This window comes from Raphanus sativus, chromosome 6, assembly GCF_000801105.2.
Source record: "Raphanus sativus cultivar WK10039 chromosome 6, ASM80110v3, whole genome shotgun sequence".
NCBI classification, from domain to species: domain Eukaryota; kingdom Viridiplantae; phylum Streptophyta; class Magnoliopsida; order Brassicales; family Brassicaceae; genus Raphanus; species Raphanus sativus.
This window is the reverse complement of record NC_079516.1, coordinates 29976049-30047940: the sequence shown is the minus strand read 5'-3', so window position 1 is coordinate 30047940 and position 71892 is coordinate 29976049. Positions and strand designations below refer to the sequence as shown.

Below are 71892 nucleotides of genomic sequence, written 5' to 3'. Positions count from 1 at the left end.
GCCTCGTCGGGAAATGGTGAGCTGCCGAGATACGATCCTGACTTCACTACAGAGAATCAGGGTGTTCCTCCCCCGGGTGACTTCTTTGATGAACTCCCTCCGGCGTTTTCCCGTGACGAGTCTTTGGACAACGAGGAGAGGGACAAGGTGACTGCGGAGGGTGCTCGCTTGGTCAACGAGGTTTGTTTTCGAAACTTGAGTAAATCCCCTTTTCTTTTTATTTGACCTCGACTTCTTTGCAGGCCGTGAGAGTGTGGAACGCATCGATCGATGGAAGTTTCCGTACTGCCCGGCTGGCCCGTTTCAAAGCGGAGGAAACGGAAAGGGAATTCGCCAAGTATCGGTTGGAGGTGGAGGAGCAAAAACGCCGGCAAGCCGAGGTCCAGGCTCGAGCCCTCGTTCGTGCGGAAAGGAGCGGGCGGAGAAGAGCTGCCGCCGAGCTGAACCGAAGGGCCGAAATTTTCTCTACCGAATTCGAAGCGTACAAAGAGGCTCAGGACTTTGTAGGCGATTTTCGCGAGTGTCGTGGTTCGGTCGGTACTCTACACAAGATGCAGCGTGAGGGTTTCTCTCTTTCCGGCGAACTTGCCGCGATGGATGGCTCGATGAGAATATGCGCTAACGCCGAATCCTTTGTTCCTCCGATCGAAGGGAGAATTCGAGAGTTGTGGAATCCTATCCAAGTCTCGGAAGATACGGCGGATGTAGGCGCGGGTTTGAATGCAGGCGACGGGGGTGAAGAGGTCGACCAGCCCGACTCCTCGTTTGGAATATCTCTAACCGATTGTTATGCATTCGATTATAATTTGTGATAGGCCAAGTGTGGCTGTTTGTATGTATGTGTTGCGACCCTTAGGAGGTCGCGTGACTTTGTGTTTCTCGGGATTGGCCGTTGGTGGCTTTTGAATCCCTGCTATGAATGCTTTTATGAATTCTGCGTTTTGATTTATACTTTCGTCAAGTGTAGAGGGTTTGAATACGTGCAGTCACTTCGTATTCAATCTCTTTTTTTTGTCGCTTGATCCGTAGGTTACTTTGTAGCGAACGTTAGGTTTGTAAGCGATAAGAGGCAAATTTTGGAATCTCGTATTCTGGATACTTATGCCTATGAGATGTCTTAGATACCAGCAAGGCCGGGTTTAGGGCAAGACCTAGGTCTACTTTCGGACTGAAGCTGTGCGATGACAAATCGGCTTTCGTTTTGCCTGTTTGCGATTTCGACCTGACTCGTACCGTTTTAGAATCTGCGAAGTGCTTATCGGCTTATATGATTCGTTTGGATACGAGTCGAGCTACTTCCTTTACGAAGAGCTAACCAAAATTTGGATTTTTTGTATAGCGCGCTATGGTATCCTTGTCGGATGCAAGAGGACTTCGTTAGAAGCCAGACTACGAATTTGATTGAGTGAAACGTTTCTATGTTTTTCCGTCGGGGCCAATCGACGGAAATGAACTTTAGAGTCGCGGACAGACTGTTTGATAGAGTTTTTTAGAGTCGCGGATGGACTGTTTGGAGGAGAATGGAGAATCAAGACTTTTCGGGAACTAACGACGTCTCGCGTTCCTCAAAGATATGATTTTCGTTTTCCGTAATGTTTATGCGTTGAGTAAGCATTTGAATTAAAGACTTTATAATGTAGAGTACATGTGAAAAGTATTTTTGCGGGAGTACAAGGATGTTTGTCCCCATCTTCCCCCCCCCCCCTTTTGGTGAGGGGGATAGCTGAACTCGTCGGGTTGCGACGAGCTGCCTACGTACCTCTTGCGAGGATCAAGCCATCTCGTAGTTCTGTTTCTATCGCGGTTGCTATTACTCCACGATTTCCGGCGCCTTGACTGTTTCAGCTAAGTCGGTGGTCGCGTTGGGAGTTAGGTCATCCGTTCTTTCGGCGATGGACTCGAGGATTTTCCCGCTATCCTGAGTTGTGGCCTGTTCGGACAAATCCGAGCTGTTCTTTGCTGAGTTCTCGGAGATACTCAGATGCTTCTTAGTTCGCTTCGGGTTAGCTCGATTGCTGCGCAATTTATGTTCGGCCAGGAAGCAGAGTCGCGACTGTTTTTGGCTTCCCCAGATTACCGCTGTTCCAGTCGGTGTTGGAAACTTGACGCTGAGATGGTAAGTGGACGGGACTGCCTTCATGGCGTTTATCCAAGGAGTTCCCATTATGGCGTTATAGATAGCCGGGTTATCCACTACCGCGAATTCGACGATCTTCGTGACTTCTTTAGCCATGACCGGGAGTCTGATTTTTCCGAGGGTCATGGACGTGACGCCCGAGAATCCAGTCAACGGTCTTGGTTCTGGGATGACTTCTCCGAGGGGTATGTTCATCCTCTGCAGAGTGTCGCGGAACATGATGTTGACCGTGCTTCCTGTGTCGATGAGGATGCGGTCGACTTCGAGATCCTGAATCACCAAGTCGATGACCAGAGGATCGTAGTAAGGTTTATCGAGTCCGGCCGTATCCTGTTCCTCGAAGATGATTGCGTGATTGGGAACGTCGTCCTCTGGACACCATCCGGGGCTTGTTTCGGCCCTCCGTCCGTAGGCTTTGATCGACGAAACGGAGTCCTGGTAAAAATGCGATCCTCCGATGATCATGTTGATCCTTTGGCGGTTGTTGTTGTTTCCTTCGCCGTCTTGTCTCCGTCCGCGTTTTTCCCCGATTGAGTTCCAGGAGCGTTATTCTCGGGATTGGCTCTGTCGGTCTTCGGCGGACGGTCAGAATCTAGGAGCAGGTCTTTCACGCTCCTGACCGTTGCTAGTTCGCCGGCAAACAGCTTCGTAATGAGTCTAGCGCCGAGGACTTTGCAGTTGGCGGTGGAGTGACCTTTCGTCTGATGGAACTCGCAGCTGGAATTGTCCTTGTACGAGTTCTGCGTCCAAGTGTTTCCGGCGGTCCTTCCTTGTTGGAATTGACGGCGTAGTTATGTTCACCTTGGACGTCTTCCCCTTCGTGATGGACGTACTTGTCGTTACGAGAGGTTTTCTTCTTGCTGGACGCTTTCTGCGGTCCATGCTTTTGCGCTAGGACTTTCATCTCTTCTTCCATGATGATGAAATCCGTCGCCTTGTGGAGAGTGTCCTGGATGGTGTGTGGCCTCTCCAAAGAAATCCACTTTCGGAATTTCGATTTGTACCAGAGGTTTTTCTCAGGGCGTCGATGGCGACTCTGTCGCTGAGGCCTGTTACCCTGGACATCACGAGTTTGAACCTCCTTATGTAGTCGCGGAGCGGTTCATCTTCCTTTTGAATTAGACTCCAAAGGTCTACGTCGGAAGTTTCCCTGTCCATGAACATGGAGAATTGCTTCAGAAAAGCTGAAGCAAGCTGGCGGAAACTTCCGATTGAGTTTCTTTTCAAGTGTGAGAACCACTCGAGCGCAGAACCTCTGAGGTTCTCGACGAATAGGAGACAGCAGCCGAGGTCCTTTTCCCGCTCCGGAAGTTTAGACCTCGCCATCGCAATCTGGAAGGACTGCAGATGTGCCTTCGGATCTGTGGTTCCGTCGTAGGTGGGAAGCTTTATTTTCCCGGGATCTGAGACTCGTGCGTCCGTGATTCGAGAGGTGAACGGAGTCTTTCTCGATTCCTCGAGGAGCAGGTCGATCTCGGGGGCAGTGCTGGTTGCGTGGTGAATCTGCGATTTTACCGCTTTCACCTCGGCTGCAGTTTTTGCGATGTACTCGCGCAAATCATGGATCTCGTTGGCGCCGTTTGCGCTCCTTTGTCTACGTTGGCTGCGATAGGCCCGAGTCTGGTCTTCAGCCAACCTCTCTTGCTCTGACCAGTAGAGGTCTTCTTCCTCTTCTGTCATGGGTTTTTCGAAGGCTGCCGACAGTCGAGCTGACTGACTTCGGGTCCTTCTGTGGTGGATGTCGGCGTCTTCATCGGACGGATCCGATTGATCACTGATATCCAGATTGATTCTTTCGACGCCGTCTCCTTCGTTTTCCCTTGCGGGAGGTGGGAGGTTATCCGTCGTTTTCTTCTGCCCCGCCGGAGTGGTATCGTCAGGGATGAGTTCCGGGGATTTTCTCGGGGCATCTTTTTCTTGGTCTCCGGCAGTTCCGAAGTCGAGCCTCCTGACACGCCTCACCTTGGTGGATCCGCGCGGGAGTTTGCTTTTCGCTGTTAAGGTATTGACCTATTTAGCGAGTGAAGCCATTAGTTTCTCTTGTTCTTCCGACCGTTTCTGGGCGGTGGCGAACAGTTCCTTCACCTGGTCCAGCATCGCGGTGTTTGCTTCGGCAGTGACCGTCGATACGTTTCCGGCAGGAGTCTTCTCAGCGTTGGCATCGACGGCTGGTCCGTCGTGCGTTTGCTTTTCTTTTTCCGCGTTAGCAGACATGCTTAACTGGGCGTGCGTAGTTGCGAGAAAGATAAATCCGTGTATCCCCCCCCCCTTCTAGCGCCAAACTGTGGGAACCGAAATTCGCACTGTCGCTTTTAGTTAAGTTTAAACGTAGGAAAACTAAGTTTACCTAGTTTTCCGAATTCGCGGAGAGCGTTTGAACAACAGGTCAAGATCTCGGCCGCAAGAGCTGTCGATCGTCGCTAGTCTCAAAACCTATATCTAACCTAGTTGAGTCGCAGCTCGCTAAAAAGGAAATAAAAGCCTAAGTTCTAAGTTTCTCTAGAGTGGTTTCTTTCTTCTGATTTCGGATCCCCCTTCCTCTGCTCCTAGCCTTGCTTATATACTCCCATATGACGGTCTATTCTTGATGGGCTGAGTCTGCCGCGAGCTGGGCTTTTTCCATTTTCGTCGGCCTTCGTGTTTATCGGGAAAGTTGACATTTATCCTTTCGGAAATTTGACATTTATCCTTCCGGAAGTTTAACATTTATCTTGTTATGTGAAGATAATTGTCGTATCTATCTTTTAGAAAATCGTAAATGGGCCGTCCGATCGGGTTTGGTCCCTTTCGGGCCGTCTTCCGGACTTCCGTTGTTTTCTACGATTTCTTTGAAAGAATGCTCCTACTTGGATGTCGAGTCTTTCGGAAGATCTTCGATCCATTGCTGAGGCGAATGGTGTTTTAAGATAACCATCACCGTTTTATACGAAGTCTTTCTGTCCGTTGACGTCTTACGGGTTCTCCAAAATCTTGGAGCAGGAAAAGGAGTTTTGTTTGCGGGATCTCGGAAAGTCGCAAAACACGGATTTCTGGCGACCCGGGGGCCTGGAACTTACGCACGAAGACTAGCCGCCCGACGACCCGAGCCAGCACGGGGCTAGCCGCCCGGCGACCACGGCCGGCACGGGCGCTAGCCGCTGGCGGCCACGGCCAGCACGGGGGCTAGCCGGCCGGCGGCCACGGCCAGCACGGGCGCTAGCCGCCGCCGGCCACGGCCAGCACGGGGGCTAGCCGCCCGGCTGCCACGGCCAGCACGGGCGCTAGCCGACGGCGGCTACGGCCATCACGGGGGCTAGCCGCCCGGCGGCCACGGCCGCGACCGGGGTCGGCTGCTCGGTTCCTTCGGCTTGTGCGTGTTTTTGCGTTCTTTTAGTTTCCGTAGGTTTTTCCTCGTGTAGAAAACGTTTCTAGCCGTTGATTTCGAGATGATTAATCTTGAACTTAATATTTTCCAAGGTTTCTCGATTAACAATTAGTCTCTCGAGGTTGCTCTAACATCTTTCATGTTTTTCCGAGACTTTCGGACATCGATTTCGTCTTGACCGATTTTGACCCCAACAACTTTGAATTGACCAAAAATCATAAATGTCTTGACTTGACCAAAATTGAATGATTGTGGTCGCAGAACTCTTCGGCTCTGGTTTCGTGCTTCCGCATGGTCGACGGTCTCTGAATTGCCGTCAGATTGATATATTATTGGACCATACCTTCTCGTTTCTTGATGGGCCTTTCTTTCTTTGGGCTGAAGCATGTTCATAAACATATTTTCATAAATCGTCAAGCCCATCTCGTTTAAAACTTAAGCCCAAAAGCCAGATTTTCTTGATTTGTTTCTGCTGCTGATTCAGGGCACATCATTCCCTCCTTCTTTAAAAAGATTTGCCCTCAAATCTGTCTTTCTTTAGCTTCAGATAGAATGATCTCTTGTCTTTTTGTAGAACTTTTTCTTTTTTTTTTTTTAGAAAAGAAGATGAAAGGTAGAAGATGGATGAAGAAGATGGAAAGATGAGAAAAATGAACAGACAAGTACAGGTTGAGTGGCTCTGATACCACTTGATACGTCCTGAGATTGGACAGGCTCACTCAAACGGACTTAGGGGATATGAACTCGCCAAAAGGGAGAACTAATGGTTTGAACGGTGACACAAAGGGTTGCGGAAGGCGCAATGATACTACCAGAGGTGAACTCCGAAGAGAACTGATGGATTGAACGGTGACACAAAGGGTTGCGGAAGGCCCGATGATACTACCAGAGGTGCTTGATTGTCGCCTGATATGACTCACAGGTCCGACAAGGAAGCAAACTCGATCTGTTGCCGGATGTGACGCACCGGTCCAACGAGAAAGAGAGTGTTACTTGGAGCTAACCACACCAAGAACAAGAAAAGTGAGATACCCTCTCAAGGTTCCAAAAATAATCACTCAAAGCTTATTTTATTTCATTAATCAAATGGCCTTTATATAATAGGCAAGGCATACAAAAGGTCTGATTCCAAAATACTAGTCAAACATAAAAATTATCAACTTATAAAAACAAGGAAGACTGGACCAAAGACTTTGAATTGACCAAAAATCATAAATGTCTTGACTTGACCAAAATTGAATGATTCTGGTCGCAGAACTCTTCGGCTCTGGTCTCGTGCTTCCGCATGGTCGACGGTCTCTGAATTGCCGTCAGATTGATATATTATTGGACCATACCTTCTCGTTTCTTGTTGGGCCTTTCTTTCTTGGGGCTGAATCATGTTCATAAACATATTTTCATAAATCGTCAAGCCCATCTCGTTTAAAATTTAAGCCCAAAAGCCAGATTTTCTTGATTTGTTTCTGCTGCTGATTCAGGGCACATCACCATTAAAACTTAGGCTCCGGGAAATCGGGCTGGTATATAGATTGTTAAGCGAGTTATCTCCAGCATAATGTACCGATCGGGCACTCGAAAAACCGGGAGTTCCGAAGGCTCCGCCGTTCGGTGCTCTAGGCAACAGATTTGTCTGGGATCTGTGCCCGTACTGAATGCTAGCTCGATGCTCGGCGAACTCTCTTTCAGTTTGTTCTAGCCTGGTGCTAATTGCTCGATGAGCGATCTCCTGCTCCTGGGCTTTGTCTAGGAGAGATCGTACCATGCCTCGAAGCTCCGCGACTTCCTCCCTTGTTTGGGTTATTTGTACAGGAGAAATCGGTCTTATCGGTTGAGTTCGGGTTAGCGAACTGTCTATTGGGATCTGTCCCCGGTTCGGATCCAGACTCGGGATCCGGATCTGTCGGATGCTGTGACCCCAGCTGGTGGAGCTTGCGGGATCTGGGTTGGAACGTTAATCCTGCTTATGTTAACTGGTCCGATCGACAGATTGACTCCTTGGTCGACTCCGATTGGATCAACGTTGTCGGATCTCTGTTGAGGGACTCCATATTGACTTGGATCCATAATCGTGCTTAGAAATCTTAGATCGGGTTCTTAGCAAGGATGTTTTTCGTTAATCTTCCCCACAGTCGGCGCCAAAATGTAGAACCTAAAATCTACACTCAAGTATTTTGTAGTGTTTGTAAGTAAACTAGGGAAGTGACAAAAGATGTAGGCAACGATATCCTTAGAACACAACAATGTAATCGGAATTCGGTAGACAAAAATGGACTTTTATTGATAAAGAGGTCGAGTACAAAGAATACCTAAGAGATCGACTATAACAAGGAGGTCGATCAAGAATGAGATCTAAACGAAGTAAGAAAGATGTAAATGTGTGGTGTGCTCTCTCTCTCTAGGGTTTTCGTTGTATCCTTTAGCCTTGATAACCTCTTCCTTTTATAGGTTCGACTCCGCTATTCTTGTAACTGCTTCCGCGACCTTCGCGACTTCGGCAACCAGCTTTTCCACCTTGTTGACGTCGCTGCGGGTTTGATCCTTTTACGGCCCATTTAATTAGAGCCCATTTAGCCTATGTCAAAAATTGGGTCCAACAATAGCCATCTGTGTCCCTGAAAATTCCAAATTCATCAGGTGTTAGTGAAACGTTCCTGATATCATAAGGGTCATGAAATCGAGATTGAGCTCTGTTGAAGGCGTCGATCGATGGTGATGTGTTGGTGGCGATTGTTCATGGTGTTCATGGCGTCTAGCTGCATGGTTGGATCGATTGTTCATGGTGTTCCAGTCCTCCATTGATAAGTTTCTGAATGCTGGAAGCTCCTAGGTAGAAGGTGAAGAGGTTTGAATATTCGTGGCTGGAGTTGTCAATCTTTTATTCCGATTTTGTCCTTTAAGTCGTCCGGGTTAATATCGATCGATGTGATACTGGCTATATCGATCGATGTGATACTGGCTATGTCGATCGATGGACAATGTCGTTTTGCTGGATGAAGTAGATAATCGATCGATGGTGGGCGCTTGATGTCGATCGATTGTGGGGATCGATTTGCAAATCTGTCATTCTCCAAATAGTTTTCCCAAGCTCTCTCTTCCCAGTAGTCTGCATCATGTTCTTCACTGTGGTCTCCACTGTGGGTAGGGTGGCTATGTCTACTGCAAAACTCTCATAAAATCTGTTATCTGCCCAACTCCTTACTGAGTAATCATCTTCCTTTCGGCTGGGTGGGATGGCGAAATTCGGGTAGCAATGATCTGGTAGATCGAGTTCATCATCTGGTGGGTCTCTGTCGATCGATGAAGTTAAGGTGCTGTCGATCGATCCCGAGTACTCTGTCTCGTACTCGACTTCACAATGACAAACTGCAATGATACCAGGATCATCTTCTTTTACCACTGATTTGTCTGGTGGTTTGCCAAGCTTGACAGGGTCGTAGTGGATTTCTGGATCTATCATAGTCAAGCACATCTTGTTGGTGTTCATGTCACATACAGCTCCTACTGTAGCCATAAATGTTCTTCCAAGTAAGAGGAAAGAGTTCCAATTTAGCTTGATGTCTAGGACATGAAAATCCACAGGGACGATAGCATTACCAATATGTACTTCCAGGTCTCTGATCAAGCCTCCAGAGTTTTTCTGAGTGTAATCCACAAATGTAAAGATCTCTGGTGAAGGCTCTACTTGCAGGCCCAGATGGTCTGCCATGACCTTTGGTAAAATGCTGACTGATGAACCAGTGTCACATAGTGCATGAGGAAATTCAATCCCTTGTACCACACAGGGTATTGCAAACTTCCCAGGATCACTTTTCTTCTTCAAAGTAATCATTTTCCTCATATCTTCTCTGACATTGTCAAACCTTCTTCTAATGTCATTTTCAGTCTCCTTTGTTTCTCTGAAGAACATCCACAATGTACTTGTGAAGATTCTGATAACTCTCTTGGTGTCTGAAGGGTTACCAGTGGTCCTCCTTGCTGTAGTCGATCTCCTGAGCCTCGAAGCAGCTTCCCCTCATTTCATCATTCACACCCTCTACATCATTAAATTCATATATTTCGGATACTTGTATTCCTCTCATGAAAGATTCTCCACCCTGAGGTATGGTAGACTGGGGGACGGGTATATCAACAAAATCATCACCGTCGTCAATCACAGTGCATTCTTTTTAAGGTGTACGTCTCCTACGATCAACTCCTCCTTCATCATCATGAACTTCTGTACACTAAGGGACAGGAGCATTCTGCTGTTCGTCTGTCAGTACTGCACCCTCAACCTCCGTAGTCTCTGTGATAGCAAGGTCAACAGAATCATCATCGTCAAGTATCACCATGTTGTGTTTGTTGCATTGTTTTGGTGGAGTAACAAGGACAACTTCATCACTTTCTCATGTTTCTTTTTCTTCTGGGAAACTACTGCCATCTATTTCAGTTCTCCAACGGAAAGTCTCCTGACCTTTCGTAAACGCCACCTCGACCTCATCTACCCTGCACTCTCCAAAGGGATGATCAGTATCCTCATCATCGTCAATGACAACTGGGTTGTGTTTGTATTCTTTTGATGGAGTACGAAGTAAATCTTCTACCCTTTCGCTGGTGAACTTTCCCTGGGAGGGTGTACACCCAATGCTTCGACTACTACGACTGACATTATCTCGCTCTGTTGTCCATCCTCTTCCACTCCGAAGAGACGTACACTTTGTTATAGGAGGAACTATCATTTCATCATTATCTTGTATCAGACTGTATGAAGTCCCTGATGTTCTTGACGTGACGATGTAATCTATACCGGCATCGGTGTACGCCTCCGAACCACTCACCATGCAATGTTGTTCACTTAAATTAGAGCGACGCTTACCACCTTTGCTTTGCCTTCGACCAGACACAGAATTTCCAGAATCTTTTGTTTTACAAAAACGTCCCCCAGATTGGCCGTTTAGATTTCTTCGACACTGTCCACCACTGCTATGTTTTGGTGGTCCTCCTTCAAAATCGTCATCTGAATCTGTTTTGCAATCATTTCTGACATAATCATGCCAGGCATCATAGTCATAATCCTCATCCTCCAAATCGTCATCTTCCCTGATATCATCGCCCTTCTCTTCTCCCCTCCCGCCTTCTTCTTCTTGAACAACAGCTTCAACGACAACTTCCTTCTTGTTTTCCTTGTCCACAGCCTTATCTGCTGCACACATTTTCGCTTTCTCCACTCCGCCACTGCGAGGATGACCATCGGAACATCCTCCGTTCATGCTACCTTCCTCAGTTTCGCACTTATCCGCTTCCAAATCTTCTCTGCACTTCCTTATCTTAATCTGCAATACTGGTTTCTATGTATCTGGGGTGACGGATCCATTATTAACCACACTTACTGTACAAGAGGATTTACCTTCATCCATTGTTTTATCCCCACTACTAACAGTCTTCTTGTTACCTACAAAAGATGCTTCAATTGCTTCAACGTACTGGAGTAGATCTTCATCATTGTCAGTGGCCACGTCACCCCCATTAATTTCCGACAGAATATCTCTTTCCGACCTTAAAATACCAACTTGCCTCCAACCAACTCTCTAAATGTTACGAAAACATTAAATGATTTGTCGGCGCGGTGAAGAGCTCTGAATATTTTGTAGTCAGTGTCGCCTCTTATCTCAACTGGTTCCCCTCCGATATCCACCATTTCACTCTCATCTTTAAGCCAATAGGACATTTTAACGGAAATGTCCCTTCCCAGGAATCCATATTCACTTAAAATACCTGTCTTTAACCCCTCAACGCCTTTAATTCCGGTTGAATGAACTATTCTTCCCAACCTATCGTTGTCTATCTTAAAATCCCATGCTCCATTGTCATACATTATCCACCTTCCAGCCATTACTACAAAGTTCGACTTGCATCCACCTACAATGCAAATTAAATCACATGTTTCAATTTGTCACCAAAAACGCCTAAAATTTCACGGCTTTTCCCACATATTCGAGGAATAAACTATACCTCTGATTTGGCTGTTGCAAATTTCCTTCCCTTTTCCATACTCACTTTCACCGCAGCTACGACCTACATTACCGCTTTCCATCGATGTCCGACCCGGTGGATGCATCTCGCCGATTTGGGACTAATCTAAGGTCTTCACCTCTTAAGGTTTCCTTTAACATGTACACCACCACTCTTTAATATGTGTCAAGGCTTAGAAATAAACATCAGGTAAAGACTGATTAATGATTTAGTAAACCAAGAAATCAACACAAATTTTGCGGGAAACAAAAACCACCGGCAAAACCCGGTTTCCGGTGACAAACAAACGCAAAAAACCGGATTAAATAATAATTAAAACATTAAACACTCAAACGACCGGACCCAGAACGCACGTGTAAAACTAAACTTCACAAGGGTCGCGCGTGGTTCGGCCCAAAAAAAAGGTGGGTCGAAGCGGAAACTCGTTGGGTCGAAAGAGCAAAAGGGTCAGTGATTGTTTCTCTTTTCCTTTGGTCTCCCAACCTGCAAAATAAAACTTGGGCCGACCCAGTTTCACATTAAAAAACTTTTACCGCCCTGGTAAAAAAAAGACTCCACAAAACTACATTACACATCAACAACGCACGCAGTTCTGCACTTGCGCGGGGTTATACCTTAGTAAAATGAGACGTGAAGTTAGAAATGTTGTTAAAGTTTAAAAGACAAAAGATAAAGCCTAGTAAAGAGATTTGATCCAAAAAAATTGAACAAAAAAGAAACTCGTGAAGAGAAACTGATGCCATCAAATTTTAAATGAAAAAATACTACATAATGGGACAACAGTGCAAGTACGCACCAACTCTGCCAAACTGCCAAAAGCCAAATAAAGACTTAAACAATGTCAATTACAGAAACATATATTGCTACATTTACAAAGTACCCCTCGGAGAAACAAAAGCATCTCTCAAGTATCTACGTGTCCATAATCAATTGCTTGCTTTAATACCACTTTTTTTCATCGCCCCATGATTCGTGGGTTTATATCTGAGCGTCCGAGGATATTTTAAGCTCACGCGCTCCTGTTTACATTTGACTCTACTCGCTCTTCACATGCTCGCCAGAATCTTCGCCTCACGATCTTAACAAGTTACGAGGTCAAAGATTTATGACCCAATCAGACTTGCCTATATGTAAGCGAGTACGGAGGGTTATTATACTCTTGCTATTGAGACTTTACTAAACTGCTGATTGTAGTAATACCAGCAGTGGTTTTGTTCTCAATCCGCCCTCTTGCCATATATACAGAAAGAGAAAACTCCGAAGGCATAAATATTGAAGAAAAGAAAAACAAAGAAGCTTATCGTCTTTTTTTTTCTAAAGAAAAGCTTATTGTCCTCCTCTACCATTCTTTCCTTATATTGGAAAAAACCCTAATCAAGTAAGTCAAATCTTCACGCGTAAGTATACTTATAATTTCAATACAATTAATTAGGAAACCTTTAAAAGAGAACAAATTTAAAGCAAGGTTTGAATCAGGAAGTTCATTTAGATTTGGTCATTTCTTACACTAACGATGTGCACACTTCTTGAAATTGGTGATGCACATTAGATGGGGAGAGGGAAAATAGTTATAAGCAGGATCGATAATTCGACAAGTCGACAAGTGACTTTCTCCAAGAGAAGAAGTGGGTTGCTTAAGAAGGCTAAAGAGTTATCAATTCTTTGTGATGCTGAAGTTGGTGTTATCATCTTCTCTAGCACGGGCAAGCTCTACGACTTCGCAAGCAATTCAAGGTTAGCTTCTTAATAATAAAAACCATCTTGTTATCTTTCTTTCTAATTAATTTTGTTTGCTTTGAGTTGCATTTACTTGCCTGTTAGATTCCTTAGCTCTCTTTGTTGCGGTTCCTTATGCGAAGACATGTGTATGTAGACAAAATTGTGACCCATGACCATGTCTCATAACATACTAGTTTCTCAATAGGGTTACAGTATATGTTTTAAGGGATACGAAGAGCTCTTTCGTGGAATATTTTTTATTAGCTTTTTTGTCTAAATTTTGTTTTTATATTATAAATCATGTTTTTTCATCATTAGACTTGGTCTACCTTATTATACTCTAGTTTTGTAGTAATTTGAGTCCTGCCTATCACTGTAATATTCGCTTCGGTAAATATGATTTGGATACTCTTAATTGACTTCAACGATTTTACTTCACTCATATACAGTCTGCTCATATATTCAAACAAGTAAGTATATTGTTTTTTTGCCAACAAGTAAATATATTTGAGTATGAGTTTGTTGCAAGCGTCATCAAGATCAAAGTTGGCGTTTCACGTCGTGCTAATTAAGTCTAAAATTGTAGTAAGAACATATACATAGATAAAATTCCGACTTTTGCTTCCTCGTTCAATGGTATAAGAATTTAGATTTGAATTGTTTATATTGTACTCTTTTGCAGTTTAATTTATTTTCTAATTAACTATTGACATTGTTTCCATTATATGTGTGTTAAATAATAATTTGTGAACTAGAAAAGCGTAACTGGTGCCTTTCCATATAATATAGAACGAATATAAATTTATCTTGGGTTTTATTAGGTATACAGAATTTGATTACAAAAAAAAAATTAGGTATACAGAATTGCATTATGCAGTTTCATGTTAGGTATGTAACTAATGTATGTAAGGATTAAGACCACGTATTTTTTCTGAATTTCTCGTTTATTAAAAATGCAAATATATGACGGAACAAAACATTGAATTCATCAATCAACATTTACATGAAACAAAAAATATATGAGAAAAAACTTGTATTTGTTTATCTTCCATGCATATTGGATTCATTCATTTTCCACTAATTCCTTAAATATCTAAACAAAAATTGCAATCAAAACTCATAGAAATCCTCAAAAAGGCATCTAAGACATTTATTATTTTGAAATTTGTTTAGACTTAAAGTTTAGATCTACGTTTACGTTGCATGGAAGCTAGTTTCCATCGTGTTTTTCTTTTTAATTTTAACTAGGGCCTTTAGAAGACACATTTCTAAACGAAAACACATTAAACATTTAAAGAAATAATTAAGGAGTATGAGATGAGATGAGATTAGATCAAAAAAATTTCGTTAGAATAAATAAATGATCATTAGTTTCAAAAAATAATAAATGATCATTTTGACACATTAGATGCTATTAACTTTAGGATACTTTGGTATGAGGATCTAAAATATTGATTTGAAAACAGTTTTTGGTAGATGTGATAAAAATAAGAATAATTTTAATATATATTAAACTTTGATCCGCACGCCGGTGCGGATGTATTTGCAAAAGTATATTGCTATTTTTTTTCATGTCACTATTATATATCATACGTGTATCATCATACAATTAATTGTATTTTATATGTACATTATATAAATAATCATATACTAATTAATACTTTCTTTATTTTTTTTGTATGATGTTATTATGGGATAAAAACACAAAATAAAATTTTTATGTTTGTTAAAATCACTTGAATACAACAAAAATTCACTAAATTAATTAATCATTACTATTCTAAAAAATAAGACAAAAAATTACACATTATTTTGGTAATATTGTAATCAATACTTTAATAGTTTTACCTATTTATAAAAATGTGATAAAATGAGAATGTGGTAGATGTGATAAAAATGAGAATGATTATATATATTGGCGTTTAACATAATGACTGTATCTTTACTTTAACTATTTAAGATTTGTAAATTGGATTTATGTTGATGTAAACATTTTTTTTTTAAATATATCTGTTTGATGTTTTATACATTGTATTTATTAATTACTATTATGTTATATGTAGATATTTTCAAAAGAATAATCATTCTTATATATTTTAAATATTGTGTCTACGTTTCCACTTCCATAAAATTCAGGTTTAAATTTCCTAAAATTTGATATATAGTAAGTTTAGCGTATCATCCATTTGGTATTATTACTATATTATTTTTTTATTATTTTCATTATTAGTATGGAACACCATCTATTCTATTAAAATACAGCCATTCTAAAAGGACACTATACAATGTTATTGGACCAAATTACTAAAAAAATTAATATGCATTATTTAAATTTAACTTAATCAATTACATTACTATATATTACTTTAAATTTTATAATAAAATTAATAGTGTATCCGCGCAGGCGCACATATTCGAATCTAGTGTATTATTAAATCTAAACACCTTAAACTTTCTGTACAATTTTACGTTTTTAGTAATAGCACATATATTTTATATTTCTATGTATGATATGTTTCTGTAAGTGCTCTTTTTTCTTTTTTGGTCAACTGTTTCTGTAAGTTCTCAAATTTTACAACTTTACTAGAATAAATATTAATACAGGATTTATAATACTTGTACCTATTTCATGTAGTATTGATGTTTAATTTTATAGACTGTTTACATAATTTTTTTTTTAATAAAGACTGTGTACATAATGTTGGTGGCCTGTTTTACTAATATTGTAAATGCTAATATATTATCATATCACTCTTATTATTTATTTCTTCTGGAATATGATTAGTATGAAAAGTATTATTGGGCGGTACAAGCAAGTAAACGAGGAGCAGCATCAACTACTGAATCATGCCTCAGAGATTAAGGTATTTCTAAAAAAAAATCATTATTATCTTTGTCAATTATAATTTGCCTCACTATGACTTCGATAAAATAGTACCTTTATAATTTTTAACTTTGACATTAAAAAGTTTCTGAAATGGATAACTTCAAAATGATATTCTGAAAATGTTTATATCTCAAAGCAAACTAGATCATGACCCGCGCGTCCGCGCGGATTTATTTTTGATTCACATATTTTATATACACGTTGTATATTATTTAATATTTATAATATAAAAAAATAAAATAACCCGGATCCAAAAAAAATCAACCCAGACCAAAAAATTTGAAATACCTACTTAGATCCAAATGTTAAGGACTCGAAGAACTCATACGTGAAATGAACAGATTTATATCCGATCCAGTAAGCTAAATTCCAAACATAATATCTTTTATTATATTTTTAATTCATTTTATTGGGTTGGTGAGATTTACTATTTATTCGGAAGATATTTGGCTAACTTAATGGTATATTTTTGTAGGTTTCTTTTTTTCTGAACAGGAAAAAAAATAAAAATAAAAATTTGGTTTTTGATTAAATTTATCTTATATAACAAATTGTTGCTATAAATAATTTTTATAAAAACTAATTTGTAACAGTAATATCATTTTTGTTATAAATTAGAATATGATGGTTTATAGATTCAAAGTATAAAGTTAGTCGTCTTCATAGTATTGCTAATATTGATAGATGTAAGTTAATGAATACAGACAATATATTCTATTATTAGTAATCTGTCGTATAGTATTATATGTTAGTAGATGTATTATTAATAATCTATCTTATAGTATAATATGTTTGTGGATGTATCAAGCTTATAGTAAAATGTATGCAATATAAGGAAACATGCATAGTAAATATAATAATAAGGTAAGAATTGAAAAACTATGATAATGGTTGATATTAATTATTTATAAAAAAGCATGTCTAATGTATGCAATATAAGGAAACATGCGCAGTAGATATAATAATAAGGTAAGAAGTGAAAAACGATGGTAATAGTTGATATTAATTATTTATAAAAAGATATGTCTAATAATAAATAGATTAATATAACATTAATTACATAAGGTCCAACTTTAAAATCCACCCAGAAGAAGTTGTAATATTTCTGTTTTAATAAGATAGATACAACTATACATTTTGTTGATATTCTGAATTTGCTTGAGTGATCTGGCATGGAAATATAATATCTATATTATTAAAAGAGAAGTACCCATATAAAATACCCCTTAGTTTTCACTTTTATTTACAATGGTATGCCACTGACATTAAATAATATTTCCTATTTTAATGCTGTCTTTTCCACTTCAATTAATGTGTTTTCCAAATTAAATTTAAATTAAATACACTTCATTAACTTCTCCATTAAATCAATGTCAAATTCAAAAAAAAATACATTTTTATTAGACAAACGATTCTGGAAATTATAATATCAACTCTTCATTTAAAAAATTTGAACGAAAAAGTATTACTCCCTCTGTTTTTTAAAGATACATATTCTAGATTTTTCACATATATTAAGAAATCACATTAAAAATGCATTGGTTTTTGTGAATAACAATTTTCTATAATCTTTAACCAATAAAAATCCAATAAACACAATTAATTTTCTTGAAGTTAACAGATTTTCATTAAATAATACATTGAAAAAGTAAAAAATGTATCTTTTTAAAATAATTTTTTTTCCTAGAATATGGATCTTTAAAAAACAGAGGGAGTAGCATATTTGAACCGAAACTAGATAATATCCAAACGGATTTACCATTTTGGTATCTAGAGAACCATAACCAAACTTCATCCGAACGAAATATTTCGGATATTCAAATGTATTTAAATCATATTTATATACTTCAATATGTTAGCTATTTTTCGAATTAATATCCAAGATATAAAAAGATATAAGCTATTTTAAGTTGGTTAAAATATTTGAAATATAAAAAATAATCAAAAGTAAACATTTTAAAGTAGATAAACAATAATCAAAACTCCAAAAATATTTAAAATATATATTTATTCTTCATCCAAATATTCAAGTTAAACCTATTTTAATTTTTAATTTAGATACTTTGGCTTACATTACTCAAATTTACATGTTATATTATTTTTATTTTTAGATTTAGGGAAATTTAAAGATATATAAATCTTGAAAATTCAAAAATAGTTTAAATGGGTTATCAAACCCGCAAAAATCTGAATCAAACCGGAACCAAAGTTTATAAATACCCGAATAGAGGTAGAATCTTTAAACTCAAAAAACTCAAATCCGAATAGATTTTAACCGAATTCGAGTGGATACCCAAATACCCACCCCTAACTTAGTCAATATAAAACGATTAAATCTTATAAATATATTATTTAGTATAAAAAAAAACTAAAACTGAAAATTAATACCCGTGCTGTCGCACGGGTCAAGATCTAGTAATCTATTAAAACTGAAGTACAAATTTAAATTAGCCCTAAGTATTTTTTAATAATTACAATAATATGCCATTGAGTTAATTAACATAATAAATATTATTTATTTTGGAAATAACTGATATAATCAATGTCATTATTGCTTGAGTTCGAATTAATACTAGCTAGATTTTAGCTTCCAAATCTAAACCAATTAATATATAGCTATATACTAATATTACGAAAACCAAAATCTATTATTGGTAAGCCTTTGAATATAAACGAGCATTAACTATCTTAACAAAATATTCCTAAAAAGTAAACAATCAATTATTTATCTAAATAATTCCTAAAATATGTAATTTGGTGTTTGAAATTGTGTTTTGTATTGTATTTTTCATATATATATTGAAAACATCTTTTATAATGGAAAATATTTTAGTAAAAATTAATTTTTGATTATATGTATATTTTTGAATCAATTTTTGATATAAATTAATTTTAAATTATTATTTTGATATGAAATATGTATATAAATTTTTAATTATTTTATTATTTCTAAATAGCATTATATTTCTTTTTATACTGTTTTTCATGTTTCCAAACAATTCCCAAAATTACTTATGTTTTGATAATATAGATAAGATAGATATAATTTTATTTCATCAAGGTAGATATTATTTATTAGTTGATTTCGGAAAAAAATAATTTAAAACATAAAATTAGCTTATTCTCTAATTTTGCCTCATGCATATATGTTTACATAAAAGTATATTAGGTGAATCACAATATATCTAAAGGCTAAACTATATAAAATTTAAATATTAATAATACAATAATAATATTAACTAAAATTTACACAAATAAAACAAAAATAATTAAATACAAAATTGTATTACTAATCATTTATGTATATCTAAAACAACTACTTCTATTATCATATAAATAGAAAAAGAAACAAAAGGACAACTTAGTGTTTCCTAGATGAAATGCAATAGTTCAACTAATTCTGATTTTAAAGTTTTCGGTGTTAAGAAAATATACAGAAAAAAACAAAACAACATACAATTAAAATAAGAATCCAACTACAAATACTATTGACTATTCTAGACAATATTTTGACTGTTAAGACAATAAACAAAAATAATGTCAATCAAGTTTGCTATAATATCAGTGTGTTAAATGTAGGTTAAACAAATATTTAATATTGGATATTATAAAAATTAAATAAAAACCCGTGCGGGCGCACGGGCAGTGGCGGAGGCAGAAAATATTATTGTTGGGGACATAGACAAAACTATGGAAGCAAAAAAAAATTATGAGTGGAGGCATTATATATATTAAGCTTCAAGTTACACTAATTTTTTGTTCTTGTTGGGTTCATTGCCCCCATGTTAATGAGTGTGCCTCCGCCACTGCGCACGGATCAAAATCTAGTTGTGAACTTATAACTCCAGGCATTTTGAATCAAATTCTAATACCAGACCACCAGTTTGAGTATAGGCTTTTGAAAAAATGAAATGTTGTTTCCTAAAAAATAAGTTTACATTTTTACATATAGCAAAATTCTAAAATTAAAATATTACAAATTTTACCTCAAATATACATATAAATTTGTATGATTACCGAAAAGGTAAAGGAATTTTGTTTTTTAAGTGTGTAGGGAAACTAAAATTTATCTTTTTGTTAAAAAATTGTTTTAGATCATAAGAATCTCGTGAAAGAAAAATAGTAATATATATAATTAAGTTGGTTCAAAAAGTTTTTTTTTTAAGTTTTAAGATTTAGTGAAAAAATAATTAAGTGTTGTCATCTCAACTGAAAATACCAAAATAAAGTTCAGAAGTCATATGATCGAATAATGTATAACACGAAAATAGTATTTTATATTTTGTTTCTGAGTATGTGGGATTAGGATCCTGTATTGGTGAATGTCTAATAGACCTTTTAAAAAATATTTACACATGCGAAAGGATGGAAAAAATTCCAAGTAAAATTAATAATAATAAAATTTCATTGTCTATAAGAAGAAAAGAAGTTACATATATGTAGTCAAATAAAAATATTGTGTTATTATTTCATATCTTTTATCTATTTTTATGTGTTAATAATGGATGAATATAGAGCTTCTGATTTTACAAATGAAAGGGGCCTTAAGGGAGCTCCTCAAACTCTGTAACATAAGTTCATAACCATGGCCTTGGATATGGGCCCCTTTAGTTTTTTTTCTGAACACCGGGCCTCTTTAGTAAATTTATTCATATCAACCAAAATTTATAGTTTTCTTTTAATGTTACTAGTTTTGGCAAAGAGAGGTCGCGACTTTGCAGCAACAGCTCCATTATCTACAAGAATGCCACAGGTAAAAGCTCTTGTTCCATAAAAAGTAAAGAGTATAAACGGAGTGTTATGGTGATAAAGAGACTAGGTCGAATTAGTATAATAGAGGAAAAGTATTATACACGGCAAATTGTGTGAACACAAAAAAATATGGGTGATTTAATTCAATTTTGTTTCACCGTCGTCTAGGGCCTCTAGGCCGATACTTTTGTCTTTTTATTATTATTATTTTTTTTTTTTTGGCAAGTAGAAGATCTTATTAAACTTTTGATAGTCACAACAAGTAATTGAACATGTAGGTTACGAACTAATTTTTTTTTTATATTTAGTATTTTTAAAAATATATATATATATATTTTTAAGTTATATTATGTTAGTAAAATAAAGAAGGTAATAGTAAATATAAATGTAAAAAAAAGATCTTTTTTTTTTAAATACGATCAGTTAAACACTAAAACCTTAAATTCTAAGATGTAAAAAAAATCCTTTAAATCCTAAACCCTAAATTTTGGTAAACCCTAAACCCTTGGTAAAATCCTAAATCCTTAGAAAATTCCTAAATCATCTATCTAAAAAAATATTTTTAACACAGTCAGCAAAACACTAACCCCTATACCCTAAATACTAAACTATAAACCATAACCATAAACCCTTGAATAAATCCTAAACCCTAATATTTAGGATTTATCCAATGGTTTAGAGTTTAAGATTTAGGATTTAGGGATGTTTTGATGACCGAAACAAATTTTTTTTTTTTTTAAATAACCTTTTTGTTTGCAACTACTATTATCCCCCCCAGTCCCACCCAAGAATTATTCATTCAGAAATCCCCTCAATTCTGTTTTTTTTTTTGGAAACATCCCTTAATTCTTTTTCAAAATTCACATTTATAAAACTTTATGACAACTAATCCCGCTAATATTTCTCAAGTATCAATTACCAACAAAGACCAATGATACAAGAAAATCACTTAAGAATTGTAAACCAAAAAAAATTAGAAGTAGAGTATTAAAGGAAACTATATTCCAATTCCTAAAGTATTACAATTTAAATTAACAAAATGCAGGAAACTTATCGGAGAAGAAATTTCTGGAATGAATGCTAATGATCTACAAAACCTTGAAGACCAGCTAGAAAGAAGTCTAAAAGGTGTTCGTCTAAAAAAGGTAATATGCATATGCATCATTTTGTGCAAAGCTATTGGTGATCCTCTTTTATCTTAATTTAAAGATCTTTTGTGGTCGTAAGGAGGATTCTTATAATGATAGACTACATATACAAGTCTTTCATACACACAATGGTGTAACCTAATAACAGTTATAACGGACAAGGTCTATGTCTAATACCCTCTCTCAAATGGGTGTGTGGAGATAACAAGCACCTAGTTTACAGAAAAAAGTTTAAATTTTTTTCTGCCCAAGTGATTCGTAATATATCAGCCAATTGGGATGTTGTGAAAACATGCTTGTTGGTGATGAACCTCTGATTATGAAATGGCAGTCTCTTCCGACTTGCTTGTGGTGTGTATGGTTGCAAGGATTTGCGGCTTGGTTGATTGCAGAAATATTGTCAAAATGTAGAACTGTTGGAGCGTCTCAGTTTATACTAAGACAAGGAGATAGTTCTTGCAGCCAAAGGGGTCAATCACCATGCCTGCCATTGGCACGGTATTCGGCTTCACTAATGAAGATAGACAATGTTGTATTTCTTACACGAGATAAGTGAACAACCTAGTTGAATAAACCAACATGTGATTGATCCTCTTGTTGGGACAGGCTCCCCAATCTCACCACACTGAGAGTACCAATTCTGTGTTTGCTTGAAAGAGTTAATTGACCATGGCTGTTTTTTTTCAGATATTGAACCATGCTGAAAGCTGCTTCCCTTTGGGACTCTTTTGGATTGTTCATGAACAAAAAACATGGATAACATAGCTTAGCTATGGTCTGATGGTACTCAAGCAAATAATATTTCCAGTGAGATAACGATACCAATATCGTTCATCATAATATCACCATCTTCATCGAGAAACTTGTGATTCTGCTCAAGTTGGAATGTAGTTGGCTTTACACCCAGAAGTCCCGTTTTAGAGATGGTATCAAGTGAGAATTTGTGTTAGCATATAGACATTCCTGCAGGGCTATGTGCAACTTCTATGCGAATAAAACACCGGAAATTCTCGAATACTTCATCTTGAAACATGTATGTAATCAATTAGTCCTTGACATTATCAATTTCAGAGGTGATTTTATCTGTTATGATGAGATCGTTCACATAGGAAAGGACATGTATACGACCTCCTTATTTTTCAAGAGTGACTAAAGAGTGATCATTCACATTTTCATCAAACCCATACTCGATCAATGAGGTAGCTAGCTTTGAAATTTAACAACGAGGTGCTTGCTTTAAACCATATTGTGATTTATGAAGTTGACAAACATTGTGTTTGTCGTTTGTTCTGAAAATCAGAGGAAATTTCAAAGAGATTTCCTCTTCAATATCTCCATGAAGGAAGGCAGTGTGCAAGTCCATCTGATATACCTCCCCATCCAGTGAGCCAGCTTGTTGGAGGAAAGATCTTACTGTAACCACTTTCACGAGATGGCAAATATTTCAGTGTAGTTAACTCCCCCCCCCCTTCCCCTTGTTTGTTCTTTCCGAGAACAACAAGATGAACTTTCTGTCTCTTGAGAGAGCTGTGTGATTTGAATTTAAAATGGAAGCCCATTTTTACATCCAAGAGTTTTTCCTTGGTGGTAAGGTTTCAACCGTCCATATACAGCTATCCTCAAGCACTACAATTCATCTTCCACATCATACTTATAGTTAAGTGGTTTGATGGCATAGGTAATCAGGAAGAGATAAACTTGATACTGATCAAAAAGTTTGGAACATGAGAGAGAGGTTGTAAATTGACTAATGGTGTTTTGTCTGGTAAGGCCAATGAAGTAAGGTAGTAACATAATCGGCCAGATTTGTTGGTTGTTTGGTTTGTCAATGACATCAGCCAAGAGCAGTATGATCAGCCAGTGTCGTGAGATAAAGACATCCACTTGCATTTTTGGATCCAGCGAAGCGACAAGTATTTTTCTCATGTGTTGTAAACTCAAAAAGAGTTTCAATGTTGTTTAGGATAGGTAATTTAATGGTGAAGGTTTTTTTCAGATACATAGATATTCTCAGCTGCATGAACATGTATTTTTGGCAAATCAAAGAAGTCATCTTCCACAAATTCAAAAGTTCCGCTCTGTAGGGAAGAGTGTCTGATCCGCTGCTAAAAAGACCGCAAAAGGGAACCTGTTCACATAAAATAACGTCTTGTAAAACTGAGATAATGCCAGTTTGAAGGTTTAAACATGCCATTCCTTCTTTCCAAAATGGAAGTCGAGATTCGAACTTGACACCTCCATTTTTCTGATTGTGAACGTATCAGGGACCCATAATTTTGAGATGATTCAATGGTTGCAGTTTTATGTATAGTGTTTTATATGACATTTTCCCTTTGAGGATTGTAGTGAGAGTTCGGTTAATAAGATAGCACGTTATCAAGATGCAATAACTCCAGAATTCAATAGTAAGTATTGGTAACGAAGAGCAGCCGCCACATTGAAGAGATGGTGATGCTTCCTTACATGCGATCATTTTGTTGTGGTGTTCCTTCCCATGGGTTTCGTGAATGATCCATTTTTCAAAGCACTCGATTGGACTTAGAGAAATTATGAGTCATTATCACTTATCAATGTTTTCACTTCGCTAATTTTGTTGTCCTTCTAACGTTAAAACAATTGTCAATAAGGAGATTAATCCAAGTCTATTACATATTATTTAGTTCTCTCTTATTTTACTGAGGTGTGTTCTTTTCTCCAACTGCCTCCTTCGAATTAATAGATCTTATAGCCTTTATTCTCGGCATAACTCTCACATCCCTTCCAAAATAATGTTTTTTAGGTATCTCGATGAAATTAAGCTTTCTTTGGGTTTTTTAATTAGTGGGATGATCATAACCCTTCTCGAGTCGGACTAATGAGATATGGTGTGGATTGGTTCTAATACCTTGTTAAGATTCTTTTGTGGATGTAATGAGAATTCATAGATTAATAAATTACAAAGGTAATGTCTTATATGTAAGTCTGTCGTACATACAAAAATGTAACCTATAACGATAATAACGGACAAGGTCTAGCCCAGTACTTTGAAAACTTATTTTGTGATAGTTATTATTAACCCAAAATTTGTAATATCTAACGGAATAAAAAGATCTAAGATATTATATCGTCTAAATATAAGAGAAAATATGAAATAAATCTTGAAATACTTATGAATATACAAATATTTTCTTCAAATTACTTTCTTTAATCTTTTCTTCTCATTTTAAATTAATGATATTGGGTTGTAAATTCAAATATGTATCCTAATCTTTATAACTACCCATCAAGATATAGTTATTTTATGAACAAAATTTAGGGTGAACCTTTTTTTTGATGAAATTTCAAATTTATTGATCTATCAAAAAAATAATAATGTTATGTACAAACTATCCCACTGTAACACCCCCGAACCGTCCTAGACATAAGTCGAACCACCGGCCAACAATCAAACAAGAACATGACCGACGGAGCTACCAACGCCAAGGGTTGGAGATGAAAGGTCAACCGGCCAGCCAACAATCAAACAAGAACATGACTGACCGTCCAACCCAACACCATGGTCCGGAAGCGCTACGTGACGGGCTAGGGACGATCCGGTCAGAGTCACAAAATTTACTCCACGACTTAGACCAGTTCATCCTCTAACTCGTCCCGCTAACTCAAGACATAAGGCTTTGCAACCCGTATCAAGAGTTAATGTTTTCCGTTAGATCGAGGCCTAAGGCTTTTCAACCCGTACAACGACCTAACGTTGTGTTAGACCGGACTAGTCAAATATCAGAGTACTCATGAAGCGCATATAAAACAATTACTTTATTGATTCAAAGAAATATTCATACATTGAATAATTCGAGACCGGTCCCGGCCTAACGCCAAAATCGAGTCAACTAAACGCAAATCAAAAATACCGTTTAACAAAAGGCAAGCAAATCTACACCGGTTGTCCTAATGTCCAGCACCAAGCTATCCGATCGTCCAACTAAAGAAACCTGCAAAAAAGGACAACGGAGATGGATGAGTAACCTAATGTTACTCAGTGAGCTGGCTATCTCTACCCCAACCTAAAACTAACCCAGACAACCCAAAATAACAATCAATATAGCCTTAGCAAGAAATCTAAACTAAGGCTACACAAACTGTTACTGAGTTAGACATGGCCTCCTGCCATTACCTAACTTCGAGTAACAGGACCCTGCATGAAAAACAAGTCAACAACCAATCCCTTAGTTAACCATATATACGCCTGAGTTCAATACTCGTGTAGTGTTAGACACCTAGTCTATATAAGTATCATCAATCGGTCGACCAACAATCAGACAAGAACATGATCGGCCAACCAATGATACCACATAGCTTTAATATCCACCACCCTTCACAAGCAATCCTTCAGACACATACATGCCAACATCAGGCCTACACTAACCAATTCACAGCAATCAACAATCACAACTACTATCTAATAAACCGGTTACTAAGTTAGACTTGGCCTCCTGCCAGGATCTAACTTCAAGTAACAGGAACCTGCAAGGAAATCAATCAACCACAATCACAATAACAAGTACTATACTACGACTCGATCTAATACGTATCACCGTATATCGATGCTACACTAACTCGAGGGTTCCACAACCCTCTACGACACTCTAACAAAACAAAACACTCTAACCCGGGAAATGGTGATTTCGTGTTCATCCCCAAAATCGGCAACATCCTAACTTCCTACCACAAAGGCCAGAAGAGAGGAACTTTCAACCGACCGCGGCCCACAGTCCTTCGGGTCACCGCTCGACAGCCCAAAGTCCTTCGGGTCACTGTCACATTACACCGTCGTGTAATCACTCAGCCATAGGCCATGATCCCGTCTCTCTGAGTCATCCCGATCCAGCGAATAAGGGGTTTCCTTAAACCCGCTAAATACGAGGCAGCGAGGAAACACTAATCAACCCTAAACAAGCCTAGTATGAGCGGGTTACGCACATACTGTCGGCAACCCACACAACACTATCCTAGACTCTAGACTCTACAACTAACAACTAGTACCAGTAATCCGGCCTACATGGCCTAAGACTACTAATACCATCATCTAAAATACTAAGCAACAATATCAACAATAAATAACTCAACCGGTTAGTCACTCCCTTACCAAGATCTGACTAACCACAATCAACAAGATTAAATAAGCAAGCATTAAATCTATCAAGCAACTACTCAATCAAACCGTTACCCAGATAGTTAAGCCTCCTGCTATGAAACTATCTTTAAAGATAACGGGAACCTGCACTCAAACAAATAACCAAGCAAGAATAGAAAACATGATGCATCCTAGCCCTACTCCTAGTCAGGTTATTAACTCAGTCTTAATTCCGTTTCATCTCAACCTAGCCCGTGCTAAGCTGAGTCCGGTTCAATACTAAAATAACCCTAAGGACTCTACCATGCAATAGCGTGATATAATCTAATCTATAATCTATATGCAGACTCGATCTAACCTAAATTCCAAACGGAATTCAAACAAACCAACTCACAGAACTATCCTAAATTCCAAGTGGAATTCAAACAAGCCAACTCACAGTGTTCTTTGCCGATAAGCAGCTGGTTGATCGGAGAGGACTTAGCCAAAACCCAACCTCGACATCTTGAATGGACTGGACTGGACTGATCTTAACTTGGACAGAACCTCCCCTGATACTGGTCTGGACAGGACTCAACTCGAGCAGAACCTCCCCTAACTGCTAGACGATTTCTTCGGACTTTCGGCAGAGTATCGAGCTACAAATCTTCGACTGAACTGAACCCATGGATCTGAACTGACCTTGGACAGCACCTCCACTTGATCACCAGAGAATATGACTTGCTTGGACGAATTGGTTTGGACAGAGCCTCCCCTAGACACTCACTCGAAATCAGTAGAGAATCTGATCTCGAAAACTCTCTAAAATGCTCGAAAAAGATCGGAACCTCTTGCTTTCTTTTTCTACTTTCTCTCTCTCTCTAGGCACGTTTGGGAGTGATTTTGGTGTGTGATGGATGAATGAAATGGGCAGGGGGTCGTGGGTATATATAGGATACATCAGCAAATCAGATTGAAGTTGGTGGCAGCGCGTGTGTCGCTTCGCATGGCTCCAGATGCATGCGTCGCGGCACCTCGTGCTCCACATGGCTGGCTGCATGATCAGGATGTCATGCTAGGTGACACCACGCCCTCCAGATGTCTGATCCACGTCCTGACCTAATCCAGTTCGACACCACAGCGCACACATGTCGATCTGCATGCTTCGATCGCAGGTTTCGCGGCACCTCGTGCTTCTGTGTGTCAAGCTGCATGCTGTGCTCTACTGGGCTTCAACACCTCGTGCTTCTGTTGACACTCAGCTACTTAGAGGATAAACATCACGTCCTGACCTCTCAGATCAAGCCACCTCGAGCTTCTCGGTTTATTTGTGCGGTTTCGGTCCTTCTGGTGAATTTTCGACCCGCGATCAATCTTGAATATTTTTCTGCTCCCGTTCTGATGCTCTGAATATTATTAATAGACTCCATAAGGATTCTGAACTTGAAGAAAAATATCTCCCGAGCCTCTGGCTTCCTCGAAAAATAGACAATACCGAAATCAGGGTTTTCGGTCGATTTCAGGTTTTCCCGTCGTGCTTGCTTCCCGTCATGCTTGCTTCCCGTCCTGCTTGCTTCCCGTCCTGCTTCCGACTTATAATGTCTCTGAAATAATATTCCGCTCACACGAAGTTTTGGGGAAAACTTAGTGCCTAAGTCACGTCATGCTTCGAAAACGTCGTGCTTCTATCCCGTCGTGCTTCCAAAAATGTTATGCTTCCAAAACGACAGTCTGATCAATCCAAGTCACTTCTAAAAATGGTAGAGCAGCTTATCTGACTCCTGGTTCACTCACGATCAATTCTTCAACCATCTCGTACTTTGAAACTTCTCGATCCATCGTTGTCGCCCGCGATTCGACCACTGAGTTGATGCTCGACCAATCTTCTATTTTCTTTGAACCATGTTAAGTTTGAAATGATCAAAACTTAACATTTCTCCTCATCCTTTGATTCCCAAAAGCTTGGCTCCAAACTCCGACTTTGTCGATCTCGACCATTTTACCCCAAAGGGCGGGTTATCACATTCTCCCCCCCCCCTTAATAGAATTCGTCCTCGAATTCTTAAGTGTGCAACTACTCAGCTTCACGACATGCTCTCCTTGATGATAATCTCTCCTTGGATCACTTCGTCTCGCGGTCTTGATTACTTGATGTGCTTCTCATCAGTTTACCCTTGGAATCTCTCTTTCGATTTCTTTGGTCTCCATACTCGTCTCTGTCTCTCTTCAATAGAATGATCACTGCATCATCTTGCTTTGCCTCTGCCATAGCACTGATTTTCCATGATACTATCCTTTCCTTCAGATAGATCATTCTTGCTCCAGATACCCAGATACTGCTGAAGTCCTCAAATGAAGTCTCGCTTCTTTCCAACTGTCCAGTCCATACCACTGTCCAGTCCTCCGAACCATCTTCACTCTATCTCTTCAGCTTTGGGTTTTTGGCCTTGAACTCCTTCCACTTTAAGGTTTCAACCATTAAAGTGCCGATCAACGAACACACTTACAAGCTGTAACTAAAAGAACACTCACACGCAAGTTAGTCAACAACTAACCCAACAAAACTAACCACAACCTAACCGCAAAGCTAACCAACAACCTAGCAATTCTAAACTCCACTATCTAATCCTAATTCCTAAAACAATAAATTCTATCGCTGGACGTGACCGGTTTCCTAATGCCTTTTGTGACTCCTTTTGACTCGATAAAATATTTGAAAACCGATTAAATCATGAGTTCCGGAAGCATGGACGTAACCATGCTCTGATACCACCACTTTAACACCCCCGAACCGTCCTAGACATAAGTCGAACCACCGGCCAACAATCAAACAAGAACATGACCGACGGAGCTACCAACGCCAAGGGTTGGAGATGAAAGGTCAACCGGCCAGCCAACAATCAAACAAGAACATGACTGACCGTCCAACCCAACACCATGGTCCGGAAGCGCTACGTGACGGGCTAGGGACGATCCGGTCAGAGTCACAAAATTTACTCCACGACTTAGACCAGTTCATCCTCTAACTCGTCCCGCTAACTCAAGACATAAGGCTTTGCAACCCGTATCAAGAGTTAATGTTTTCCGTTAGATCGAGGCCTAAGGCTTTTCAACCCGTACAACGACCTAACGTTGTGTTAGACCGGACTAGTCAAATATCAGAGTACTCATGAAGCGCATATAAAACAATTACTTTATTGATTCAAAGAAATATTCATACATTGAATAATTCGAGACCGGTCCCGGCCTAACGCCAAAATCGAGTCAACTAAACGCAAATCAAAAATACCGTTTAACAAAAGGCAAGCAAATCTACACCGGTTGTCCTAAAGTCCAGCACCAAGCTATCCGATCGTCCAACTAAAGAAACCTGCAAAAAAGGACAACGGAGATGGATGAGTAACCTAATGTTACTCAGTGAGCTGGCTACCTCTACCCCAACCTAAAACTAACCCAGACAACCCAAAATAACAATCAATATAGCCTTAGCAAGAAATCTAAACTAAGGCTACACAAACTGTTACTGAGTTAGACATGGCCTCCTGCCATTACCTAACTTCGAGTAACAGGACCCTGCATGAAAAACAAGTCAACAACCAATCCCTTAGTTAACCATATATACGCCTGAGTTCAATACTCGTGTAGTGTTAGACACCTAGTCTATATAAGTATCATCAATCGGTCGACCAACAATCAGACAAGAACATGATCGGCCAACCAATGATACCACATAGCTTTAATATCCACCACCCTTCACAAGCAATCCTTCAGACACATACATGCCAACATCAGGCCTACACTAACCAATTCACAGCAATCAACAATCACAACTACTATCTAATAAACCGGTTACTAAGTTAGACTTGGCCTCCTGCCAGGATCTAACTTCAAGTAACAGGAACCTGCAAGGAAATCAATCAACCACAATCACAATAACAAGATACTATACTACGACTCGATCTAATACGTATCACCGTATATCGATGCTACACTAACTCGAGGGTTCCACAACCCTCTACGACACTCTAACAAAACAAAACACTCTAACCCGGGAAATGGTGATTTCGTGTTCATCCCCAAAATCGGCAACATCCTAACTTCCTACCACAAAGGCCAGAAGAGAGGAACTTTCAACCGACCGCGGCCCACAGTCCTTCGGGTCACCGCTCGACAGCCCACAGTCCTTCGGGTCACTGTCACATTACACCGTCGTGTAATCACTCAGCCATAGACCATGATCCCGTCTCTCTGAGTCATCCCGATCCAGCGAATAAGGGGTTTCCTTAAACCCGCTAAATACGAGGCAGCGAGGAAACACTAATCAACCCTAAACAAGCCTAGTATGAGCGGGTTACGCACATACTGTCGGCAACCCACACAACTCTATCCTAGACTCTAGACTCTACAACTAACAACTAGTACCAGTAATCCGGCCTACATGGCCTAAGACTACTAATACCATCATCTAAAATACTAAGCAACAATATCAACAATAAATAACTCAACCGGTTAGTCACTCCCTTACCAAGAGCTGACTAACCACAATCAATAAGATTAAATAAGCAAGCATTAAATCTATCAAGCAACTACTCAATCAAACCGTTACCCAGATTGTTAAGCCTCCTGCTATGAAACTATCTTTAAAGATAACGGGAACCTGCACTCAACCAAATAACCAAGCAAGAATAGAAAACATGATGCATCCTAGCCCTACTCCTAGTCAGGTTATTAACTCAGTCTTAATTCCGTTTCATCTCAACCTAGCCCGTGCTAAGCTGAGTCCGGTTCAATACTAAAATAACCCTAAGGACTCTACCATGCAATAGCGTGATATAATCTAATCTATAATCTATATGCAGACTCGATCTAACCTAAATTCCAAACGGAATTCAAACAAACCAACTCACAGAACTATCCTAAATTCCAAGTGGAATTCAAACAAGCCAACTCACAGTGTTCTTTGCCGATAAGCAGCTGGTTGATCGGAGAGGACTTAGCCAAAACCCAACCTCGACATCTTGAATGGACTGGACTGGACTGATCTTAACTTGGACAGAACCTCCCCTGATACTGGTCTGGACAGGACTCAACTCGAGCAGAACCTCCCCTAGCTGCTGGACGATTTCTTCGAACTTTCGGCAGAGTATCGAGCTACAAATCTTCGACTGAACAGAACCCATGGATCTGAACTGACCTTGGACAGCACCTCCACTTGATCACCAGAGAATATGACTTGCTTGGACGAATTGGTTTGGACAGAGCCTCCCCTAGACACTCACTCGAAATCAGTAGAGAATCTGATCTCGAAAACTCTCTAAAATGCTCGAAAAAGATCGGAACCTCTTGCTTTCTTTTTCTACTTTCTCTCTCTCTCTCTCTAGGCACGTTTGGGAGTGATTTTGGTGTGTGATGGATGAATGAAATGGGCAGGGGGTCGTGGGTATATATAGGATACATCAGCAAATCAGATTGAAGTTGGTGGCAGCGCGTGTGTCGCTTCGCATGGCTCCGGATGCATGCGTCGCGGCACCTCGTGCTCCACATGGCTGGCTGCATGATCAGGATGTCATGCTAGGTGACACCACGCCCTCCAGATGTCTGATCCACGTCCTGACCTAATCCAGTTCGACACCACAGCGCACACATGTCGATCTGCATGCTTCGATCGCAGGTTTCGCGGCACCTCGTGCTTCTGTGTGTCAAGCTGCATGCTGTGCTCTCCTGGGCTTCAACACCTTGTGCTTCTGTTGACACTCAGCTACTTAGAGGATAAACATCACGTCCTGACCTCTCAGATCAAGCCACCTCGAGCTTCTCAGTTTATTTGTGCGGTTTCGGTCCTTCTGGTGAATTTTCGACCCGCGATCAATCTTGAATATTTTTCTGCTCCCGTTCTGATGCTCTGAATATTATTAATAGACTCCATAAGGATTCTGAACTTGAAGAAAAATATCTCCCGAGCCTCCGGCTTCCTCGAAAAATAGACAATACCGAAATCAGGGTTTTCGGTCGATTTCAGGTTTTCCCGTCGTGCTTGCTTCCCGTCATGCTTGCTTCCCGTCCTGCTTGCTTCCCGTCCTGCTTCCGACTTATAATGTCTCTGAAATAATATTCCGCTCACACGAAGTTTTGGGGAAAACTTAGTGGTTAAGTCACGTCATGCTTCGAAAACGTCGTGCTTTTATCACGTCGTGCTTCCAAAAATGTTATGCTTCCAAAACGACCGTCTGATCAATCCAAGTCACTTCTAAAAATGGTAGAGCAGCTTATCTGACTCCTGGTTCACTCACGATCAATTCTTCAACCATCTCGTACTTTGAAACTTCTCGATCCATCGTTGTCGCCCGCGATTCGACCACTGAGTTGATGCTCGACCAATCTTCTATTTTCTCTGAACCATGTTAAGTTTGAAATGATCAAAACTTAACATTTCTCCTCATCCTTTGATTCCCAAAAGCTTGGCTCCAAACTCCGACTTTGTCGATCTCGACCATTTTACCCCAAAGGGCGGGTTATCACACCCCCGGCTACTAAAACTCATAAGAAAGAACTAAAAAATAAAAGCTTCGAGTCTTATGACGTATGCTGAAACCAGCATTGCATCAGTCCTGCAAACTTGTCGTCATGCCTATACTTGAGAGAAATAATCATGTTCCTTATTGCCTTATATATCCTTCTTTTCATTTGCTCAACATTTAACCGGGGTTGCTGATGTCTCCTGCTATTCCTCTCCCTCCATATATGATAGACAGTGCTCTGAAATAACATTTTAGCTAACACAGACTTCATGTTTTGCTGCACTCCAATCAGATATTGGACTGTCCAATTCCAATCTGGATTTATCCCCCTTCCTATGAGCCCTTTCGCTAACTCTTCCCACACCGTTTAGGAATACGGACACGCAAAAAACAGGTGATGTCTGGCTTCATCTCTCTTCCCACACAGTTCACAGCCCTGTACTAGTCCCAACTCCTCATTCTTATTCCAGTCGACAGACGATCCCTTATAGCAAGCCATATTATGAAAGCGTATCGTGGCACTCCTTGCGGGAACCAAACTACCTTCCTCCACTGCTCTCTATCCTTCCTCGCCCTTAACAGGTTCCAAGTTGCCTTGGAGGAAAAAGCTTCCTTGTAGTCATCCTCACCATGCTTCCACATTACTATGTCTTTCCCCTTACTTGGATGAGGCGGGGTCGCTGAGATGATGTCACCGTATAACACTTGATACCGTCTACACCGAGCTCCCCTTATTGTCCAGCCGTCATGATTCGCTGCCTGGTTAACCGTAGCATGTCGAAGAACACCAAGGTAAGTAGTTCCTACTGTTCCTGTGATGTCTATCAGCCAGCCTTTATCTAACCAATTTTCAAACCAAAAGTAAGTTGTACTTCCATCTCTTACCTCACACCGCACAAAAATATAGGCCAATGGACGCAGCTTTAACAACTTGCGCCAAATCCAAGATCCCTTTGTATTGTCACGAACGTCCCAGAAAGATGTATACTTAAGCAAATAATGCTTCGTCCAGGTTACCCAAAGTGACGTCGATTGCGTAAATAAGCGCCAGATAAGTTTAAGAGCAAAGACCGTCCCTGAATCTCTCAACTTCCGAATCCCTAAACCTCCTTCTTTAGGGTAACATACTTCTTCCCAACTAACCTTCGCCTTGTGACTGGGGTTAGGTGATCCAGACCAGAGAAAGTTGCTACACATACTTTCTATGGTATCCAAACATCTCGCAGGCAAAATGAACACCGAGCTCCAAAAATTCACTATACTAGCTACAACCGTCTTTATATGTTGTAAACGACCAGCATAAGATAGGGCCTTGGTCGACCAGCACAACATTCTTCTTCTGATCTTATCTATCTACGGCTCGTAATCTGTAGTCGACAGCGTCTTCGTCGTTAAAGGCATTCCGAGATACCTAATAGGAAAGGAGCCTTCACTGATACCCATCCTTGTAGCCGCATTAAGTAGAGGTGCCAGATTGGTCCCTGAAGATAAAATCGAAGATTTGGCGACATTGATGTGTAGACCAGAAATCTTCAAAAACCTTCCCATCACACCCATAACCCCTGCTAGGGACCGAGCAGTACCATCTGAGAAGACCAATATATCATCAGCGAAACTAAGATGTGTAAGCTGATTGAGGATGATAATCAAACTCCCCTTCCTCTGCAGCCTGATTGAGAAGTTTGGATAGAACATTGTTAAGAATAACATAGAGATACGGCGAAAGTGAGAAGCCCTGCCTGATGCCCCTAGCACTGGTGAAAAAACCTTCCAAGCTACCATTGACTGAGACTGAGAAAGCTGCTGTGGAAATACAAATTCAGATCCAGTTAATAAACTGCACCGGCAAACCCATGGCTTGAAGTACAGAGATAATGAAAGACCATTTGACTGTATCAAAAGCCTTAGCTATGTCAAACTTCACCACACATCGATCTTTACCTTGAGTCTTATGGTATTCATTCACAAGCTCCGACGCTAGTAGAAAATTTTCCAGTAGAAGTCTCTCTTCAATAAAGGCACATTGATTTGGCTCGATAGCGTCCGGGAAAATAATCCTTAGCCTGGAAGCTAATACCTTAGAGATAACTTTGTCGAGAAAGTTACAGCAAGCGATGGGCCTATAATCCTTCATTGTGAGTGCCTCTTCTGTCTTTGGTATCAGCGTAAGGATAGTGGCATTGATCCCCTTCGGCATGAATCCAAACAGAAAAAAAGATTGTATTGCAGCTACAAACTCTTTTCCGACTACTGGCCAGGCTGCAACAAATAACTCTTTCGTATATCCATCAGGACCTGAGACTTTGTCATTAGGTAATGATTGAATCGCTTTCAGTATTTCCTGAGCAGAGACTGGACCAACAAGAGCCACAGCGTTTGCTGGTGAGCATCAATAGATAAGCAAACTTCGCAAGTAATCTACTGAGACATCGGCAGTTGAGGGATCTTGTGTTTGCAGAAAATCCTGAAAGTGGGATACTGCCTCTTTCTTAATCTCCGGCTGTGATAACAAGGTTTCTCCCTGCGCATTGACCAACCTTCTGATCATATTTCTCGCAGCCCTGCCTTGTGCCACTCGATGGAAATACTTTGTATTTTGATCCCCTGCTTGCAGCCATATGACGCATGATTTTTGCCTATAGTACTTCTCTTCAATATGGGCTAAATGATTCCACTTTTCCGAAGCTGCAGTTGCTCTTGCGAAGGTCTCAGGCTCTGGATCATGTAAAGCTTTATTTTGGCAATCGCAGAGTTCCTCATTTGCCTGCTTTGTTCTGTTTGAAATGTCTCCATAGTGCGTTCTATTCAGTGCTCGTAAAGCCTCCTTCAGCACCTTCATCTTCCTGTCCAGCATGGTTAAGGCAGCTCGGGAATGGAGTATAGGTTCAGTTGAATTCCATACTTCTGCAACAGTTGGTAGAAAGTCCGGATGCTCAGCTAAATAATTAAAAAACCTGAACGGTTTCCTGGCTTCATTTTGAGTTCCTGCGCACCGTACGTAACATCTCGCATGATCAGAAACTCCACCAGCCTCATAATGTGCATACGCCTGAGGATAATAGCTCATCCATGCACCATTAACTAAAGCTCTATCCAACGTTTTTCCAAATTGGATCCTCATCTCTACTATTCCACCAGGTGAACTGAGCACATGTGCTCGGTAAATCAGTCAAACCACAGTCGGAAACCACCTCCTAAAACTGCCTCATCCCTACCTGACTGCTACGGTAATCAAACCCCCTCAAGTGCTCCACTGAAGCTAGAGTTTCATTATAGTCTCCTATCAATATCCATGGGAGTCCCAACTGATCATAAGCTGCCTTAATACCTCTGATATTTTCCCAAAGCTGAGCCCTCTCCGCTACAGTATTGAAGGCATAGACGGCTGAACAAATAAACTGCTCACCGGTATCTGGTATCTGAACAGCACATGTGATAATCTGCGAAGACATGTGAAGCCATGTGACCACCACTCCCTCTGACCAGCAAACCCATATTCTTCCTAGTGGATGATATTCATAATTTGTAAGACTATTCCAATGTGGCATAGCTACACTCATGCACTTTTGATGATTTCTTTTCTGAACCCGTGTCTCAACCAAACATCCAAACAAAGGCTTCTCTTTCGGAATCCAAGTACGGAGGGCATTATGCTTGCGGGCCATGTTAAATTCCCGCATGTTCCAAGCAAAGAATGACGTCATAACTTCCTAACGGAAGTTTTTTTGTATGTAGTCGCTCCCGCCAAAATCAAGTCCTTCGCTCGTACAGATTTCTTCTTGCTGGCCTTATTAGCACCAAGCCCACTAGTCTGCTTCCCTCTTGCTTTGGAAGCTTTCTCCCCTTTCGCCTCTTCTACCTTATCTTCAGTAATCTCTCCCTCCTCGGTATCTTTATCATCAACCTCATCATTATCCCCCTCCTTTTCCTCCTCTATCACCATTAGAGGACTGTATCGAGAAGGGGAACCAAAAGTCATTGATTTCTCTTGCTGCTACTCTCCGGTAAATGGTGAATTTCCCGTTTGCTTCTGGTCACCTCTATTAACTGTAGTCCAGTTTCCATCGTGCTCTGCTGCAAACGCCTCAGTGGTAGGTTCAGTCAATTGAATACTCAGATGTTCATTCCTTTTCTCTTCTTCGACATGCTCAGAATCCACCCTGATGGGTGTTAAATAATTTAGTTCATGAATCAGCTCTTCAGTTCCATTCGCTGCTTTTTGCTGAGTGTTTGAATACACTCCTGGTACCTGAGCAAAGATTTACTCACAGTTTCCTCCACCGAATTCTGTAGTATAACAATCCCCTTCTCTTTGCACTCCACACCCTTATGCCCCCATTTTTGGCATATATTACACCCGTTTGGAAGCCATGGAAAGGTAACCTCTAGCTCCTTCATACTCTCTTGCTTATCTTTAAAAGAAATCTTCTCCACTAAAGGCCTGTGCAGATCAACCTCTATAAGGATTCGAGCAACATCCAACCTGACACAACGCTCAGTATGTGGATGGAGTTTGACAAACCCTCCCACCGCTTTCGACAAACATTTCAAACCTTTGTGTGAGTACAAATCATTTGGGACTCCCCGGATGTCAACCCACAGTGGCATAGCAGAGAGGTCCGGTGGATGAAGCGCTGATTCCGGAGTCCACATGCTGACCACTAGAGGAACATCCGCAATGTGCCAATACTTCCTCTTGATAACTCGATCCCTCATGCTACTATTCTCAATGCGAAACAACACAGTGTTCTTCTCAATGAACTGGACATCAATCTTTGAGCCAACTTTAGGAGATGTCCAGTTCGATTCACCATGGCGTGAATGGAACCGACATGTGGAGTATCCCCAATGAAATAGCCCACTGCATAACTCTTCCACAACAACTCTGCTTCATCAAAAATCTCCTCTGGTATTTGGATCGAAGCCACCCCATCTACGACTGAAACCTCCGGATTGACTTCTTCCGCAGGTCCCTTCCTTCACGGTGATGTGTTCTGCCTGGCTTCCCCATCCTTATCTCCACTGAACTCGCCTACTGTCCCGTTCTCGATTCCTCCCTCCCGCTCAAAGACTTCTTGCCGTAGCCTCCCTTGTGACGGAGATCCATTCTCCCCTTGAGAAACCACCGGAATTGCCTCAGAAACCCTCGCGCCGCCAGAAGTAGGGTGAACCTTTAAATTCACCACCCTTTTAATAGCTAATCAAAATGCCATGTAAATTAATGAATAAATATATTAAATTTTTTTAAAAATATAAAAAATAATTAAAACAAATAACTTCAATTTTAACGACGCTAACGCCGCCCCCTAAACCATAAATTCAAACGCTAGACTCTCAAATCCAAATCCTAAATTCAAAATCCTAAACCCAAATCCGAACCCAAGCCCTATACCCTAAATCCTAAACTTTAAACCAAAACCTTAAACCCTTAAATTTAAACCCTTGACCCTAAACTCAAACTCTATATTCTTAATCCAAACCCTAAATCCTAAACTCAAATCCTAGATCTTAAACCCAAATTCTATACCTAAATCTTAGACTCTAAACCCAAACCTTCTGGTTTGGGTTTAGAGTCTAAGATTTGGGTGTAGAATTTGAGTTTAAGGTTTACGATTTAAGGTTTAGGATTTGAGTTTAGGGTATAGGGTTTGGAATTATGGTATAGAGTTTTGGTTTAGGGTATGTGTTTAGAATTTAGACTCTACGATTCATATTTAAGGTCTAGGATTTGAACTTAGGGTATAGCTGGCGGCGTCAACATCATTAAAGTTGACGTTATTTTTTTTTGTAGCTATTTTTGATTTTTTAAAAAAATTAATATTATTTATTCATTAATCTACATGGCTCTTTGACTGGCTATTAGAAGAGAGTTGAATTTAAAGGTTCAACCTAAAATGTGAACCTAAGTTTCGTTGTTATTTATAAATTGTCCTTGTATCCCTTGGTTTCGGGAGTATTTGGGGGGTTTTGTCCAGTTTTGATTAATTGGAGTATTGATCGTAACTGAAAGTAGTCCAAAATCAAATGTAATTCCCAGTCAATACGTTTTTCCTTTCTACAGGACCAACTTTTGACGGATCAAATTAGAGACCTCAACCTTAAGGTTTGTTAGCTAAATAATTAATAAAAATATGTTATTGTGGAATGATAAATAGGCAGCTACATTTCTTTTGTTTTTTCTACCGTAACTTTAAACTAACCATGTTTGATTATCTTATAGGGACAAATCATCCAAAAAGAGAACCAAGAGCTACATAGTATGGTAGATATCATGCGTAAAGAAAATTTTAAACTGCAAAAGAAGGTGATTCAAATGATTTTATAAAATAGAAAAGCCAGTCACATAAAATAAATAAATTATGTTAACACATATAAATACACTCAGTTTCAGGTACATGGAAGTCCAAATGCCGTTGAAGGCAATTCAAGTGTAGATCGAGCAACCAATCGAAAGGAAACATATGCACCACTGCAACTTGCACCCGTACAACTACAACCTCGTAGAGAAAAATCAATTAATCTGGGGTATGCTTCCTCTCTTACAATATGTTTAGACTCATTTAAGCTTTTATTTACTAATCTTATTGAATATGTGGGAATATTTGAATCAGGCTACAACTTCTTTAGCAAAAATTGTTGGACAACTTTCGATTACAAATGTGGTCGTTTGTCCTGCGATTACTTCGTGAAGTTTGTATATGATATGTGTCTTTTCTCAAATTTAGTTTTAACTGAAGACTAGATCATGACCCGCTCGACTGAGCGGGAGTCATTTTTTTAATCTTTATTTTTACTAAATGTTATACATGATCGCCAATGTGTATTAATATAAAATTTTGATAAATAACAATGTGTACTAATGTGTTTAAATAATCAATGTGTTTAATTACTAAATTTGATTTTTAAATTTTATGATAACGTAAAGTAGATTTTTCTGTATTATTTAAAATATATAGTGCTATATATTTTGTATTTTCAACATTTATCATACAAAACTTACATTGGGGTATTATTTCTATGAAAATATGTGTAACATAATATATTTATATATTATATAAACATATGCACACCCGCACGGGTTTTATTTTTGAAATGTATTCTATATTGTTTAGTTTTATGTAGTATCGAGCTTGTATAATTCAATTTTGTGTTTAAAGAACAATATCAAAACTGTCTTTCGTATGTAAAAAATAACATTTTGCAAGCGCGAGTTTGTGTCTTTTTATTGTAACACAAAATTTTATATAAAAGTTATTTTTTTGTACATTACGAAATTTAATTTTTTAAAATAATTATTACATAATTTCAAAGTGAATTTTATCTCTGAGGTCTAATATATTTTGTGTGTAATGGTTCAAAGTATTTTCGATATATATTATATTTCAGTTTGGTTTGTTTTTAGTATTATTGTATAAGTATAATACTATACAATATTACTATATTCTATACAATATATGAAGGTATGTGTTATTTGTTTTAGAAAGTAGATTAGGCACAACGTAGTTATAAGAATAGTCATATCTTTATGTATGTGTCTATGACTTATCTACCTAATGTTATTCGTACTAATAAAATTAATATGGCCAATGAAAGTATACTGATCAATTTAAAATGAATTGTATAGGGTAATTATAGAACGATTAATATTTTTAGTATTCTTAGTATATCTTATTTAAATCGACATGTAATAAATGTAAAAATCATATATGGAATATGGACAAAAGGAAGAACTGTATTTAAGGAAATATATCAATGCAAAGTTAGACTATGGTACGTATTATATATAAAGAATGATACATTTAATTTAAATATATGAAGTCCACCTTTAAAAATCCACCTAGAAGAAGTTGTAATGTTCCTGTTTTAATAAGATAGATATTTAATGTAGATCATAACATAATGACTGTGACGTGAGTCCAAATACAATATACACTATAATTTTACCTTTTTCGATTTTGTTATATTAAATTTACAAATTTGGTGAAAATGAAATTTATCACAAAGTTATATCAGATAATCTAACTAGCAAGAATTTTAAAAGGGGCTTACTTTTGTACCGAGAAACATACTAAATATATTTGGTTAATGGGTTGGAATTCAATTTTGAAATAGTGGCAAAACTTTATTCAAATTATTAGAGAAACTATTTGTCTGCATGACCGTACCTTGTGCGTGGTTGTCAAATATGAAGTTTATTTGGATAAAAATAGTTATCGAAATTGGACTTTATGAAATGCACAATATCCCTTAGTAAAAGAAAAAGCCTTATACCAAATTACCAATGGGTGATTTCCGGTGTATCATTTATTTCCTTTTCTAAATAATTTCCCCTTTCCCTCGTCTGAGTGGCCCATATCTTCCAACGTTCAGCTTCGGTCTTTGTTAAGGAAACTTATCTGCGTGATTGCTACTCTTTTCCTTTTATTTCATCACGCTCATTCCATTTCTCTGACGAGTGTCACATTCCGGTTCCCCTAAACCGAGATGATTTTGTTTTTATATTAATTAACTTGATTTGGCCCAAAATCCATCAAATTTTGCTCTTTTATTTCAGACCTGTGTAGTAAACCCTACAGATTCCTCCTCCATTTCTTATAAATATGAGTCTTTCTTTTCTCTTTTTTCTCATTTAGAAATCAGAGTAAAGCTCCGCAGAATTTCAAAAAGATCCGAAAACCATAATCGTCAAAGTTTCTTATTTTCTTTTCTCTCTTGTTTTCTCTTGGCTGATCTCTCTCTCTTCTTTTCATTGGCGTCTCTCTCTTTTCTCTGGAAAACAACTCATCTATTACTCTTAAATCTTATGAACCAATCTCCCAAAGACCCACTCTAATTCTAATATTATTTTGATTTATTTTTTAATTCAAAAATTAAGCTGTTTACAAATTTACCCCTAACCCTAATCTAATAAACTAATGCCCACTTATTTTTTCTTTTCATTTTATCTTCTTTTCTTCTCTCGTCTTCTTCAATTTCTATCTCTCTTTTTTCTGCGATTTCTCCTAAAATTATTTTTCTTTTTCTTTGTAAACACTTAACTAGATCCGCTATTGGTGATGTAAAAAACTGTCCAAAGTGAGGGAAACAACATCAATGGCGATTCTTCTTCTTCTTGGGCATTAGATCTGTTCAAAATGGTGGCACCTCAGCCTTTGCGCTTCCGATCTCCTTCTTCTCGCGCTTCAGATCTCTGTTTCTTTGATATATTAATGGTTATTGTCCTGAGTTTTTGATTTAGAGTTGTAAAAGAAGATTCTGGGTTTTGTATGATTAGGGTTCTTCTTGTTTTCTATAGATCTGTTTTTTTTTTATTTAGAGTTCTTACTATTCGTGTTCTCCCTTTGCAAATTACTTTTTGCGTAGAACTTAATCGAACTCGGTATAACAATACTTAGTATACTCAGTATAATTTAGTATAACCAGTTTAACTCAGTAGAACTTGGTATAACTGCACTTGTTAATACTCAATAGTATAACTTAATAGAACTTGGTAAAACTGCATTGAGTAATACTTAATAGTATTCAGTACAGCTAGTATATGATGGTCTGAATTATACTTTAATTAAATAATAAGTACAAGAGTAAAAAAAGAAAACAAAAGAAACAAGGGAATTCAAGATCTTCTTTGTTTGAAGTTCAGATCTCTCTCTCCACTCTAAGCTCTTGCTTCCAAGGTATGAAGTCTTCTCTTACAACTAGGTCTCTCCCAAAAAAGGTCTCTAAGCAAGTCTGCCTGTAAAATGATACAAAACCCTAATAATATAACCAAACATGTGGCTAGGGACTTAGGATCCAATAATAGGAACTTGGGGTAAAACTTATAATTCTTCTAATCCTCTTTAGTCGCGGAGGGCTCTTCGTCGATCGATGTTGCTTATGGATAATCGATCGATGCTCATGCTTTTCAATCGATCGATACTGATAATGAATAATCGGTCGATGACATACCCCTCTACTGATATTGCCTGACATACCCCTCTACTGACCTCATTTCTGCATAAAGATGGATGTGTAGGCTACATCTTGGGAGTATCGATCATCAAACACATGGAATCAACTCAAGCAAGTATTTGGACTAACATGTAGTCGTTCCTGACTCTCTCCATTCCTCTTCTCTATTCTCTGAATCCATTTTCTTTCAATTCAAACGAGCGAAGATGCTGATACAGTCCATCTTGTTCATCTTTATTGATTAAAAACTTTTACTTTTTAACAAAGTGTAGGCGAGTAATGGGGTCACATGAGAAACTCCTACCTCTAGCTTTCAAACAATGGGTGATCATTCTCTTCTAGATTAGAATAATGGGGTCAAAGGTAACTTATCTATCCCTCTGCATCTTTCAAGAAATCATTTCAATCTTTTATTTAATACCTATGGATGGTGAAGAGAGGTGAAATGGAAGTCAGAAACGCACAAAATTTTACCTTCCAAACTTGCAGGAGGACTCCGATTCAATGTATACCAAGCCCTGATACATGCTCAAATTACCCTAGAGCAACTTTACTCTCATCAAAAGAGGTCAACCTGTAGTAATTAGGGATCGAATCCACAGAGAGCTGAGGCACACACTAGATCTTATTAAACTAAGCTAGGTTGAAGATTTCAAAGACAATAAATTGCAAGTAAACTTAAAACGTGAACAAGACAATTGCTCAATTGTTTGATTTGGGGTTTAACAGTTACGATGAAAGTGTTAAACTTAGGGTTTCTGTTCAGTTTTTCAGGATTATAATGATATAAATGCTTATATGAGATGCTTGCATGATATTGAAGAACCCAACAGTAACAATAAACGATACCACTCTCGTTTTTTGGGTTATCTATTACTAGATCCAATGATTCACTACACGCGCATATCATAATCAGGAAAGCGTCGATCGATGTCCTGTCAGACGTATCGATCGACATAGCTTTGCGTCGAATCAATCGATGTCTCTATAGGAGAATCGCTCGACGCGCCTCTAGTAAGCTTTATGTGCGGGTATATAACAGTTCACTTGGAGTTTGCTAAATCAGTTCTCGTTTGTTACTAGCAAGTCCTAGCTCAAAGAAGATAAATCAGATGATAAATCCACTATTCAACTATATGTAAGCTAATCCTAGACAAGCATTAAGAACAATCTTCAAAGATAAATATCACAACTCAAGTATTCATATTTGGGGTAATCCCTCAAAACCTATTTGAACCCTAAATCTAACAAGGTGTTTACTCAGACATAACTAAGCAAAGCATCATAAACATTAAATAAAATTGCTTAGGATAGATAGATGAATAGAAAGTAATAGAGTACAAGAAGGCTTGTCATGTCAAGGGTTAGCTGAACAAGCGACAAAGTAGCAATCACCGCACTTAGGAAGACGCTATGGTACAAGTCGAAATTCAGAAAGTGGATAACCCTCAACAAACCGCGCACGATCCAGGTCGCGCTCCATAAGGCAACAGACTACATCATGATCGAAGAAGAGACCAAAGTCTTGTCGCAGAAACATAAGCCGATGATACTGCTCAAATTACCCTATAGAGCTTACTCTCTCAAATAATAGGTTCAGCTGTAGTACTTAAGGATCGAATCACGAGGAGCAAGGGAACCAATTAAATCTAATCAATTAATCAATCCTAGGTGAAGTTGGTTTTTATGATGAAATGTAAATGACAATCCTAAAATGAGCAAGGTAGTTGATCTAACTAACAATATGATGGTTGTTTAAATGATAATGAAGAGTGCTAGACTTAGGGCTTTTATTCAGGAATGGAGATTATAATATCTATAAATGCCTAACAAGTTGCTTGCATGATATCAAAGAACTCAGCCTCTTAACACTCAGTGATGTCTCATTGGTTAAATAATCTAGATCTCTGATTTCAACTATCGTCTGTTGACCAGAAAAAAGTCAATCGATATCCTTTAGAGATATCGAGCGATACACCTTTCGCAGCGCCGATCGATTGTCCAGTTGGGATATCGATCGACGGCTTCTACAAATGCCTAGGCGCGAGCCGATAATGAACACTAGGTCTCAAGGAGGGCGGTTAGCTCTTCTTCAAGGAGACAACTAGTTCAAACAGATAATTCAAGATATAAGGATCCTAGTGATCTATGCTCTAGTTAGTTACTCTAGAACAAGGATAGGGTGCAATCTATTTGATGAATATCACAACTTAGCAATTATAGTTTGGGGCTAATCCCACAAACCTATTTAAACCCTAGATCTAACAAGTAGACTACTCAGACATAGCTAAGCAATTCATAACACATGATAGGTAAAAAAATTGCATTAGATAGAGAATAGAAAACAAATGGAGTTCAATCACAAATCTCTCAATGATCTCTCCAATCTCTCAAAACATATAAAACTTTAGCTTTCTCTCACACTCTCTGCTTTTCTATTTGGTTACAAAGGTTTGCTGCCAAAAGCTTGCTTGCCGTCAAAAACACTTAGCAGGAAGTAGTCGGCTAAACCATTTCGTCCTCGATATCGATCGACAACACTAGATGTGTATCGATCAATTATAATCTTCTAGTACGCGGATCTTCTCAGCTACATCGATCGACAACTCTAGATGAGTATCGATCGATTCTTATCTGAATGTTGACTTCTGACTTGGTCTTGAATGGTCAACTCGGGTGTATTATCTCTTGTACTCCAAAATGCTCCAAAAGCATCACTTTATCACGAAACGCTCCTGAACCTGAAAACATACCTAACAGGCTAGAAAACATATTAGTTATATAATAAAAATACTAATATACCATGGTAGAAAATGGGTGAAATCCATGGTATATCAACTCCCCCAGACTTACTCCTTTGCTTGTCCTCAAGCAAAAACTCAGTAGTCTTTGGAAAAGGTTTGAAAACAGTAGGGACTCAAGGATTCAAATATTGAAGTCATCACTCTATGGGTTCGCAATTCATATCTAAACATCCTAATCACAGAAGTTCATTATGCTTTATCCTAGCTTAGCAACCAAATTCATCTAGTCCACAACTTAGCAAATCTTATCTGACATTCCTCTCTACTAACCTCATTTCTTAACATAAAAAAGTGCATGCTTTACCTTGGGAGTATCGATCAAAGGACACATGGATTCAACTCAAACAAGTATCTGAACACACAGGTAGTCTTCTCTGATCCCTTTCTCCCCTCATCTCTCTTATCTGAATCTCTTATTAGTTTCAATTTCAATAGGTTTTGATGCCACAAAGGTTATCTAGTCTATCTCATTGACATTTGCATTTGTAACTCATACAATTCGACAAAGTGTAGCGAATAATGGGGTCTCATGTAATTTACCTATCCCTCGTTTCCACAATGTGTGATCATCCCTGAGATTTAGAATAATGGGGTCGCATGAGACTCCTACCCCTCTGCCTCTCAAGAAATCATTTCAATCTTTTATAACATAAAACTTTGATCTTTGAGATGCCGAAGAGAGAGAAGGAAGGGAACCAGAAACACACAGAATTTTTACCTTCCAGACTTGTAAGAGGATTCCGATCCAGTGATTACCAAGCCCCAAAACAAGCAAATAAAGTCAGTTTTAGTGTTGGAGGTCAGCTTTGGTTCCTTCAAACAATCTCAGCTAGTGTATATAGGTGACAGGTTGATCCACTTTAGAACCTTTAGTACTATCTACAATCAGTAAATCTAGAATGGTTCTAAAGAGTGGTTAGATAATCAAGTATAAATCTATATCAATGTCCCCATTTTAGTACTTATGCGAAAAATAATTTTGAAAATATTTTTAATAAAAAAACAAAATAAAAACACATATTAGTAAACCTCCCCCCAGACTTAAATTACACTGTCCCAGTGTAACACAGTCGGAGTGAAATGAATAAATAAATCATAAGTACTGAATGTAACAAGATAGAACGACTAAACCTGACCGCGATGGCGTCGATCGATAAGTAAAGATATACATCGATCGTTAGTGATGGTCGTGTGGTGTCGAGCGATGTCAATGGATTGTGTCGGTCGACGGAATCATCATTCTACTCGGATCTTTTAAAATCTGCAAAAATAAATGCGAAAAATAAAAGTAAAAATGTAAAAATAACTGAAAAAGAAAATAAAACGTAATAGTGGGTTGCCTCCCACTCAGCGCTTTGTTATAGTCATTTAGCTTGACTTTGGTGGTGTGTGACTCAGTTGGTACAGAAACTGCTGCTTATTGGACAACAAGCATCAATTTCGTGTTTCCTCCTATCAAACCATGTGGCAATGAAGCTTCTTGTGGCATCATCACTTCTGAGCTGTTTCTCATCTATCTTGAGGACTGCATCTGTGAGGTTCCTCAGAGTTCTTTCAATTGATTCGATGCTGCCAACATTCCTGTAGACGGTGTTGTAGGAGTATTCTGACAGTTCCCTCAGTTCATTCTGCATTGCGTTGATCTTGTCACGAATCAGCTGATCTTGGTCTGTCAAGGACTCGGTGTCGATCGATGCTACAACGTGTGCGTCGTTCGTTTCGCTGGGAGTTCTGTCGGTCGTTTCGCTGGGAGTTCTGTCGGTCGATCCAGTGGTTGTTAGGGTATTTTTTGTGTAGGATCGTTTAAATGCTACGGAAAACTAGAGGATTTGTTTAACAGAGTTGAATATCGAGAGCAAAGAGATGTTATTGAGTTATTGATCGGGACTACAACGTTTTGGTGGTGTATGAACCCTAGTTCTAGTCGCCTAAACTCCAATCTCTAAGTCTCGAATTGTCGATCCCTTATTCTAGGGTTTGGGCTCCTCTTTTATAGTTGTAGATGTCGGCTTCAAGTAATAGAACTCTCCCATAATCGAAAAAATGGAAGTTTCCCCTTAGGTAGAAAACTTCTATTTTGCTTCAAGGGGTCGGTCCGATCTAGAGGGTCGGACCTAAGGCAGGGGTTAGTCCCTGGTTCCTTCTCGAGCAAGGGTCCGGAAGTCGAGGACCTATCCGGAAGCTGGAGAAAACTTATGTCTGGATATTTTCCCCAACAGTTTGCCCCTTATTCCTTGATTTGCTCGTGGAAATCAAGGGATAACATGTGCTTCTTGAGCCTTGGTAGTTTTCTCCTTGGACGAAGAATCTCTTTGATACCTCATCTTCTTGCAGTGGGTCAGGCCGGGACCCTAGCTGATGAAATGAGATACTGGTTTTACGAGGCTCTGAAAATCGCATCTTCTTGGAGCGTCTAGATCCGTATCTTGACTTGTTTTCAAATGAAGACATGAGATGGAGTGTTCCCCTCTTGAAGAATCAAGGGGTACAAGCCTTGCCTTTTGAACCTGATCGAATGAAGTGGGCCTCGCGAATAGGCCCAAAGACGGTTGAGTTTCTCCGTTTGGCACCCATTTGGTCGCGTGGCGATTTGCACGAGGCGCGTGGTCACCACCCTAGGTTTTTCTCCTTCTTTCTTTCATTTGATCGAGACCAAAGTCTTTTCTTCTCATTTCTTCTCTACTCTCCTCAAGATTCTCTCTCTCGGCAGCTCCCTTTCTTGAAGATTTCCTTTCGTTCAGGTAGCCGTCTTCTTCCCTTCTCTCTTTTTTTCTCTTCTACTAGATCGATAATGTCCGACGGTTCCCCCAGCAAAACCCTAGAATCCCCCGTAGATAGTAGAGCTAGATCCGAAACCTAGGCTCGGTGAACTCTTCTTCTCAGTCCCCCGAACCCATAGCTGATGCGGAGGGTCCTTGTCTTGACGTCGCGGAGTATGTCCCTTCCGGCGATGAAGCCGAAGAGTCTCTGTTGGTAGGTCCGGTTCCTCAAGATCTAGAGATTCGGATCCCGGGTCCTTCCGACAGGATTTTGGATTTCGGAGTCGATGAGGTCCCGATCTACGAGGCGTACTTCGAAGTGGGCTTTCGGGATCGCGTTCCTTCTCTGATCGCAAAACTCTCGGAGCATTTGTACATCTCTCCGGCTCAGCTAACTCCTCCAGCCTGGAGGACCTTGATTGCGATACAGAACCTCGGCGACTTGGACCGCTTGGTGATAGGAGTGAACGAGGTGCTCTACTCGTACTATGTGGCTGATCTGCCCGGATCAAAGGGGAAATATTACCTCCACACTCGTAGTAGCCAAGCTTTGGTTCGAGAGATCGAGAAAGGTGCAAGGAAGCGTCATCCAGTCTTTAGCAGTAGATGGGCAGAGAGATTTGTCTTGTAACCCTCCCCGGAATTTCTCCTATTTGGCATGTAGTGGGTAGGTTATTATTCTTCTCAATAGCCTTTGATCGCGATATTGATTTGTTTTTGTTGTTTTTTTTATTGCAGAGGTGTCTCGTAAGCCCGTGCCTGAAGGGAAGGAAGTTGCTGATCAGGTCCTCGATCTTCCTCCGTCGCGTCGTCAAACCACCTTTCGTACCAGAAAAAAAAGTCTTAAGGCAGTGCAGCATCTGGGGTAAGCTTTTCACGTCATGTCTTTTCTTGCGAGCCGGTTCATTGACTGCTTTGGTCCTTTGCAGGTAATATGTTGGGATCCACAGGAGAAAAAGCTATGGAGGCGTTCATGCAAGCCGCGGGAAAGCTCTCAGCCAAGAAGCCTGCTGCTAAGGCCACTACCTCGGGTGATGATGATGTCCAAATCCTCAAGAGTACCAAGCGCAAGGGACCTACTAGCTCAGCCCCTTCTGCCTCAAGGAGAAGAACTCGGGCCTCGGGATCGACTCCGATGTCCTCGACTCCAGAGCCTTCTCTTAATCCTGGCATGGACCTAGCCAAGGTGGTAGCTGATCTCTCTTCCTCAAAGTTTCCTGGGAGCGCCTGCTTTCTCCCTTCTGGAGACCTCCCGAAGGCCTTTGAGGGCGTTCAGTTTGATCTCCTCCAGGTAAGACTTCGCACCTTTCCTTTTTCTCCTTGGTTAAACGGATTAGTAATCATTGTGGTTTGATTTGCAGGTTATGTTTTAGATTCACCATCTTGAGGACATGGTGAACGAGCAGTCATCCAAGAAGGAATTGGAGAGTGTGAATGCTCAGCTCAGGGAAGAGAGGAACAAGGTCCTGGATCAGGGGAAGGAGATCAAATCCCTTCAGCTCAAGCTGAAGAAATCGAAGGAGGCTGAGGCTGCTACTGCTGCGGAGAACACCGCTCGGACGCGTCAGCTAGAGGAGACCCAGGAGGAGCTCTGCGGGCTGAAGCTGGAAAAGGAATCCTTTGAGGACGAGAGGATGATGGCTGTGAGTGGAGCCAAGGTGACTGCTCGCTGGGAGCTGATGAGGGAATGGCTCAAGGAGCAGACCGACAAATGGGAGTTAGCCATGGAGTTCTAGCGATACAAGCTGGTGAAGGAGGCCGAGGCTAAGCTGCATGGATTGCCTCCTCCTTCGTTTGATGATGAGCCGGTTCTCCCCGAAACCGGTGCTGCCAAGGAGACTTTCCCTACTCCATCTAAGGGCGCGGGTGCTTCTCCAACTGCATGATCTCCTTATCTATCGAATTCTTGATCTTTTAAGCCCTTCGGGCTTTTGTTGTTGTTTTTACCCTTCGGGGTTTTGCTTTTTAAACCTCAGTCCTTCGTGCCTTAAGACTTTTAAGTGCTTACCCTTGGGGGTCTTAACTTTAATCTATTATGCTTCTGTTTTTATCTTTGAGTAGCATATAGTCGTCTTCCGAAAGAAATCACCTTGTTTATGTTTCGAGGATAGGGGAATTCCCTATCAGAGGTTATGGGCCGAAGGCCGACCATAACCCTAATCAGATCAGGCGAGATCATAGGAACTGATGATAGTTCCACCCTGGGAATCACACCACTTAGGACTTTAGAGGAATCAGGGCTTGAGCCCTGCTACTGTATTGATAGCCTAAGGGTTTAGATCTCGTTGAATCAATTCCACATCTTCGGAACACAAAGACACCTAGGTAGACGCGCAGATTCGTGGGAAGGAATGGAACCTTGAAAGGGATGAAACCTTGAGAGGGATGGACCCTTGAAAAGGCTGAAAACGTGAGATGGATGGACCCTTGTAGGAATTGACTCCTTGTGAGGGCTGGGCCCTTGTAAGGGTTGACCCCTTGGCGGATATCAATGTCTAGGACCTGGATGCTGTTAGTAAATTGACTGAGCCCTGAAATGATTAGAAAAGCGTTAGACCTTGTAATCCATTATTAAAAACCTGAGTTTTAGATTTGTAATGAAAGGTCCTTGCCTAGAACCCTAGAGTTCTAACTTGGTTTGAACCCTGAGGTTCTTGATCCCTAGAACCCGGAAGTTCTAAAGGCCTTGAACCCTGAGGTCCCTTACCTAGGCCCGAAGGCCATTTTATTGAACCCGAAGGTTTGCACATTGAACCCTGAGGTTTCTGAGTGTTGGGGTTTAATCCGGGGACCGTGATTTAACCCTATGGATACCTCGAACCCGGAGGTTGATGCTTTTGAACCTTGAGGTTCTTGGCAAACCCGAAGGTTGGTATTTGGATTCAAAGATCCTTGAACCCTGAGGTTTTTACTAGATCCGAAGATCAGTTAGACCCGAAGGCCCTTGATCGACCCTTAGGTGATCTAGAATCCGGAGATTCCCTACAGACCCGGATGCTGTATTGAACCCTGAGGCTCTTTTATAGACCCGGAGGCCGTACTGAACCCGGAGGTTACTATATAGACCCTGAGGCCGTATTGAACCCTGAGGTTCGTCATATACACTGAGGCCGTATGCGTTATGGGAGGTTTGTGATCGTATTCTTCTCCCCATGGGGGAACCACTACCGATCTGTTATTGAGAAACCTTACTCTGCCACCCGGAGGTATAGGCCACTCTCGTGAATCTCAATGCTGCACTCTACCTTTCTGCAGAAAAGGTCACGCTCAGACTTACTATAGTCTGGCGTGGGCCTGCCCCGCGGAGCGACTTCACACTACTTTCCACGTCTGGATAAGTATTAAATTTTGGTGCTAACCGGTATTTTCGCACATTTGCTCCCTGCATTTCAGCCATCAGCATCTGATTACAATACTTTGCAGTGTACGTCATGCCCCCTGCATGTATTTAGCTCGTAGCGTCTTTAACACAGGGTTTGGGTAGCACTAGTACGGTGGTCCCCACGTAACTTTTGGACTTATAGCCTTTACGCAGGGCCCGAGGTGCAGACAACGTAATAGGGTTGATCAGACCCGTTCCTTATATGTCATACACCCATGTGAGTAGTCTCACTAGTATATATAGGGTTTGCTGAGATCTAAGATCCCTTAGGACCTGACCTAGCTAGTATGCCCCTTTAAGTACATTGGAGTTCCTATAACCCCTTTAGCGGTAACTAATAATGTATTTTATAAACTTAGTCCGGAGACGTTATCGCATACATAGGAGTAGGAAACCAGTGTACTTAAATATATCATAATAATAGTAGTAGTATATAAAGCTTGATCCGGGGACCTTATTTTCGAATTGATAGAATTTGAGGTGCAAGGCATTCCAGTAGTTGGGTTGGACCGTGCCGTCGCTGCTGTCTTCCAGCTTATAGGCTCCTGCCCCTTGCACCTCTATTACCTTATAGGGACCTTCCCATCCAGGAGCAAGTTTTCCGGCTGATTTGTCCCTTGTGTGGTCACAGACTCGCCTTAGGACCCAATCCCCTTTCTGAAAGGTTCTGGATCTTCTTTTTGTTGTAGCTCTTGGCTACATTACAGGAAATGTGGGTAATAATAGCGGACGGAAACCGCTATAATTTCTGTTTAATAGCGTTTCTTTGGACGCTCTGAGATCGCCCGTTATAAAAGATCCGACCCTTTTAATAGCGGTTTTCCGTTGTGCTATAATTAAGTGTACAAGAATAGCGCTTTTGTATTTGCAATTGTTAATATTTATTATAATGAATTATTTTATTTAAAAACATAATATTTAATCTGAATTTTTATAATAAAATCAATTAATCATATTATAAAACAAAATTATTTAAATGATTAAAACAATAATTAAAAATTAAATCACAAATATAGTTAAATAGAGAACTAATTTAAATTTCAAATTTAAATTTTATTCATTAATTAAAATTTCTTTACAATAAAATCAGTTTATACATCAAACCAAAAAAAAGAACCAAAACCTAATTAACCAACCCTAAATAAACCAAAAAAAAATATAACCAAAAAATAACAAAACCTAATAAAATTTCTACAGCTCTACGTCTCTTTCTTCTTATTCGGCTTCACCTACACCACAACCGCCGCTAGCTTTCTCTGCGATCTCTGCCATCTCCGACTAGCTTTCTTCCATGGCTTGAGCTTCCTCGGCTTGGGACTTGGCAGCCTGTTCAGATTACCTGCAGAAAATATCAAAACAAAAGAAGACCATACGCATCAGATTGCAATGAAAGCTAGGAGCAAATTAAGCAAGAAACTCACATAGCTTTTCTTAATCAAAGTTGAAATCTTTTGCCAAATCAAAAAACACATCCTAATCAATCTTATAAATGATATTAAACTTCAGAGACAAAACAATCAAACCAACTCTGCTCGCAACCCATTTCGTGTACCAAAATCAGAGAGAGAGAGAGAGAGAGAGAGAGAGAGAGAGAGAGAGAGAGAGAGAGAGAGAGAGAGAGAGAGAGAGAGAGAGAGAGAGAGAGAGAGAGAGAGAGAGAGAGAGAGAGAGAGAGAGAGAGAGAGAGAGAGAGAGAGAGAGAGAGAGAGAGAGAGAGAGAGAGAGAGAGAGAGAGAGAGAGAGAGAGAGAGAGAGAGAAGAGAGAGAGAGAGAGAGAGAGAGAGAGAGAGAGAGAGAGAGAGAGAGAGAGAGAGAGAGAGAGAGAGAGAGAGAGAGAGAGAGAGAGATACATGGCAAAGAAAGGCTGAGACTTCCCCCTTTATTCGTCTCCGGTGAACTGAACCATCGAAGCCTCTTCCACCTTGCCACCGGCGCTGCTCCGCCATCTCTGTTTGTCACTCGCCATATCTGTTTGTCACTTGTCATCTCTGTTTGTGGCTCGAATCTGACTCGAGTCAAACGTTGTCAACGAAGCTTTCGTCATGGCCGAGTGAGAGAGATAGAGATAGAGAGACAGGTTTGTATCCAGACAGGTTGAATCGTAAGAGGCTGAAGACTTTGTGATTTTAGGTTTAACAATTCAAAGGATAGATGGAGAAGACGGTGGTTGAACAAAAAAAAGATGGAGAAGACTAAATCGTGAGAGAGAGAGAGAGAGAGAGAGAGAGAGAGAGAGAGAGAGAGAGAGAGAGAGAGAGAGAGAGAGAGAGAGAGAGAGAGAGAGAGAGAGAGAGAGAAGAGAGAGAGAGAGAGAGAGAGAGAGAGAGAGAGAGAGAGAGAGAGAGAGAGAGAGAGAGAGAGAGAGAGAGAGAGAGGGGGTTGAAAGGATAGATGGAGAAGATTGATCTTAGCCATAGGATCAAAAATAATCAATGGCCACAAATTGCAATCCTGATTTTTGATAGATTGACCAATAAGGAGAAAGTGAGAGGATTGATTGAGATTGATTTCTAGCCATTGGATTAAAGACAATCAAATGGTCAAAAATTAACCAGTCCAAAACTATTTAATAATTTTTTTAAAATTTATTGTTTAACTAAATTTATTTATACAAAATTAAATTAGATTCTGATTATGTTACATTTATTTTGTATTTAAAATTTAGAGTTAAAAAGTATGAGTTTAGAGTATATGTAATATCATTTAGGGTATATGATTTTGTGTTATGGTATACATTTAGAGTTTAGGGTTAGGGTTTAGAGTTTGTATAACTTGAGTTTTAAAATATACTTGGGTTTAAATTTATTGCCTCTATTCTATGTTTGTAAAGATTAAGTTTATTATTTTGTATGCAAAGTCTAAGTTTGTGGTATAGGGTAAGATTAAAAATTTAATTCATTATGATTTAGGGGTTGAGAGTTTTGAAAGTATAAGAGTTAGAGTTTTATATAAAATTTTGTGACTAAGGTTTAGATTTGAAGTTTGTTATATTTTAAAAATTTATATTAGAAATTTATATTTTGGTGGATGAATGGTTTATGTTTGAAGTTAGGAATTAGGGTATAGAATTGTATGGAGGATCTAAGGTTTACATTTAAGATTTTGAAAGGAGTTTTGAAAAAAAAATAGTTTTAAAGTTTAAATTTAAATTTTGGCTTTAAAATCTGAAAAAAAATAATTAGAGATTTTATTTAGTATTTTAGAATATCATTTAAGTTTGAATTTTATGGTTTAGGGTATTAGATTTAGGGCATTAGATGGATTCAGGTTGCATTAGCATATTTAAATCAAACTTTATTTTTATAAAAATTAAAAGTTCAAAATTTAGATTTTAGGATTATATTTAGGGTTTAGGGGTTAGAATATATTTGGAGATTAGGGGTTAAAAATAAGTCTAGCAAGTCATTTTGTTAAAATTATATATCCCTAAATTTATAAATAGAATTGATTAAAAATTATAATATATATTGCAATAAAATATGAAATTTATAGTTTTAGAGATTACAATTGGTTCCAATTTTATTTCCCTCCATAATATTTGGCTCCAAAAATTGGCTCCAATAATATTTTGAGTTTTAGCTCCAATTTATTTTTGGCCTCAATTTATCATTAATGTACAAAACACTAACAAGTCTCAACATTTAGAAAATAAAAAATAAAAACTCTCTCCCTCTCGAATCAAAGCATAAGAACGAAGTGAAGCATGTCTTTGTGGTCTTCTGCTTCCAGACTAACATGCTGCCAATAAAACAGACAAGAAACAGAGTAAAAAACATAAATTATAGCCAAGTAAAGACATAAAATTGTAACATAGAGCATAGAGGTGATAATCAAGGGAAATTAAGACCAACCTCGCCAGGATCTGTATGTGCAATAATAGTAGTCAACGGGTCATCTCTTTTAAATCGTTATTCTTCGTTTGGCATCACAGTGAGTAACAACATGTTGCCAAGAGCCAGAACCTAGAGTGAGACTTGTAAAGCTTGTTTTCTCTTTAACTTTTGTTCCCTGCAAAAAGGGAAACACCAAGTAGAACAATCAAAGGCAAAGAAGCCATGTTGAACCAAATCTCACAAAAGCCACCATACAGTGTGATTCTACAATAATACAGAATGTAAGAACAAAGCCAAACAATGTATCGATATGAAACATTCTCAGCATAACACATCACACACACAACTAACTAAGAACATAACCAGTTTCAGATGCAATGAAAAGACACAATGGACCAACTGCAAACTTTGTCTTCTCAACATAGCACAACACACACACTACTAACTAAGAACAGAAAAATGTTCCAACCAAGGATTTTAGATGTAACAAAGAGACACAATATATCAAACTGCAAACTTTGTCTTCTCAACGTCACACACGCACACACTACTAAGAACAGAACCCGTTTTCTACAACACTCCGACAAAGATCAAATTAGTTTTGATAAGTGAGCTGAAAAAAATATCAGATAACTAAAGATAATTATAAAAGTGAATCTCTCAATAGGATTGGGGAAAGAGAGAACCTTTCCGCCATGGCTCCCGGATTTGAGGCGAGCAGAGAAAGTGCCTGAGATGAAGAAGAAAAGGAGACGACTATAGAGGACGGGAGAGGTGATGAAGTAGGTTTCTGTTTAATACTATCCCTGAAGCAAATATGAATCATAAATCAAATCACGACTTAGGGTTCTTGCTCGAATCAGAGAGGGATTTATGGAGCCGACTACGGAAAGGAAACAGAGACAATGGCAAAGAGAGAGATAGAGAGATTACAACTGAGATACCCAGGAGATTTAACTCAGCTGGCCGTGAGTGACTAAGATCGGAGTGTTGTCCGGTGGAAGCCATGATCTCGTGAGAGATGGAGGAGAGATGGAGACGATGAGTTCGTCTGTGTGTGTGAGAGAGAGAGAGAGAATCTGAGAAATATTTAATTTGTTTGAGCCTTTTTTTTCTTTTTTTTTTGAACACCAGCCTTTTTTTCTAATTATCGGAGCTTATACATACCAAATTAATGCGGCTAAAAAAATTATTTTCCCGCGATACCAAACATAGCGTTTTCAATTTATAAACGCTATTAAAAAAGTCAGTATTGATATACAATAGCAGAAACATCAAAAACGCTATAGTCTGATGCTATTAATACTCATATTTCCTGTAGTGCTACTTTCAACTGGTAGGACGCATTTCTAAGGCGGGCCGCCTCCCTCTTTTCATCGAGTAGGTCTAGACTCAGGGACATTAGCTCGTTATTCTCCTCCTGGGAAAGGAATTCAGAGACCGTGGTCCTTATGTGCACCTCTGTGGGGATCACCGCATCAGTACCATAGACAAGGGAGAAGGGAGTCTCCTCGGTAGCCGTCTTCGGAGTTGTCCGATAGGCCCAAAGTACTCCGTGTAGCTCTTCTGCCCATCGCCCGTGGGCGTCTTCTAGGCGCTTCTTGAGCATGTTCACCACTGTTTTATTAGTGGATTCGGCTTGACCGTTAGATTGGGGGTGTCGTGGTGCTGAATATGAAAGCTTGATGTTCCAGTCCTTGCAGAACTTTCGGAAGTTGTAGATTGTGAACTGGGGTCCGTTGTCTGTGACGATCTCATGGGGAGTTCCGAAGCGTGTGATCACTTTAGTCCATAGGAATTTCCTGATTTAGAGATCCGTTATCTTGGCTAGTGCTTCAGCTTCTACCCACTTTGTGAAATAATCTGTCACGACTAGGAGAAAGATCTTTTGCCCCGGTGCGATAGGGAATTTCCCTACGATGTCCATGCCCCACTTTCGGAAGGTTGGAGACTGGTGCGTGCTTCTGGCATTGGCTACAGAGCTTGGCTTGTTTGAGGGAGTCCCTCGCCATGGTTGGCCAATAGTATCCTGCCCTTCTGGCTCTGAGTACCAGGCTCAGACCACTAGAATGGGAACCACACTCTCCCTCGTGAAGCTCTTCTAGTTGGTATCACTCAAATTACCCTAACAAGTGATCTTACTCTCTCAAATAAGAGGTTCGATTGTAGTACTTAGGGATCGAATCCACAGAGAGCTAGGGCACACACTAAACTATAGATATTAAGATTTAACTAGGCAAACAGTTATAAAGCAGTAAATATAAATGTAATGAAAGCAAAGTGAACAAGGCAGTTGTTCTTATGTAACCAAGAGTTGTTTGATGGAATGATGGTAGCTAGATCTAGGGTTTCTATTCAGGTTGGGATTATAATGATATAGATACTAAAATATGATATTATAGAAATCAACTATAAGAATAACATATCAACTCTCGTTGTATAGGTTATCTATTACTAGATCCAATGATCTCACCTGTCGGGATGATCAATTAGAAAGTGTCGATCGATGACTCTATAGGAGTATCGATCGATACACCTTTCGCTCCGTCGATCGATTCACCTGTCGGGATATCGATCGACGCGCTTCCAGTAAGCTTAAAGCGCGGGTTGAATATATGCTCACTAGGGTTTCTAAACCAGCTGTCGCTGTTATCTAGCAATCCTAAATCAGAGAAGACAAGTCAGATAAGAGACCAAGCTCTCGCTTGTGCCTAATGATTCTATGATCAAGTTCAAGTTAATTACTCAAGAACAAGCATTAAGAACAGTCTCAATGATTAATACCACAACTTAGCAATTCTATATTTGGGGCTAATCCCTTATAACCTATATGAACCCTAAACCTAACAGGTGGATCTACTCAGACATGATAATTGTCACAGAAATCATAGATGAGTAGATGAAATTGCAATAGAATAGATATAAAAACCAAAGGAGTTCCAAGAGGACTCTGAAGGAGTTCTTCTCTTCTCTCCTAAACTAAGAACAATGAATCAAAAGAAAGCGTAGAAAGCGTAGCCGTCAACAGTGGCTTAGAAGTAACATAAATAGGGTTTCTGGTCGTCAAGGGTATTTTGGTAACTTTGTGGTGACTCCTGGGCTTCAGTTGGTCATAAAATATACTCAGCCCAAATTCTGATGTCCCTGTCGATCGACATGCAGTGTGCTGTGTCGATCGACATACAATCCTCTTCTCGGCAGATTCCTCTCGCGAGGCAGATTGACCACTCTTCAGTAAAACAGGCATAACGTTCGATCTAACCGTTGGATTTATCTCAAACCGGTGGGATTGGAAAGCTAACTCAAAGCTCTAGGTTGTGTCCAAATATGGGCTAAATCCAATGGTAGGAAGGTCTCCATCGAGAGCTAGACATCTGAAGCGTCTGTGCAGTTCTGCACTGCAAAAGACTCCAAAAGGCACCAAAATCACCATATATCTCCAAATCGTCCCTGAACCTATAAATACTCTAAATAGACTCTAATACATAATAAATAATATATAAAACACTTATATACCATGGGTAAAAATGGGTAAAATCCATGGTATATCAACTCCCCCAGACTTACCCTTTTGCTTGTCCTCAAGCAGAACAACCAGGCAGTCTCTCTGAAAGAGGTTTGAAAACAGCAGGGACTCAAAAGATTTTAGAAACTCAGTTCATCATCTCTTTAGTAGTGCAAACCAAATCATTAAATATCCTAACCTTAGAAGCACATTATACCATATCCTAGTATAGCAACCAAATTCCACTAGTTCCACAACTTAACAGATCATGTCTGACAATTGTGGGAACCGAAATTCGCACTGTCGATTTTAGTTAAGTTAATCGAAGGAAAACTAAGTAAACCTAGTTTTCCCTGAAGGCTCGGATTCTCTGCGATAACCAAACGAAATTGATAGAATAAAGCAACGTAGCGGAAAAATTGCACTAAGGCGTTTTATTGAATAGATGGTACAATATTCTTCCGAAAAAGGGAAGTAGAGAAACGCTGAAGCGAAAAACGACGGAAATAAATGAGACAAAACGTTCTAAGCTTTGCTCCGCTAGTCTAACTCCTAAGTCCTAAGCTAGCAGGAATTCTCTAAGTCCCTAAGTTTCGGATTTGCTCTCTCTCTGAGATTTTTTGCTCTGCCTTTCCTTCTCTCCCAAAGCTCCTTTATATACTACTTCTTATGACGGTCTATTCTCCTTTCTGGGCCGCAAGGCGGGCTTTTTTCCATTTTCGTCGGCCTCCATGTTTATCGGGAAACTTGACATTTATCTTCGGGAAACTTGACATTTATCCTTCCAGAAATTTAGCATTTATCTTGTTACGCAAAGATAAACGTAAATCATCGTATCCATCTCAGATAATCGTAAACGGACTGTCCGATCGCGTTTGGTCCCTTTCGGGCCGTGTCTAGGACTTCCGTTGTTTTCTACGATTTCTTCGGAAGATCTTCAATCCTTCGTAGAGTTGAGATGAGTGGTGTCTCAAGATAACCATCACTGTTTCGCACGAAGAATTTAAGATCTTCCTCCCCGTTGATATCTTACGAGTTTCCGAAGTGTTTCCGACGATCTTAGTTTGGAGTAAGAGCGGGAGTTTTGTACGCGGAATCTCGATGATTCGTCCTGCGAGGACTTGGGAAAGACTCGAAGTACAGACTTCAGATTGCCGGGGACTGGGATTCGTGTACCGAAGATTGTTATCCGAAGACCCAAGCCAGCACGGGGCTAGCCGCCCGGCGACCACGGCCAGCACGGGCGCTAGCCGCCGGCGGCCACGGCCAGCACGGGGCTAGCCGTCCGGCGGCCATGGCCAGCACATGGCGCTAGCCGCCGGCGGCCACGGCCAGCACGGGGCTAGCCGCCAGGCGGCCATGGCCAGCACGGGCGCTAGCCGCCGACGGCCACGACCAGCACGGGGCTAGCCGCCCGGCGGCCACGGCCAGCACGGGCGCTAGCCGCCGGCGGCAACGGCCAGCACGGGGCTAGCCGCCCGGCGGCCACGGCCAGCACGGGTGCTAGCCGCCGCCGGCCACGGCCAAGGCCGGGGTCGGCTGCTCGGTTCCTTTGGTTTACGAGTGTTCGTGTTCGTTTTCTGGAAGGTTTTTCGTATGACAAATAGACTTAGCCGTTGATTTCGAGATAACCGTTTTTGACCCCAACAGTTAGCCCCCCAGCATGCAAGATGCGGGAGCGATTTTGTGTGCGAAAGATTTGAAAATCGAAATTTTCGGCTAGGAATATTTTATTCCGAAAAACTCTACCACCTTTGATTTCTTATAAGTAGCACTCCATCTCCCTCTCATTTTTCACTCACTCTCCTTTTCTCAAATTTCAGAAAACATGGCTTCCTCTCCAAATGAAAAGAAGGATTCCGATGTCGAAATGAGTGAAGCTAACCAAGCCTCGCCGGCACAGGACGCTCCTTGATGTGGTCATCAAACCAGTGGTTGAACCAGAGGTCAACCAAGCAGTCCAAACCGGCCACTTTGGAGGTACCAGCAACATAGGTCCAGTCCACGGCGTATATCTCGACAACCAAAAGGAGTTTTGGAGTGAAACAAATTTTAATGGATTCTACACTCAAGACGGAGTCCAGCCCAATTGGAATAACCAGAAAAGCTTACCGGACCAAGGAGTTATGAATTTTACAAACCGGAGGTTCCCCAGCCCATCCATCTGCGAGTACCCGACTTTTGAAGGAGATTCAAGCCCAATGAAGGAGCGGCCTGAACCAAAGCCGATCATTGGATTCAAGAGGAGTCTCTCATCTTTCCAGGAAGCCCAATATCAGGAGAAATGGCCACGGAATTATGAAGTTATGCCCAATTTGCCAGAACCGGTCAAACCAGTTCTACACTTGCCTCAATTGGAAGCTAACCGGTTCAATCAGCTTCAAACCAGACATTGGCGTCCAGGAGATCATTCCAACCAATCAGGAGGTATTGAAGAAGTCCTTAGCTACACCAGAGCCCAGGAGATCAGTTGGTTCAATGAAGAGTCACTTAAATCAAACCGGAGCTATTTATGGAAAGATTGGACAATCTATCGGTTTGATCATTTCCAACCAATTCCAATCCGACCAGAAGACATCAGGACTGAACCAGGACGTCCAGGGGACATTATAGGAGTTCAAGAAGAGTTCCATGAGTTCATACCTTGCACCAGCCCCCATTGGATCAGGAGGATCCACACTTACACCAAAACTGCATTATTTGGAGATTCTTGCAATAAAGCTCCAACAGCTATTTCTCTTCAGATCAGGCACGACTTCAGCTCATTCCAGACAGTAAAGAAGGTCTCAAGAATGCTCACTTATCCCCTTAAACCATCCAGGTTCAAGAAGATATCAAGATACAAGATCATCTCTTTGAAGAAAGCACAAATCAAGCTAAAGGCTAGTTTCATGGAGCCATCAAAGCCTTTGCTTCCAAGATTTTTATTTCAAGTTTATTTCTTTCCTTTAGTCCATTTTAGACTGTTAGAGAGTTATTATGTCGAGCCTATATAAGCTCAGTCCCTTTCATCTTTGTAAACCACCCTTGAATTTTATGAATGAAAATGCAGTTTTTCTAGTTTTTTCTCAAAACTATTATCTAAGTCTTTTGAGTGTTGTGAGAAGCAGCTCTTGAGCAACCTGACTTATCAAAGCCTCCTTTCACAGAGCTTTGTGGCGTCCTCAATCCCCCCATCATTTCCATCTACTGATTTGCCTTGAGAGAGACTTCAGTCCAGCAAGCAAATCCCATATCTATCCATCTTCCATCCATTGATCTTGTTGAGAGTGACTTCAGTCCAGCAACAAAGATCCCATCTCCATCAATCTATCCCTTTTCTATTTGCTTTTATTCTTATTATCATTCTGATTCATATTCATATTTGCTTCTGTTTGCATCATAAATTTATAAAACTCATAAAAAGGTTCACTCTTTGTTTCAGGTACCAATCCGAACTATTGGACTAAACCTCAGTTCCATATTTCCGGACTGCCTGATCCTTGCCCACAACATTTTGGTATCAGAACTCAAAGCTCTTGAATCAGGTCCATTCTATCTTTGCATCATTCATTTGCTTGCATTTGTTTTCATCTTAAATAAATAAAAAAAAAAACAGTTTTTGCATTGTTCTTGTTCTTAAGAAAAGAAAAAAAAAACAAAAGAGAAAAAGTTTCTTGCATTTGATTCACGAAAAGAAAATAAAAAGTTGTGTTTGATTCAGTTTGCATTGCATTTAGTTTCGAAATTTAGTTTCCCTTTTATTTGTTTCCATTTTTAAAAAGTCAAAAAAAAATCTGCATTCCATATTTGTTTCTTGTTTGAATCTTGCATTAAAAAAAAAAGGTATATCATTTTAATTTCCTGCATATCATATCTGTTTCATAAGTTTGTTATTTGCATTCAAAAAAAAAAATCATTTCATCATAGTTTATCTCATTTGTTGCATTCAAAAAAAAAAAATCTTTGTTAGCTTTGCATTTCATATCTCTCCTTTCCATAGTGTTTATTATCATTTCATATTGTTTTATTTCGTGCTTGCATCAGAAAAAAAAATAAAAAGTTTTAAAGCATAGTTCATATCATTTGCATATTTGGTTTTTTTAATTGTTGCATCTTAAAAGAAAATTCAAAAAAAAAATCAGCATTAATTTGGTTTGCATATTTCCTTTCATTGTGTTTATTAGCATTCCATATTTGTTTTAATTTCGAGCTTGCATCCAGAAAACCAAAAGAAAAATCATTTTGCATATTTTATTTAATTTCGGTTTACATTGCCATATTTTTCTCGGTTTAGTTTTAGTTAGCTTGCATTTATTTTATTTTGGTTCAACCAGAACTTCCCTATTCTTCACTTGATCTTTGAGAGTGTTTCAGGAAGCCATGGTAGGAGAAACACACAGCCAAAGTCAGATGGCAAAGAAGAACCAACATTTGACAGCTTTGCAAGAGGTTGAACAGATTACTCAGTTGAGGAAAAGAAGAAAGGCACAAGGCCAACGTCCACAGCCAGGAGAAAGAAGATTTGGAGATGCACCAGAGGCTGTCTATGTCGAGCCCAAGCCACCAGATCCTTCAAGGATCAATCAAACTCTAACTTCTAAAACCCATAACCATCATGTTGTTAATTCTCGGTTTGAATATAACTCTTTTGCTGATAAAGTTGAACTCTTTAATTTTTCAGAAAAAGATGTTATCTTAGATGGGAGAGGAACCTTGATGAATGGTTTCACTACAACAACATCCTGAAGGAAGAAAGGCTAGCTTATGCCATTGATCATCTAAAAAGAGATGCCTTTAAATGGTGGGTTCAAGAAGTAGATGATAGATGGTTTTACAAGGAGCCAACTATCAAAACGTGGGGAGCACTTAAGAAAGCCATGAGATATGAGTTTGCACCAGGTTATACAGGATCTCAGATCAAGGAGCAGTACCCAAGGAGGTATCCAACTCATGGTTCCCAAGAAGCAAGAGAAGCTGTCCAAATAGAGGGTCAAGGAAGCTTGCCTCAACAAACCAACTTTCAGCCAAACCAGGGGCACGCCATTGTCCATTGCTTAGGCCAGAAAAGTAACATCCTAAAGGTTATGGAGGTGAGTAAAAACGTCAGCCAAGACACCTTGAGCAGACCCAAAGAAAAGCTTAACAAACCAGTACTTCAAGCAAAGGCTATGGTAAGTCCTATACTTGATAAATTGGTTTATATATAATCTCCCACTGGTATGAGTCACTTGTCTTTGTCCAAGGATATTAAGACAGGTCTTGAGGTCCAGAAAGACATGACCCCCACACCCTTGTTGGAATCAAGAGTTGTCCATGATTTATTTCCAAGAAAAATGGAGATTCCAAACCAAAAGAAAGAAGAGGCATCAACCCAAGGTAAGTCTTCTAACTTTAAAAATTTAAAAGATCAGACATGTTATAGATGTCATAAAAGAGGACACTTTGCTGTGACTTGCCCCACTAAGCAAGCATTGATACAAACATCACTAGAAAAGAAAACAGATTTATCTATAAAAAGTGATAGTTTTATTCAATCTGATTTATTGGTTCAAAATTCTGGTATAATGCACTTGTTTTTGCCAAGGAATTTTGATCCAGGAATAACAAAAGAAAGAGAGCCTAGAGGAAGAGATCCCACGTCCCTAGTAAGGCACACCATCAGCATTACATGTGCAAAACAGAATGAAGGAGAAGCTGGCAACAAGGAGAAAATCATACTTCAACTTTTTGATGCAATCAAAGTAAGTATGAACTTTATATATTCTGTTTTTAAATCTTCAACCACAGATATAATGCATTTGTCTTTGCCAAGAAATTGTTTTTCAGATACAAGACAAGAAGGAGATCACACCAAACAAGATAAAAGGGTGCAAGAAAGGCAGCCATCAATCCAAAGCTGTCCAAAGAAGAATTTAATTCTTCATCATGCTGATGCACCTTTGGTAAATTCGACTATATCACATTCTGTTTATGAAACTCCAGTATCAGATATAATTCACTTTGTCTTTGTCCAGAATGTTGAGAATTTTTCAGGTTGCAAAGAAGAAAACTTAAAAGAAATCCCACCGGATAATCTTTTATTACTTGGAGAATCAGTCCCAAAGATGATCAACCATGAGGTTACCACTAGTGTGAAGTACCATCAACTCCAGAAGAGAAGAAATGACACTATCCAGGCCAGAGGCGTGATCATTTCCCATCTTTTTAAAGAAGAGCCACCAGATGCACAACCCATTACCAAACCAAAATTGTATCAAGGTAAGGTTCTAAACTCCCAAAAGAGAATGAAACCTGACTTGCTCTATTGTGGTGTATCAGGTTATCCAGTTTTGAGGTCAAAACCTTCACAAGGGGGAGGGGATGATGTGGTCATCAAACCAGTGGTTGAACCAGAGGTCAACCAAGCATTCCAAACCGGCCACTTTGGAGGTACCAGCGACATAGGTCCAGTCCACGGCGTATATCCCGACAACCAAAAGGAGTTTTGGAGTGAAATAAATTTTAATGGATTCTACACTCAAGACGGAGTCCAGCCCAATTGGAATAACCAGAAAATCTTACCGGACCAAGGAGTTATGAATTTTACAAACCGGAGGTTCCCCAGCCCATCCATCTGCGAGTACCCGACTTTTGAAGGAGATTCAAGCCCAATGAAGGAGCTGCCTGAACCAAAGCCGATCATAGGATTCAAGAGGAGTCTCTCATCTTTCCAGGAAGCCCAATATCAGGAGAAATGGCCACGGAATTATGAAGTTATGCCCAATTTGCCAGAACCGGTCAAACCAGTTCTACACTTGCCTCAATTGGAAGCTAACCGGTTCAATCAGCTTCAAACCAGACATTGGCGTCCAGGAGATCATTCCAACCAATCAGGAGGTATTGAAGAAGTCCTTAGCTACACCAGAGCCAGGAGATCAGTTGGTTCAATGAAGAGTCACTTAAATCAAACCGGAGCTATTTATGGAAATATTGGACAATCTATCGGTTTGATCATTTCCAACCAATTCCAATCCGACCAGAAGACATCAGGACTGAACCAGGACGTCCAGGGGACATTATAGGAGTTCAAGAAGAGTTCCATGAGTTCATACCTTGCACCAGCCCCCATTGGATCAGGAGGATCCACACTTACACCAAAACTGCCTTATTTGGAGATTCTTACAATAAAGCTCCAACAGCTATTTCTCTTCAGATCAGGCACGACTTCAGCTCATTCCAGACAGTAAAGAAGGTCTCAAGAATGCTCACTTATCCCCTTAAACCATCCAGGTTCAAGAAGATATCAAGATACAAGATCATCTCTTTGAAGAAAGCACAAATCAAGCTAAAGGCTAGTTTCATGGAGCCATCAAAGCCTTTGCTTCCAAGATTTTTATTTCAAGTTTATTTCTTTCCTTTAGTCCATTTTAGACTGTTAGAGAGTTATTATGTCGAGCCTATATAAGCTCAGTCCCTTTCATCTTTGTAAACCACCCTTGAATTTTATGAATGAAAATGCAGTTTTTCTAGTTTTTTCTCAAAACTATTATCTAAGTCTTTTGAGTGTTGTGAGAAGCAGCTCTTGAGCAACCTGACTTATCAAAGCCTCCTTTCACAGAGCTTTGTGGCGTCCTCAATCCCCCCATCATTTCCATCTACTGATTTGCCTTGAGAGAGACTTCAGTCCAGCAAGCAAATCCCATATCTATCCATCTTCCATCCATTGATCTTGTTGAGAGTGACTTCAGTCCAGCAACAAAGATCCCATCTCCATCAATCTATCCCTTTTCTATTTGCTTTTATTCTTATTATCATTCTGATTCATATTCATATTTGCTTCTGTTTGCATCATAAATTTATAAAACTCATAAAAAGGTTCACTCTTTGTTTCAGGTACCAATCCGAACTATTGGACTAAACCTCAGTTCCATATTTCCGGACTGCCTGATCCTTGCCCACAACACTCCTGCTCTTACGCAGACATTCGTCGAGGGGTTCAGTTCTTTTCAGGACAAGATGGAGCGACGCCGTGCTGAGATGGAGTCTAGCGTGGCAGGTCCTAGTGCTACTTCCGTGGCTCCGACTCTCGGATCCGACGTCACTTTAACTTTGGATCCCGCGGCCTTGGTTCTTGGACCCGACGTTACTCTAGTCCCAATCTCCACACTTCCAGCCTCTGGACCCGATGTCTCTTTGCCTACTGGAGAAATTGTCGTTCCGGAGCAAGCACCCGATGTCCAGGCTCGTCCGGAGGGTTCCCCTTTCGCACCGATAGTGGTTTCGGAGGATGCGGCAGAAGTCATGCCTCCTCCTCCAGAAAAGAAGAGGGAGATCGTCTTGGGACTTCCCGCGTCCAACGCTGTTCCACCATCGAGGGGACGTTCAAGAGTTGGGGCTGCCGGATCAGCGAAGAGGAAAAGGTGTACTAGGAGTGAGGAAGGCGAGGTTTCGGAGAGACTATCGCAGCATCGCTCCAAGGTATTTCGTGAAAACCTTCTTCCCTTTGCTATCCCCTTAATTCTCACATTCTCTCGTGTGATCAGTTTGTGTCGTTGATCGACGGGATGCTTGGTGATTGCGGACTGGAGGTTACACGTTTGTCCAAGGAGCTGGATTCGTCGCGGGAAACTCTGAAGCGTACCGAGGCTGTGCTTCAATCGATTGAGAGCACTCATGCTGCCCAGACGTCGACGCTCGAAGCTAGGATCAGCGATCTCGAGCGTGATCTGGGAAAGACTGTGAGCTCGCTGCTCAAGGCGAAGGAGGAGAAGAAGAGCAAGTCCTCGGAAGTTCGACGTCTTAAGAGGCGGATTCAGCGCTTTGAGGAGATGGGAACTTGCACTGCGGCGGAGCTTGCCGGCCCGTCATCCTCGGGTACCTTGGTCCCGGGCTCGGAAATTCCAGAGGTCCAGGATGCTGGAATTGTTTCGGACAAGGGTGGCAAGGAAGTCGGCGAGGGCGATGGCGAGGCTGTTCCTGCTTTGGGTGAGTCGGAGGATGAAGGCGGTGTCCTGGAGGACGCCTAGGTTGATCAATCCCTGAGGGGATTTTTATTTTGATTGTATTTCGGCCGTTGGTTGGCCATCATGTATGATTTCGGGACTGGCCGTTGGTGGCTTTGAATCCCTGCCCTTTTTAGGGCGTTGTGTTGAATTCGCGGTACGCGTTTATAAAATATTTGCGTTTAGAACTTCTGTTTGTCGAAGTTAGAGGGGCAGGGTGTGAGTTGTCGTCTCATTCCTGCGGTTTGTACAAAGCGAGATTTTCCTGCGGTTTACGATTTACGCGAAAATTCGTGGAAACGTACAGACTTGAGTGAAGAGACAAGTTTTGGGATCTCGCATCGTTGACGCTTTGCCTATGAGATGTTTAAGATACCAGCAAGGCTGGGTTTATGGCAAGACCTAGGTTTACTCTCAGACTGAGGCTGTGCGATGACAAATCGGCTTTCGTTTTGCCTGTTCGTGATTTTAACCTGATTCGTACCGTTTTAAAATCCGCGAAGTGGTATCGGCTTATATGATTTGTATGGGCACGAATCGAGCTACTTCCTTTACGAAGTGCTGAACCAAATTTGGATTTTTTGTATAGCGCGCTATGGGATCCTTGTCGGATGTAAAAGAGCCTACCCGTAGGTGGCTTGTCTGTTTAGGACGTTAGAGTTCATTTGTTGTGATCAGCAACAACGATATGATGCCGTTTAGAAGGTGTATGAAGGTTTTAATCGAAAAACGAATGTTCAGGCACGAAGCGACGTCTCGCCGTGCTTTGAAGTTTGTTTTTCTTATGCCATAGAGGACTTATGGGCTTTTTAGAAATCGCGGAATGTTTCCGGGCGATAGTTTTATGGTTTGTTTGATGGATACTGGATCCATTATTAAGGCCGTCAGGCGAATTGATTATCAGAAAGATTTCGAAAGTTCAGTTTTTTCGAAAATTGTGGGAGCGTGCGGGTGTACGCACCCCACTCCCCCCTTTTAAATCGGGGGGATGGCTGAACCCACCGGTTGGCGAGTTGCCTACGTACCTCTTTCGAGGATCAAGCCATCTCGTAGTTCTGTTGTCCACGTTTACAATCTAGTGGTAGTATTTCTTGAGATGCATCGCATTCCAAGTTCTCGGGATTTTTACGTCTTGCATGTTCGCGATTTGATACGAACATGGTCGGACGACTTTTATGATTTTGTATGGTCCTTCCCAGTTTGCTCCCAGTTTTCCTGCATTTCGTTCGGCAGTGTTTTGGAAGACTTTTCGCAAGACCAGATCACCCTCTTTGAATCTTCGATGACGCACGTTCGCGTTGTAGTATTTTGCGGCAGCCTGCTGGTAATTTTGAATTCGAATGAGGGCTTGGTCGCGACGTTCGTTGACGAGGTCAAGATTATCCAGCAGAATGGCATTGTTCAGGTCTTCCCGTTCGGGAAGAAATCTCCCCCGTACGCCGGGGAATTCTACTTCCGCCGGAATCATGCATTCTGCTCCGTAAACGAGAGCGAATGGAGTTTCCCCCGTTGCTCGTCTTGGAGTGGTTCGATGAGACCAAAGGACCCCTTCGAGTTCTTCTGCCCATCGTCCCTTTTTGGCTTCCAAGCGTTTTTTCAATCCGTCTAGGACGGTTTTGTTTATGGTTTCAGCCTGTCCGTTGCACTGCGGGTATCTGGGAGTAGACTTGTTAAGTCGTATTTTCCATTTTTCGCAGAATGCCTCGAATCGAGTGGAAATAAACTGAGACCCGTTGTCCGTTACGATTTCGTATGGGACACCGTGTCTGGTTATGATGTTTTTCCAGACGAAGTTCTCGACTTGCACGTCTTTGATACTTGCGTAGGATTCTGCTTCCACCCATTTCGAAAAGAAATCTGTGAGGACCAGCAGGAAACGTTTTTGTTTTGATTTGTGCAGCGGTCCGACGATGTCCATCGACCATCGCATGAAAGGGTACGGAGATGAGATAGAAGAGAGGATTTCAGCGGGCTGATGAATTGTCGGGGCGTGCCGCTGACACTTCTCGCACTTCCGAGCGAACTTCTCGCAATCCTTTATCATAGTTGGCCAGTAGAATCCGTGGCGTTTTATTTTTGTTGCGAGAGACCTTCCGCCGGAGTGGTTTCCGCACGATCCGGAATGAACCTCTTCCATGATTTTTCTCGCCTTTTCTCCTTCTACGATGTAGGCTTTGATAGGTTCTAACCACGGAGTGTCGCAGCCATAGTCTGTTTGGTCTGCGTCGTCTTCCGGTTGATCTTCGTTTTCTTCCGCGCCTTCGATATGTGTTCTGATCAGGTTGGCGATTACCGGCGATCCGATGCTTGGATGCTCTATGAATTCGACGGGAATTATTCTCCTAAGCCCTAGATCCGAGCTTGAGGCGAGAGCGGCTAAAGCGTCAGCATGGACGTTTTCCGAGCGGGGAATCCTGGTTAGCGCAAATTGCTGAAAGTCGTGGGCCAAGTCTTGGACAACCTTCAGATATGCGTTCATCCTTTCATCCCTTGCTTCGTATTCTCCGCTGAATTGGTTAGCGACTAACTGAGAATCGCAGTAAGCGTGAATATTTCGAATCTTCAGCCCCTGGGCCAGTCGTAGGCCCGCAATCAGTGCCTCATATTCTGCTTCGTTGTTTGATGCATGAAAATCCAAGCGGAATGATTGCTCGAGGATTTCTCCTGTCGGCGAAGTGAGTCGGATCCCGATTCCGGATCCTTGCTTGGTCGAGGATCCATCGACATGGAGATCCCATGTTGATCCAGGATCCTCGTTAGTTAAGTCCGTCGTGGGTAATTCTACTAAGAAGTCCGCGAGTACCTGCGATTTCGTGCAGGTTTTTGGACGATATTCGATATCGTACTCGCTTAGTTCAATCGCCCACTTTGCGAGTCTACCAGACTGGCTTGGACTGTGTAGAATCGTCCGTAACGGAAAAGTGGTAAGCACCACGATGGTATGAGATTGGAAATACGGTCTAAGCTTTCTTGCCGAAGTTATGACAGCGAGTGCCAATTTTTCCATTAGCGGATACCGAGTTTCGGCATCTAGTTATGTTTTACTAATGTAGAAGACCGGTTTCTGTT

At 40.2% G+C, this 71892-nt stretch overlaps 3 protein-coding genes and 2 long non-coding RNA genes across 9 annotated transcripts in view; 3 read left to right on the top strand and 2 right to left on the bottom strand.

Moving 5' to 3' along the window:
* LOC130496463 (uncharacterized) overlaps positions 1-1317 on the top strand; it is a 1549-nt gene extending 232 nt beyond the window's left edge. Inside the window, exons 1-2 of the mRNA XM_056988530.1 lie at positions 1-180; positions 243-1317. The exon at positions 1-180 is cut by the window's left edge and continues 232 nt beyond it. Of these exons, the coding sequence (XP_056844510.1) occupies positions 1-180; positions 243-812 (750 nt within the window). The 3' untranslated portion in view covers positions 813-1317. The remainder of the gene's footprint in view (positions 181-242) is intronic.
* An 11377-nt stretch (positions 1318-12694) lies between these two features.
* On the top strand, positions 12695-40491 carry LOC108831299 (MADS-box transcription factor ANR1). 4 transcript variants are annotated; one of them, XM_056988200.1, is made up of 9 exons: positions 12718-12891; positions 13063-13247; positions 16018-16096; positions 20811-20872; positions 21917-22016; positions 39688-39729; positions 39847-39930; positions 40018-40151; positions 40238-40489. In XM_056988200.1, the coding sequence occupies exons 2-9, from the start codon at positions 13063-13065 to the stop codon at positions 40251-40253; spliced, it is 702 nt and encodes a 233-aa protein (XP_056844180.1). In that variant the 5' UTR covers positions 12718-12891; the 3' UTR covers positions 40254-40489. The 4 variants fall into 4 exon arrangements, with proteins under 4 accessions (XP_056844182.1, XP_056844180.1, XP_056844181.1 ...); XM_018604856.2 differs by having other exon boundaries at positions 12747-12891; positions 40012-40151; positions 40238-40487; XM_056988202.1 differs by lacking the exon at positions 39688-39729 and having other exon boundaries at positions 12695-12891; positions 40238-40491.
* A 1581-nt stretch (positions 40492-42072) lies between these two features.
* On the top strand, positions 42073-51147 carry LOC108821163 (uncharacterized). 2 transcript variants are annotated; one of them, XM_056988959.1, is made up of 5 exons: positions 42073-43708; positions 43850-43940; positions 49879-50005; positions 50070-50431; positions 50502-51147. In XM_056988959.1, exons 2-5 carry the CDS (start codon positions 43929-43931, stop codon positions 50511-50513), a joined length of 513 nt encoding a protein of 170 aa, XP_056844939.1. In that variant the 5' UTR covers positions 42073-43708; positions 43850-43928; the 3' UTR covers positions 50514-51147. The 2 variants fall into 2 exon arrangements, with proteins under 2 accessions (XP_056844939.1, XP_056844938.1); XM_056988958.1 differs by lacking the exons at positions 42073-43708; positions 43850-43940 and adding an exon at positions 45884-46745.
* Positions 51148-53554: 2407 nt separating this feature from the next.
* On the bottom strand, positions 53555-54756 carry LOC130497075 (uncharacterized). The gene is made up of 2 exons (XR_008936108.1): positions 54373-54756; positions 53555-53861 (listed from the first exon to the last, which is right to left on the bottom strand). It is a non-coding gene; the product is annotated as an uncharacterized LOC130497075 (long non-coding RNA).
* Positions 54757-56073: 1317 nt separating this feature from the next.
* On the bottom strand, positions 56074-57455 carry LOC108813082 (uncharacterized). Its single transcript, XR_001943525.2, has 4 exons — positions 57289-57455; positions 57042-57161; positions 56374-56530; positions 56074-56260 (listed from the first exon to the last, which is right to left on the bottom strand). It is a non-coding gene; the product is annotated as an uncharacterized LOC108813082 (long non-coding RNA).
* Between the last annotated feature and the right edge of the window lie 14437 nt (positions 57456-71892).

Bases quoted from the DNA above. Each gene is read 5' to 3' on its own strand.
- LOC108821163 (XM_056988958.1), top strand. From the start codon at position 46,677: ATGCTTTACCTTGGGAGTATCGATCAAAGGACACATGGATTCAACTCA. The intron at 46,746-49,878 runs GTAGTCTTCTCT...TTTTTATTGCAG, and splicing joins ACAAGTATCTGAACACACAG to AGGTGTCTCGTAAGCCCGTG. The intron at 50,006-50,069 runs GTAAGCTTTTCA...GGTCCTTTGCAG, and splicing joins AAGGCAGTGCAGCATCTGGG to GTAATATGTTGGGATCCACA.
- LOC108831299 (XM_018604856.2), top strand. From the start codon at position 13,063: ATGGGGAGAGGGAAAATAGTTATAAGCAGGATCGATAATTCGACAAGT. The intron at 20,873-21,916 runs GTAAAAGCTCTT...AACAAAATGCAG, and splicing joins TATCTACAAGAATGCCACAG to GAAACTTATCGGAGAAGAAA. The intron at 39,931-40,011 runs GTGATTCAAATG...AAATACACTCAG, and splicing joins ATTTTAAACTGCAAAAGAAG to TTTCAGGTACATGGAAGTCC.